This window comes from Gymnogyps californianus, chromosome 17 (assembly GCF_018139145.2).
Source record: "Gymnogyps californianus isolate 813 chromosome 17, ASM1813914v2, whole genome shotgun sequence".
NCBI classification, from domain to species: domain Eukaryota; kingdom Metazoa; phylum Chordata; class Aves; order Accipitriformes; family Cathartidae; genus Gymnogyps; species Gymnogyps californianus.
Genome location: NC_059487.1, coordinates 12,008,738 through 12,069,685, shown reverse-complemented (window position 1 = coordinate 12,069,685; position 60,948 = coordinate 12,008,738). Strand labels below are relative to the sequence as shown.

Sequence of the window (60,948 nt, the reverse complement as noted above, 5' to 3'; positions counted from 1 at the left end):
CACCTGTAGTAAACTCAGTTAAACAGAGGCCCAATTCTCTGATGCCATAAGCATACACAACAGCAGCGACATACAGATGTCATCTTTTCCCTTGCTCTCTCCCCCAGTGATCTCAGACACTGCAGGTGCACACTGTGCTCCGAGGGTTGCACAACACAGCAGGAGGAGGATTACGGTGTCAGGGGTTCTCATCACTTCTCAGGGCTATCACCCACTTGTACAGAAAAAACAGAATATTGCTTTTAGTGTTTCACTCTGTAAATAACAACATTGCTTTCTGACTTCTATAACCACAGGTCTCACTAATACAGCAAAATTTTGTCTGTATTTATACAAGTAAATGCCAAGTATAGATACTCTTATTCCAGGAGTCTTTTTTTTTTTTTTCCTTAAGTGTTTCTTAAGACTGTTCTCAAGCTGCACAAGCCAAGTCAGGATAATTTTCTAAATCACAGTACATTTTAACCTACAAAGCATGCCTTCTTGTTTACTTGGCTCACTGCGTTCTTGCAGATGCGCCTCACTGCAGCCATCAATGTTGTACAGCACTGTATGGATTTCTACGTGCTGCTCCATGTATGTTGGGCAATCTATCTGCTGTGGCGCCAGAGGAGAAAAGCAGTGGCTGAAGTCTGGCCAAGATATTGCTGTTTCCTGGCCACTGTCGTGGCCTTCCAGTATTTGCTGTGTCTTGGCCCCTCTCCTGCTCTCTGTAAAGGTTCGTGCAGTGCAATTTTTAGGTTTGGAAAACTGAGAATGCAGAAAAGACCCAAGAAAGAACTGGGCAAAGCGTGGCAGAGGAGGACTGCAGGGTTACTGCCCTTCCCGCTCGGCAAGGGGAGATCACCTACATGGCAAAGCAAGAGCAGGAGGCAGGATCACACTCAATAGTGCCCCTTGCTGTTCTTTGAGCTCCCACGGGATGCTCGTTCAAGAGCAGTGGTAGGCTGGTGAGAGGACCCCGCCAGCAAGTGGATGCAAACAGCTCTCCAAGCCTCAGGTCACCAAGGGTGTTTCCTCAGGATTGGTTTTTATCTGCCCAACAGTCAGAAAAGCAGCGATCAACTGTGATCTGCATGATAATCACCGAAATCTGGTCATGCTCTGGAAGATCTGCTTTTTCTCTCTGTTCCCCTCCAAACAGCCTCCCCTCCCTTTCTCCCCTGCATCCTAAGCACCCATGTCTAAAGAGAGGTTAATTCCTTGCGATAGAAAATCACCATCCAAATCAAAAGTTTTTGAAGCCAACAGCTAAGATGTTTGGCTGAGGCCCACATACAAAAATGAATCAATGACACAGTATTATGCTCCTGACAACTTTATGGCCACAATTAAAAAGTCCCTTTGCATGCCACATTCTGCTGGAAGCAAAGGACACACGGTGCATTTTGGGAACCTGTAACCCAAGCGTGTAAAATAACGATCACTCTTGTAAACCATTCTCCCATCAGTAGCCTTTATTTCTCTCTACAAAGCAAAATGAAGAGTGCGGGACCAAGTTCCTCCTCTAGCTCAGCTGACTCCCTGAGTCCTCTCCCTGCCCACAAGCAGTCCGGACACCAGCATTCAACCACCATTCCGTAGAGCCCAAACAGTGGCAGAAGGTGGCAGCCACTGCAATGAAATATTTAAAACAAGGAAGAATAAAGGGGGAAGGGATATCCCAGAGCTCAGTTAGCAATTGGCAGAGTTCAGCTAGTGCTAACTAATGACAAGAAGAGACGAGAAAGCATCTTGGAATAGACCCCGATGAGCTCCTTCTATTATATCCCCAAATCACCAGTTGCTAAGCACTGAACCACACACAGAGTATGCAGCTGTAAACATCCATCTTCCATTACAAAGGCTCCTGTTGACTTTTCCCAGGGCTGAAGTCAACTCACATAGCATCTCCCATCACTTGTCACTGGCGTTAGAGCACTGTGAAGGTAGGTGCATGTTTATGGACAGCCACATTAGCTCTGCACGTCTCAGACGACACGTCTTTTTCCTTTAGAAAAATGCCTGGGTTCCTACATCACAAGTACAGAAACTGGCTTGAGGCATTGTATGTGATGAATATAACCCCTCTGCTAATAGCTTACCCATGGAGGGCCTCTCACTCGCCCATCCATTCCAACCTGGTTGAATGGCTTTACCTGCCTGATTTTGCAGAGACCTGAAGCTGCCTAGTGTAATCCCACAGCTAAGGCTAAACCGCAACATACTTCTCTGGCTCTTCTGTCTTTCCAGATGACTTTTGACTTCTGCTTTCTGCCTCCCTCCAGTGGCAAGTACTCGAGGACAAGAGTAAAGCTTGTGTGAGAACACGGGCAGGAGGCAACGTGGAGATCAGTCATGATTTAGACCTGGCTGCCCTCAGCCACTACAGTCCTGCGCCAGACGTGGTGCACTGCGTGTAAGAGCCAGGGAGCTGTTACAGGTGGAAAGGCAGGATCTCTTGACACTGATTGAGGAGATTACAGAAGAGAAAGGCAAATGCTACCAACTCAGCCAGAACTAGCTCAGAGATTGCTGTTCTGCACAGCAGATGCTATCACTGACTCCTTCTTTCTTCCATTACACTCTTGTAACATGTTTTTTAGGCTAATTTTACATATGTTTTGTGGTTTCATGTGGGTTTTTTTCATTTATCCTGGGTATCCCACCACATCATTTTCTAAAAGAATCAAGAACTGACTGCAATTTGCTTGAGTCAATTACCTTACTTTTGACTAAGCTGTATCTTCAACATATAGTCTTAGTCTGAAGAATCGGGAGACACTCCCATTTCTCCTGACAGTTTGCTCTACCATCTAATGACTTTTCTCCCTTTAAATAATAAAATAACCCAGTGTTGTCAAGTTCTTCTCCCAGACAGCAATCCTAGTGTTAACAATCCAGTAGAGTGCCCGTGTTTTATGGAGTTTGAAAATAGCCAAAACACCATCTAATTATGTGAAGCCATAATATCAGAAAATGGGCTACTAAAGAATCCCCCATGATACATCAAAACAATATATTATAGAAAAGTTTTGAGCATTTCTAGGTATAGTCCATGCTGCATGTAAAATTTCCAAACAGCACTTTTCTCTATATGATATATCTACAATGAGTAGATAAAAATATTTATGACATTTAAGTCATCCTTAAAAGCAGCATGCAAATCTTTGAACTCCTTTTGCTCGATGGCAATGCTGTCTTGGGATCACAATTCCGTAATTCTGAAAAGTGGAAGGGTTTGGAAAGCGTATTGTCACACTTAGGAGTATATTTATGCATTCAGAAAACAGCAGTGCTTAAAAAAGAAAAACCTGCCTGTTCTGTGAGGACTGTTGGGACATGTGCCTGAAAACAGGCAGCATTCCCTCCAGTTTGTCCCTCTGACCTATCCTCCAGCCACAAGCTGTTAACCTGGCATGGCGCTGCAACCTCGGAGGAACTGTCTGTGCTCACCAAGATGGTGTTTTTCTGCTAGAAGACACTTGTCTGTTCTGTCTGAAGGGATTGTGGCTCCTTCACTGTTTTGCAGCCAAGGGCGAATGGCTCAGTGATCAGCTCAAGGCCATCTGCACATTAAGGCTTTAGCTGATAGCAGAATTGCACTGGTGCAAACAACTAGCATAAACACACTGCATTAACGTAAACTGGGATTGACGCCTGTGCTTTGTCACAGGCTCTCCAAAAAGCCCTGGCACTAAGACAATATGTTCTGTAGACATAGCAGTGTGAAAGTCTTGCAATAAACAGAGCTCATTCGAGTCCTCCACTGGAGATGCCTCTCTGCAGATGAGGAGAAGACAAAGTGGTAGAACTTCCCTTGAAGAGTGAGGGGAAGCATGTTAGCTCTAGGTCTGCATAATGACCCTGATCCATGGCCCAGCAAGGATGTAATAGGGTTGTCCTGGCCCGTGTTTATCTGCCTGGGCACTACACCACCATTTCTTGGTGGAGCACCACTAGACACAGCACGTGGGCTTTCTGTGTTGGAATAACGAGGCGCATTTTGATTTTACGATTAGGACTGAGCGACGTCTTCTCAATGCCTTTCTAGGTGAACAAAGATTGATCAAACATTTCGTGTTATCTTCGGCACAATCTCACAGATGTTTCCTTGCAGAAGCCTTAAGCAGAATACCAAATGTTTCAACATCACATACAAAGCTGGTCCAGAGCCAAACCTTTACAATGTTGTTTTGTGTTTGCCTATAGTGTTGCATGTGCCTGTCAAATCCGCTTCCTGTTTTGGATATTAGATCTTGGGATGGAGAGCTTCCAAATACTAGCCAGGTCCAAAGTAAGCTGTGCTCCGCAAAAATAAAAACAATAATATCAGAAGAAGTATAAATACTCAGATGAATAATTGTCTTTTTATTATTTCCTGGCTTGCAAGCTTACATGTGTTCATAGGAGGGGTGGGCAATTTTAAAGACATATGCTAAATTCCTGCTGGCCAAAGATATGAAAGTCTCTGTTACTCTCACAGCCTTTATATCTTACATGCCAAAGTGATATCCAACAAAACATGCATTTAAGACCCATCCCCATCCCTTTTGATATTCATACTTTGGATTAGATTTGTGAGCTTGTCCACTGTTAAGTCTGCTGAAGACAAAGGGAATGCTCTTTTGCTATCACTGGCAGTATTTCAGACAGATATGAAAAGTGGCTAAGTGTTATGAAGTTGCTTATGAAGTGCGATTCAGAAAGAAGCATGTTGGTGGAATACCCAGTCTTATGAGAAAGTGTGCAACAGTCAGATGAGGAAGAAAGTCACGTGTGTGAATGTGAATGCCCATAAAAACCAAATGGCTGGCATTTTAAACACCAGACCTACAGCCAGCGTCTCCTTGGTTTTAGTCTTAACCTTACGTCTTTGCGAAAAATACTTCCAGATTTGTAATCTGGATTTATTCATTAGGGCTGGTTTGACAGGAAATAAAAAATGTTGTAAAATACAATAGAATAAAAGTATTTGACTAGTTGGAAAAAAAAATATTTTAGACTAGAAAATTAACATTTCTCATTTCTTACGTAATTTCTAAATCAAATGTGAGTTTTCTGGTCATTTCTACAACACTGAAGTTGCAGACTCTATGCCGCAGAGCTGTCACAAGGACAGTGTTTGTAAGACATTGAATTCAGATAAAGTGCACACCTAATTTAGAGCAGTTATTGCTTTAATTTTGTTTTCAACCGGTAGGATGAAACTAATCAAAATAAGAGAGAAGAAACGTGAGAATTTGAAGCAAACTGCTAGCCCTGTGATCCCACTAGAGGAAGAGCAGCATCTCCAAGATGCAAGTACAACAGCAGCATCACATTGTGTCTCTGTCCCTGTTCTCTCCTTGGGTTCTGCAGAAAAATGATGGCAAAAAGAAATGGTGGCAACCCTGGCTGAACCACACCTCAGGGAAGTTAAAAGCCGAGCCATTACTAGTAGGAAAGATGATGTGTAGAAGTGGAAACAACACACCCTGCCGGAGACGTGTCTCTGCACACAGCCATGACCTGCGGGAACGAAACCCCGCTGCTCTAATAGCTGCACCAAGAGCTACCCTCATTTAAGGGGAGTGTGTGTATTTTAGCAAGACGTGTACAATTTTCCACTCTGTCCCTCCCGAACACTACCGTTGCCCAACATACTTCAATGTACATGGAAAATAATTTTCTTCCCAGATGTTCCTATTTAGAGCTCAATAACTGCCTTAAACTATATTAAAATTACATTAAAAATACTAATAAAGAGAATAAAAACATTAACTGTATGTTCCATTATGCTATAGTTAACTTGTACTAAAAAGTTAAACATATGCACTAAGATGTCCAACAGCACACACATGATTTACGGGCACAGTTCCTTTGGATGTTGAGGATAATTGTCTTTCTAAATCATCTACACGACTCTGAGCTCCACTGTTTTTTAGATTATTTTAGCGATTTGAACTGGTGGTTAGCACCTCTGAGGCTGAGCGTGAAGAGAAGGAGGACCCAGGGCACACAGGAAAGCACAGCTGGGATATTTGCCACTTGGCAAGAGCCTTCTGTTATCTCTGTCTAAAATGTTCATCGTCTATTAATTTTTTTTCCGATAGGTTCAGAGATGTTCAAAACACATTTGAACCACAATGCTGAAGAAGTAAGTGGAGATGAAGCAGCAGAAAAGATGGAAGCTGAAGATGGCATCAAAAGCAAGATGCCAGAGATGAAGGATTCACCTGCTTCCCGTCCTCAGTTTCCCAGCCTGGAGAACCGTTCTTTAGCTGCAGCAGATCACATCCCTTCCTCATCAATTCAGAGGAGCAAAGAAGCAGGCAGGCCATTAAATGAAGTTCCTGTTATGATCACTGCCACTGAACTGTTTCCGAACAGGCAAGAAAAACCTAAAAGCAAACCCACCTGTTACAATACGCATGTGATCGGTGCCAAAAAAATCTAAAAAATAGTTTCCAGTTTTTTAACTTGCTTCAAGAAGGATTTGAATCACGTATGGACCAAAAAGATGGTGTAAATCAGTTATCCTAAATTGGCATTACTGCCTTGACAGAGCGCCTGTACCAGTTGTGAGTGTGTCTGCCTCTGGGGATTACAGCCTCTGCCAGGGCTATGGGTAGTGCCCTATGCGGGAACCGATGCTCATCTTCACACTGTACATTGTCTCTGTGGCATTTTAAAGAAAATTAAACTTTTGACAAAGTAATCTGGCAACTGTTTAGTGCCATGTTAGTTTATGTGTAAGTGTAAACACACCCTTGTAATTCAGGAGGGTTATGGAGCAGGTGCAATTTAGATGATTTAACTCGTATCTTTTTAGTACCTATAAATCAGCCCTAGGATCCTAGACTGTGATTATCAGTGACTGAGTCAGCAAAAGCTTTTATGAAAGACTTTGTTAACATGGTGTTACCACCTCACACCTGTGGTTCTTAAGAGGTTCCATTATGCCATCCCCTGGTCTGATTTATTTAATTGTCTGGGTTAAAAATACTGTTTAGCAGTCTCACACTCTTTTTCCTAGAAAAGAAAAATGATTCATTTGAACTCTCCCCCCGCTCCCCGCCAAGTTCAGGATATTTCATGACAATGAACTGGAAGAGTCAGAGAAGTTTTATCAGTCTGCCTTGTGCTTTGCTTTGTACAACGCAATGGTGTCCAAGTCAGAAAGAGTTTGCTATTTTGTGATCATTCTGAATCACAGGATTTCTGCTTCAATTCTCACTTTGGTTCTGCCCATTTTTATTTTTTTTCTGAGTCATTTTATCTGTTCCAAGGCCAACAAAATCCTTCTGGATGACGGCTATTATTTATACACAGGTACGTTTTTCTTACTACTGCTGAAGTTTTTCTTAGTATTGAAGTGAGTAACTTTGCAAACGACATTTTTAAAGTACAATGAATGTCCTTTAGGACCAATGTTAGAGTGGATTAGCAAGGATATAAGACTTAAAATGTTTTCCTCATGAACTGTAGACAATTCATTGACTTGAAAATGAGAACTAAATTGAGTAAAAAGAGAAAATATTTATCCACCCTAAAGTTTCACTGGCTTTCACAGCAAGAGTTGTTCTCCAGAGTTTCAAACCATTAAGAATGTCTGTTGGAACCATCCCCTATACTTAAAAGATCTGCAGATTCGTCTGAGAATAATTATAGTCCAAAATTCCAGCTAATTTGGTTTCTTCCCCTCCCGCGCCCCCCCCCCCCCCCCCCGATAACAGTAGTTGTCAAATATTTTCACAGTTTGGATTTTTTCCCTGGACCACTAAATTGTATTGTGCCATCAATGCAGAAGAACCATTCGTTCTGCCAAATATTGTTGGGATTGAGAAGGCGGCTGGCTGTGTGCACTTTGATCTCATCCAGCTGCTCGCTTTGTTACTTCACAGGTCAATCCTGAAGGTAAATTTTCATACATACAGAGAGGAATTTTTTTTCCCCCTAACTCTGATGCATGTTTGCAGTTAAATTAAGCGCCATTGAATGCACTTTGTCTTAATTTCTGTTATAAATCCAAAATTGACTTTTTGCTTTAAGGAATACAGCCTCAGCATCCAAACTTTGATTTGAACGTGTCTCTCAGCTTTGTAAAAGGCTAAATCACACACGTAAGGACCATTGTCCCTACATCTCACGCGGCACCACACAGGAGGCCTGAATAAGAGATACACTTTGTTCCCTTTAGCTGACTGCTTTGCTCTACCACTAGGGACATGATGGGAGTTTCCTCTGATCTACAGCCTCTGTTCTTTGTTTGTCTGCTTGCTTTTTGATTCAGCCTTAACAAAGAGGTCATATCTGTTACTTTTAAGTAGTCACATTTTTATTCTTTAAAATACTCTGGCAAATCCTATGCTCTGCTCATTTCCAGGAGGTTTAACAGAAACCACGTGGCTCAGCTTTGGTACTTGGTCAAATGCATCTATTTTGGTTTGTCAGACTATCTGACCAAGCGTGGCTATAGCCCAGTCCAGTCCTAGGCAACGTTCTGATGGAGATACAGTTGCATCCACCCTTATTTCACAGGCAAGCACAGCAGTGCCATTCAGCTTTTACAACGGAGTATGAAAACTGCGAGCCCAGTCCTACCCACAAAGGAGTCAGTCCACAGTGGTTTAGCTCAGGACATTTGCAACTGATGGCAAGTGCACCAGAAATTCTTTGCAGAAAATGAGACCAATGTCTGAATGCCATTGTCTGACCCCTATATACCAATCACGTTTCTTACTGCTATGGTAAGCCTTCCCCCTTCCTTCACGGAGGACTGGTCCAATTCTAAATAATTCCTCCATGAGTATTTCAGACACATGGTCTCATTTCTGGCAGCCTCCCCTACGCTAAATTCTCTCTGGTGCCTGGAACAGCTGCTTATTCCTCCAGCTTGGGCCTTTGAGATGTAAATAGTGTAATCCAACTTCAAGAGGCTAGGAAATATTAGCAGAATTTAATGTAAATATTGTATAAATCATCCCAAAATAGCATGGCCACGGGATGAGCCAAAGACACCAACTGAAAGTTAAACAGACTAAGTAAATAGACTAAATATATTCCCCTCCTGGAACTGCCACTGGAATGGATCCAGACAGGAAATAGGTTAAAATGCAGTCTTGTGGTAGTGATATTAAAATGCCATTGGCCCATTTGGTGACATTTATAATGAATTTTATGTACTCCATACATTTTTAATACATGCTGAGTTAAATATTATCAAATCTATAAAAAGATTATGGAAAAAATGTCTGGTTTCATATGGGTGGACACTGCCTGGAACTCTCTCTGTGGGTTTTGTGTAAGAGAAGTGTTTAAAAGAAAACATGAAAGGGAAAAAAAAAAATCCCTGCACTGCAGTTTTTGAAAACAATTACTTGCCCATCCAGAGCCTAGAAGTCATCACACATCAAGGCAACAGAATTTCCAGGACACAAATCACAATGGGGACCAAGGAATGAGATGTGCTAATTCCATCCCTTACACATGGAAACGGAGAAAAATTGGTTTGATTGTCTAGCATGACTTTGTGCAGCTTCTGATTCAGTGTAGTGTAAGTATGAAAGGACCCTTTTCTTGTATGGATGCTTTTTTAGCAGGTCCCTAGCCCTGCTGTAGCAAACATGATTAATAGTAGTTTTGTGCATAGGTACTAGAAGATGAAAAGTTGCCCTGACTCACCTAGAACAGTCTTGGAATACAGGCTCGTGTCTTGATGTCCCAAAGACTATTTTTCAAAAAAATAGTTTGTACAAAATTTTGTCCAGATTACAAACAGGATGGGATTTCCACGCCTCCCACTCTCATACTGTACCCAAAGAAAGCAGTAGGTGTCTATGATCCCTCCACCCCTAGACACCCAGCATGGCTCAGCTACCCAGCAGAATTCAAACCAGAAGCTGCAGGTAAAGTCCAACACACCCAAAGGGAACCAAGATGGGGCTGGACTAACACAACCCTCAGCTTCTCTAGCTAGATCTGCGTTTATATGATTTATATGCTAACACTTTCATTATGAAAGGCTGGAGAGAGCCCAAGAAGGTGAGCGACTCCTGTTGTGCAATCCCTTTTCACAAAAACTTCTGAAACAGCTGTGGCAAATTAACTAAAATTTTCTTTCTTTGCAGAAGTATCTTCAGCCTACGGGGCAGGAGAGGAAAATGATTGTGAAATGCAGAATGCGAGCTCATACTGATCTGTACCATGTGGCCTCCTTTGCTCCTTTTGCCACTTCTTCAGTCCGTGGCAGGGGTGACAAACCAGCCCCTGGACATCTCTGGGCTCCTTACAAGGAGTGGTTACGAGGTAAGGGGTTCCTCTGAGTGAAGTATGACACACAACTACAAGTTCAAAACTCAATAGCTAAGAGACTTTAACACGTCACCTTAATGTGAACTGAAGGCTGTTCAGTCCCATGTATAAAGCAGCAGGGAGGAAAATGACAGAAGAAGGGTAAGGGAGAATGAGAAATGTGGACGCAGCGAGTCCCACTTCAGTTCCTTTCTGCCTTCCAACATCACAGATTTTGTTGGCTTTAGTAAATGCTGTCCCAGATGCAGGAGGAGGTATTTACAAACACTCACCAACCCAGGCTCCCTGTAGTCAGTGGGAAACAGTTTGTCCTCATTGGCAGTCAGACCACAGTATCCTCCAGAACAGCTTTTCTCTCCGTATTTCTGGTAAGGGACTAGGCTAATTCACCTCCTCAGGTTACACGTAGCCCTGGTGCTATGAAGGCTGCACTTACAGCACCCTGTCAGACTCTTCTTCTCCGAGTCGTCATTCACCACGAGTTCTCAGCAGAGGACTTTGATCCCTTTTACTCAAGCAGCATACAACGACCCAACAAATCACTACGCCCTTCACCCAGTAAGTGCTGTCCAAGAACCTGACACATACAACACGCGAGTGCGGGACCCCTGTACAATTTAAAGATGTGCACGCAGCACAGCTGTGGTATTTGTGCATGGCACTGTACCCGCTCCTTTACCAGAGCTCTGGCAGTTACACCGGTACCAGACTCGACCCGGCTAACGCATCGCAGCAGCGTACAAGACCCTGTGAAGTGCTGTATCGGCGCATCAGGGAAAGCACACCCATCTCTGCTGCACCATGTAAACGCTCTCCCAAGGTCAGTAGTGCCCAGCAAGAGTTAATCCCTAAGCAGTGCTTTGGGTAAGCCCATCTTTCCTCTAGGGACTGAGCCCTTGATAAAACTCTAGTGATGTGTCTGTCACCAGTCTCCAATTCAGACAGCATTTAGTAGTACCAAAGTGTGGTAAAATATGCCGTTGGCTTAATTTGCTCCAGACAAAATGCAGCAAAGTCAGAAAAGGCCTTTTCTGCAGTAAGGTTTACAAGTTGAAAACGTCACAGACAGGTTTTTCCCTGACTGAGCATGTTGACCTTGGACAAGCCATAAAACATCAACTCCTCTTCACTTCCACAAGCAAACCAGCAGACCACCCGTGTCCTCCCCTCCCAAGTCTGCCACACAGTTCATAGCAAACTACTGCCCAGAGGACATTGTTGTCACCAAGATGAAGAGCAACACTGGTCTGCTGTAGACCATCAGCCCCCAGAGCCAGGTAGCCACAGCCTCTGTTCCACTGGACCATCCTCAGGTAACAGCAGCACAGCTCCAAGGAGGAAATGAGAAGGAAGTCTCCTGGGGGAGTATATTAGCTTGTGCCTAATTGTCAACCTCTTCTTAAATGTGCTGGGCCCACAGCTGCAGTAATTTAAGCTCTAATTCCTAGAAAACAACCTAGAGAGGCACTGCCCTGGCTCTATGCTGCTTCTGGAGCCTGGTGTCAGGTCCTGCGTGACCCTGCTCCGTCTCCTGTGGTTGCTCAGAAGGTGGCTGAGGAGCGGGAGGACATCTGGGAGCCTGGAACTTGGGAGTCCCCAAGATTCAGTTCTCTGCTTAGACACTGAGGTGATCTTCAGCAACTCACTGAGCCCTGTGCTGCTTGGTTATCTCTGAAGGGTTGGTCCAGGGTACCCCGCAGCGTGGAGGACCCAGGACCTAGCAGAGTTTTACGAAACTACGCTGCTGCACACTGCCAGCGTAGGAGTGTTTCTATTTAAAGTTGCTTCAGTGGTGCCAGAATATACTTCAAGAGTAGTCACCTAAATCCACTGAGGTCAGCCTCTGGTGTCTGGAACTGCTTCCTGTGAATAACTGCTGCTTTGTCACACAGAAGGGACTGTAAAGCTAAATGCATTAGTAATTGTGGAGCACTTGGTCAGGATGGCCGTAGAGGCCGTAAGAACATCAGATAGCTTCTGCAATCTCCTCATTTCAGGCTGCGCAGTGATTCGCAGAAGCGGGTGGCAGCTGCAGAAACCAAATTCCAGCTTTGCTGCTCGACACAGGCTTGTTTCTCTTTGGTAACTATCCCCCATGCTAATTTTTGACACTGAGTATCTGCTACTTCTAAGACAGTTTTGGGATCTCCCCTTTTGTAGATTGCCTCCAGGTCTCGTACCAAGATACTTCAGGGCAAATGCCGCAGCAGAAGCTAAAATTGCCCAGCGCCTGAAAGTAGGTAAGTAAATCCAGGTGGTGGAAGCGGGTCTTGAAGGAACTAAAATTCTGCTTGTTAGGGTGTTAAGAAACATTGTGAGCTTAATGGGAATGATCCCAGTGCAAGCTCTGGGAAACAGAAGAAATAGAATCATTTATTTGGTAAATAGAGCTCACAAATCACAAATCTCCTAAGCTTCTGCTCTAGAGAATAGACCTCTTATCTAAACAGAAGGAAATAATAACGTACATTGGGAATAGCAAGAGATTTTATTATGGAATTGAAAAAAAAAAAGCCTTTTTATTTTGTATCTCTGAAATAGAGGAAGCACCAGACCTTTTTACTATTAGGTGTTGGATTGATTTATTTTACTCTGCTTAAGCAAATTTAAGCTCGTTTTCAGTTTCTGATTTCCTAAATATTTATGCTGTTTGCTTTTCAGGTATTTCATATTAGATTTCCTTAATATTAGGTATTTCTTTTTAAAGATGGCTTCTATTAAGTGCATTCCAAATTAAATCCAACAGTATGATATGCTTTGAGACATAGCAAAACTGAAGAATATGATAATCAGTCATCAAAATCTAATTTCTCCTTTATTTGGGCTTGCTGCATTCAGTGAATAACATTAGAATTTAGTCTTAGGCCACAAAACCGCAGGCTACCTTTTATGTAAAAATCTGCCTCATTTGGGCAAAACGCTAAATTCCAAAATTAGAATTGATTAATTTGAAGAGTGTTTCTACAGGCTGGAGATTGAAGACTTGATTTCAGAGCACTGAAATTAGAACACTTTGCCATTAGCTTCAGCGGTCAGACCGAGTCAGTAATGAAAATAACTCTTCATCAACACATTTCCCACAACAGTTTTTGGTACCAGACAGTGCTTTATACTGAGTGTCTAGAATGACCAAAGGCAGAACTCATTTATATATAGATCTCTTAGAACTATGATCAAGTGGACCAGGGAACCAGAAGAGCAAGGGAGAAGAAAATATAGGAAGTAATGAAGTTCTGGCTTTTTTTTTTTTGTTTGTTTAAAAAAAAGTTACATTCTGCCTAAGAATCAAATATAGTCACAAAACCAGAATGAAAAATGTTGCTGCTTCTCCCTTCTGCGTTAAGCTTTCCATGAAGTCTTTAATCAAAGACTCATGCCTAAACCAGATGTGTACCTCATCATTGGAACTCCATCTAAAACCTAGCACCAGTTCTCTCCAGAGATCACCTCCAACACAGGGAAAGGTGTAATTCATCACAACTCAGCTTGACTTTATCGGCAAAGCAGCCAAAAGTGTGTGCTGGGCGGGATTTTTCACCATCAACACTGTGGTTGAGCCAAGAAATGTTTCCAAAGGCTGACGACTGAACCACTGGGCAGGGACCAGCGCTGATTAAAACTTGGTCACTCTGTTCCCAACTCTGCCGCTGACATTACATAAATTGGGGCAAGTCATTTCCCGTGGCTGTCCAAGCCAGACCAGTGCTTGTAAGCTCCTTGTGACTGGCTTATATAGAAACTAACACTATGCATCCCTGATTACTGTTGAATCAAACAAATGAAGTGAATCAGTGCAAGCTCTTCAGAACTGCCCCAAACCATTCAGTATAAGCTATTACTCTATTAGGTCTGTTTTCAGATGTACGAGTGCTGGGAAAAGGAATCTGAACAGAGTAATGATGTCACACGCAAACTTTTGGAGCACTCTGTGTTCTCAGAAATGTAAATAACACCATGAAATGCCACATGGGATACGTAAGCTGCTTTAATAATAATAAATTTATTAAGTGGCAAGAAGCCACTCTGCTTTGTAAACCGATTTTACTCAATCACAGTCCTTCTATTTTTTTCCTCATTTAACATGAATACATTCTGTAATTTGTATGTGAAAGATTTATGTAGAGATATGTTCTGGACCACTCTTGCTGATTTTACTGGTCAGAAAAACATTAAACATGCGGAAACAGCACCTTATTAAAACTATAGGCCTTTTCTCATTACATCTCCTTTGCTGCTAAGCTAAATTGTCACTGAGTAAGCCAAATCTACAGAGGTTTTTTCCCTTGTCCTGTGTTCTGAGATGTAGTGGGGCCTGCAGAAATGTTTGATAAAACCTCACATATAGCAAGTAATTCAGAAGGCTTTGTAAGCAATAGCTGCAGTTGCTTCTTCAGACTAGAGAGAGCTTCTCATGCATTAATGCACTTAGTTAGGTTTTGTGAGGAGCTCACAGGAGGATGTACCCTCTTCCTGATACAGTTAGTTGAGCCTGGACTCTGCACCACTGATATTGTTCAGCAACTGTGTGCACCAATAATTTAAAAAAACCAAGAAATCGGGTTGTTTTTATCAGAAACAAGTAATAAATCTTCTCATGATAGTAAAAAAAATGGCAATTTCTAATGTGTGACATTTTCATTGCTTGAGAATGAATCAGTGCAAAGTGAGGTAACCCATGCAACCCCGTCACTTAGGGCTGGGGGCGCATTAAACCAGTCGCCGCCTTTTGGAATCCCTCTCCATATCTTCAGTGGGAGAGTCTCCATTGCACCCAAGAGGGGACACCATGTTTAGCAAAGGGTCTTCAGATGCCCGTCCAAACAGGGACAGCAACAAAGCCACACCGTAGCCAGTAGCTCGTTCACCCTAGGAAAAAAAAAACCAACAAAAAAACCACACAACAATTCACACTTCAGATTGTATAATCTGAATCTAGTTTTAATTCACCTACTCACTCAACAAGAGCAGTGATGGCACATGGCCACAGCGAATACTCAGGGTCTGTGGCAGGCCTGCTCAGCTTGTGCTTCTGTATCCTTACTGCTATTGGAATGTGTCCTGGTCAGATTAAACCAACACATCCGTTGATTCACATGAGAATAGAGCTCACACTGACTCGAGTGGATTTATGGTAGCATTGTTCAAGGCAGGGAATGTTCCATCCAGCGTGAGCATGGATTTGGAGTATCAGCTGAGTAAGTTTGGTTTAAAAAAACAGGAAGCGGGGGGGAGTAAACTGGCTTGTTTTTTAGGAAAAAAGAATATACACAAGTTCCATCAAAGGGACGAGGGGAAACCCCCAAGAGGAAACAAATGTTTTCTCTGCTGCAGGTCAGCAGGCAGGATGATCAACTCTGGTCAATCATCTTGAAACAATATGGGTGAAAATGGAAGGCTAGGATTATTGCCATGAACAGAAAGCAGGCAAGTTGTCAAAGTTTACAATGATAAAGATGTTGCTGATTAAAGTGACCGTTAGAATATTTTAAAACCCAAATGAAAAATATGAACAGATGGAGCTACCAAAACAAAGAAATTCCCAACACAGATGAGTCAACGCTTTTCAAAAGAACTCTTCTCCACCTGATTCTCTCGCGTTGAATTTGATAGCACAGAACTCAGAGTATCTGCAGGCACAAGCAGTTTTCTTTACCCGGCTTGCTTGCCTAGGAAAGTATCAGAAGTCATATGAACATACTCACCGCATGAACAGGTGCAGCAATATCTATATGGACCCAGACTCCAGGCCAGTCAAAGCCAATGTGAGAAGCAATGAAGAGCCCAGCACAGGAGCTTGGAGTATTGTCTCGGTCCTGTAGAAATAATAAAAATACAGTTGGTCTTGCAAGAAAAGAAAATGCCAATGTTTTATTCTTGCCTACAGAAAAGACAGTTGTGCAAATCTAGTTCGGAGCTTAACGAATGGCCCTAAAACACAGTCTTGCAAACCAACTATACTGTAAATCCTTTGACTTAATCCCTGGTAGCGGTCTGGCCCTGCTCAATTCCTCTTCTGCCCAAGCTCCTTTCTGCAGTGTTTTTGTAACTTAACTGCACATTGTAACTCTCAAATGCAGCAAAAGCAGCTGCAGCAATTCCCGAGGCCTCTGTCCTCAATTTCCTGGTTTCTGCATTCCCAGTTGCTGTCTCTGCTGGTTATATATGAGCTGAGGAATACCCATCTTTACTTCTCAAACGGTCTCCATCTAGGAATTCAGCATTCATCTTAGGGCCATGCTTAAAAGCCAAGCAGCCCAAAGATACCTTTGCAGCAGGCTACCCTGTTTAAAATTGACACTAAATATCAGTGTAGTGACATACAGCCTGCAAAATCCCCAGGTAAAAGACCCTGAAGACCGTAATTGTACGGCCCATTTCTAAAAGATTACAGCCCACATGAGGAGCTTTCAGCCAGCTATCAACAGGCCAGCACATTATCTACAAAACACACATTTTTATGTAATAAATGAAATTTAAAAGAAAAAAAAAAATCTTACTGCCACAGAGTTCTTCATATCAGCTACAGCAGAGGTAAATTCACTGAAGTGGAGCTCAGGGCAATACACAAGAGGATGGACCAAGTCTCCGCAGTTCCTGCCAGCTTTAACACAAGCCTTTTCCCACTCTTCGTTATTGGTAAGGACAGCAGCATGATACTTTCCTGTAGCAATTCCCTAGTGAGATATAAGACAAAATCAGGAAGGATTCACCTTAACTGTGCTGGGTAGGATAATTCTGTACTGCTCCCTCTCAGCATTAACAGCTGCCTTCCATCTAACAAAACCACCAAGAAAAAAATGTCTCAAAACTACTCCACAAGAAGTTAGTGTTACAAATGCAGACAAAGACATTGTAGCTACTGCTGAATCTTTTAAAATTTCTGAAAATCCATTCTGCAGTGAAATCATCTGCATTTGTCTGGCCTATTCAAACCACTGTCCCACAAAAATATTTCTTTATAGTTACTGAGCAAGCAAACTATATCACTTTACAATTACTCATCCTTAGAAATAAAATTAAATCAGCAACGCATTATAAATAAAACATCTCACACACACACACACACGCGCGCGCGCGCAGAGGATAGCCCAGCAATGTGTGTCCATCACACGAACAGTCTGAATGTAACATCCTCATGCACTGGAAAGGTTGCTTCCTTCCAAATATACAAAATCCAGAAGCCACCATCACACCAGTTTTCCAGTAGGACAATGATGGGAAACTTTCAAAAGATTGATGTTTACACCAATGTATGCAACATTCATGCTTCTAAAATTTGCCACCATTTCTCCTCCTGATACGAAGACCAATTCATCTTCTAGAAAAGTAAACCACAAGAATCGCTGCTCATCAATATAACCTTCTATAAAACAGGAATGGATTTCAAAAAATAAGAGCATTAAATTTGTACCCTTGTATCATTCTGTGTATGACTTACAATGTAAGCCATCTTATGGACAAGAAAATTCCTGATCACTATCATCGAATCAGTTCTGCTAATTATAAAGCTACTGAATTGCAAACATTGAGTACTGGATCACTTACATCAGCTGCTAATGTCATCATAAGAATACCATTTTTTCTTGAAGTACGCAAACGCAAAAAAGTTGCATAAAAACCCAAAAAACCCCTGCTTGAGTAATGCAGTTATAAATGTAACACATTCATAGCACATGTCATGTGCATAGAGGATTACAGTTTACTGGGGTTGCTGTTGGCAACTTTCTCATGTACAAGTTTAGGAAGCCACCATCAAGCACAACAGTTCACGATATCTACCTTCCCCCAAAGACTAGCAGGACAGAGGCAGAGAAGAGTATAACGCACAGACAGTAGAAGGATGCACCCTCTGCCTGCTAGCAGTTCTGTACCAGTACCTGAGCTCCAGTAAGAGTGGCCATATCAAGAATGATATCAGCTCCAAGATCTTTGCATGCGTAAGCTACTCCATCAGCCAGTATCAGTCTACCTTCTGCATCAGTGTTATTGATTTCCACAGTTCTAGGAAGAAGAGAGGGCATTTAATACAACAGTGCTTCAGGCTGGAAGTTAAGACTCATCTGTCTGGACTAGAATACTGGATGAGAAAGCAGACTCAAACCTAATGTGCTTTCTTATTTGACTCCGCAAGTCTGTATGACTGCTTATTCCCCAGCTGCAAGCATCCAGACAGAACACACATGGAAAAGGGTTGTAATAGTACTGTCCTCATGGCTGGGTCTACTTGTTGGGCCTGTATAATGCCTAGCATGTCGAGCTGGGATGTTACAAATTACTGCCATACAAAGAGGTCTCATACTCTGCTTAAAACAAGAAGAGATTCTTATACAATGGTAGCCTGCCTCTGTGACTGAGACAATATAGACTACAGATGGACGCAGAAAACTGACTGTACTGCAAAAAATGCCTAAACCTGAGTGCTTTAAGGAAACTTCAGCTCACAATATATGATATGTATTTTGATGTGTATTTACATACCCAACAGGAAACTCTACACACACTTAAAACTCACTACTGTGGCTGTCTGAAGTACTATTATCAATATTTAGGGAAGCTGATGAGGGACGGGTTCACAATCTGCATGGTACTCAGATAAACAGAACCAAAAATGATGTTTCCTCTCAATGTTTCTGTGAAAAGGATAGATACAATCTTACTTTCCAGAGTAAAGAACATGAATGTCATCAGGTCTTGTTGCACGTGGTCCGACTGCATTCTCGGCCAAACAAAAAACAGCATGAAGATTGTCTTTAAAACCCTGTAACAACAATAGGAGAGAAATGGCTTTTGATTCACATCAAACTAATTTATTGGGACTGAAATCAATGAGGGATTAAGACTTCTTGACAGCAATGCCACTAATTACATGGGAAATCTGTGAGGAATGTCTTGTATCTTGAAGCTGAGGCCAAGAGCTATAGAAAGCAGGCGAGGAGGTAACATCTAATACTGGTTTTAGAGTTCTCACTGGAGAGTGAATAAAAGCCTATATGCACATGACAGACAATTGGCGAAAGGATCTAGAAAGCCCTTGTCAATTAAGCAGTGATCAGTACAATCTTCTCTCACCTGATTCCCTGGGAAGAGCATGTTCAGCTCTTTACAGCCAGCTCCAGTAAGATCTTCACAAGCACAACTCCAAAGCCCACAGAGCTCACCAGAAAACTGCCAGGCTCACTGAGACCACACACTAAGTCACTAAACTACAGTACCCCTGTACGAAAATCAGCAGAATACATCTCCAAAGATGCGACACTTCACTCATCTAATTTTAACACAACTCTAACATTGACTCACCACAGAGATCACAAACAACATGTCCGGACTGTGTAACTCCTTCACCTTTCGTAGCCACAAAGGAAGGATCCAAGCAACGGATGCATTCAACATGACAATTACAAAGGCTTGTGAGAGGACATTACACAGCCAGTCAGGATGCTTGGGATTATTTTCCAAACCCTGTATTTTCCACTGCTTTTATTTAGTCTCCAATAACAACAAAGATACAACTGAGGCCATTTGAGAAACTGAGCTCCTTCCCATCATTTCTGCCAGACTGGGGAAGAGCCTACAGTAATAGTGGAAAAAGATGGAAATAATAAAGGCTAACATGCAGCCATTTGTGAACTGTATACTTTCCCTAAAAAACCAACCCCAGGTGAACAGATTCCATCTCTGAGAATTTTGTTGGAAAGTAACTTTGATTGTGACAATCCTGGAACATGGCAGAACTCCATGTGTCAGTGGATATCCGAGCTGCCAACGACACAGCTCGCTGCCCTTCAGCATCCAACCTGCACCACAGGTCAGATACACGCTACCAGGATCTATCTTCTCTCTTTCCATGTAAAACCAAAAATATCCATGGCTAAGATGAATTTGGGTTGTTTTGGTTTTTGGGGGGGGGGGGGGGGGGCGGGTGTTTGTTGGTTTTTTTTAATGTATCATTCCTGCTGGGAGGCACACAGCATTTTCAAACTCTTTTTTTTTTTTCCCCCTTAGCCTCCTCTCTTCTGGCATTTCTGGTTTGAAATCAAGTGCTTATATGGTTATGGATATTTTAAAATGCATGATGATTTTGTTATTTATACAACGGCTGTATTGTGTGGAGGGATCCTAGGAACAGAAAGGGAGACAGCAGCATTTAACAAATAAAAACATAGTTCCTCCTCAACTGGGACACCTAGCCTTAAAAACATTCCTAGGGAAATCAGGATCAGTTTTACTGTTAATCTCTTGATAACAGTCCGTAGCTGAAGAAATCTGGACTTGCTGAATCAGCTCATGTTCTGAAGTCTAAAGGGCAAATGCATCAATCAAAACCTTTCAAAATAATGGGCAGCGTCTAGAAGCCACAAAGTAACTTTGCAGTTTCTAGTCCAGCCAGTGGGCAAACAACATTGTTGATGAGATAACCCTCCATCTATGACCCTGGGCTCTTCCCAAAACAGTCTGTGCAGCAAAAACCCCACTCCATTCACAATCTCTCACTGGACTGCACCAAATTTTCCTTCTCCAAGTGGGAGATGCGGTTAATCTACTGCCAAAAAGTGAAAACCCGCTTCCAGTATCAGTTGCCTTTTCCTAAATCTCATTCTGTCTGTAGCTCTTCAAAAGCAGGATTCGCTATGTTAATGTGCAGGATCAAGAAGGATGTCAAAAACTCAAGTGAATGTTCTTCTCTTCTCCCTTGTGTTAGAAAGGTCACAACGAATGAAGTGCATCTTTCTAGGAAAAATCACTTGCTTAATTTGCTATCCAAAGCCTTTTTAAATCATGTTGTAAAACTGTTGAACAGCATGTAGGCAGATATTTTCTGAAGATGGGTAATAACCTCTGCCCCTCTTCCCACTGAACTTTCTATCCAACACACACTTCCAACTTCAGTCTCTGTGACAAAGCATAGCTAATTTAAACCTCTTCCAGCTTTCTATTATTCTTAAGAGCATTTAAAAAAAAAGTCTTGAAACAGTAACAACAACTAATTCTTTCCACTGCCTATCTGAATACATTTTCTGCAGGGATTTCATTAACAGATCTTCCTACATGAGGTTGTAAAATTAAGCAGCAAGATCATTCTTTTGTTTTTACATATAAAGGCATAGATTTCTTGTGAGGTATGACAGCTTCTTCAGGCTCAGTTTGTCAAAACATATCATGGCCACTATATTCATTGTTACAATAACTGCATATGAAATGACAGATCACTTACGTTCACACCTACTGTGATTGTGAACGCAACTTCTCTCAGTGCAGATAATTACACACAAAACTACTTTGGAAACAAGGACTGAATCACCGAAAGAACGCATCGCATCCATGGCTTTCCCAGACTCTCCCAAAGCACTGTGTAAGTTCTAGCTCTTGACCCTTGCAAATGCGTGATCTAACTTTCTGAAGGACCTAGTTATGGAAACCTAGCTGTTTTGCCTAAGATGTAGCTCACAAATCTGTTTTCAATTTTAAGTCTCTGCAGATAACTGTGAAGTTTACAATCTTTCCACATCAAACATGCTGCTAGGGCCAAGGCACAGAGCTAAACTGTTCAGAAGTGGGAATTTGGCACTGATCATGCCCTGGACAAAGCTTCCATCAGATCTGTGCATTAATCTGCAGCAGTAAATGTTCTTTGAACTTTGGATACTCCTTGGAGGCAATAGCTGCTCTGTCAGCAAGACTCAGTCACTGGATTTGTGGAGAGGGCAGAGTTTTATTGGCAGCAGCCACTTCTTTTCCCCAGTTCATATTGTTAAAGCACAATATGCACTTTTTTAATTCTTCATATTTCAATACCTGGCTGCTTCTCAGCTCCCCTACTACTTTCTGACCACAGGAGCAAACCAACAAGCAGATCCTGATGAGACTAGAGCTGCCACTTCCCCAGTAGGTTAATATTAGAACTGGCACAGGATTTGGAATATGGACAGACTTCATATCCCAGAGTCACTCATCCCCTTCTTTGCTAAGGGGATGACAGCTGCCCCAAATCCCAGAGCTTAAACAAAATCAGCACTGGATCGGGTATAAACCTGATTCAAGGAACTAGAAACCACTCAGTCCGCAGAACAAACCCTGAAATTCAAGAAAGACTCTTAAAAAAGAAATTAGCACTCAAGGAATTTCTCACAATTCTCAAGATCCCGGTAAAGATTTGAAGCATTTTCCTGAAATAGCAGAAAGAGCAGAGTGGCTCAAGATCACTTGAGCAGTGGCAGGTCAGAACTTCAGGATTAGACTGGCCCCCATATCTGGGAATATATCCAAAAGCCAGGCAGCTCCTTGGCAATGCTGGGATACATGATATCAATTAACACATTTTACTTACTTGCTTTACAGTGGCTTTGAAGGCACCCAAAATAGCAGCTGCTCCACCACAGTCTCGTTTCATTCCAGGCATAGTAGTCTGTTTAAACAGAACCATAGAATTTTTTTTTTTTCTTTAAAAGAGAATTTCACAGTAATGCCTGCTAAAACTAATATTTCTGATGATTCTGTAACTCTGGTCTTGAAAGTGCTCAGCCATAACAGAAACACAGAACACGTGCATCTGCTTATTGGTGGATCTTGCCTTAGAACTGGAAAATACTAAACCTCTGCTGCTAATTTGTTAGAAAAGAAAAAAGAAAAAGGTTGTTTACAAGATTCGCACTAAGGTCAACTCAAATGGGTTTTGGATCTATCTCCAAAATCAGAAATTAAACATCTTTGTTTCTAGCTTTCTCCTGGCAGTGGGCAATACTTAAAGGGCAAAATATCAGGTAGCTATTTAACTGCTCTGTAAAGTGTTCCTTGAATCCTATTTGGTCTTCTCCCCTGATAGTTTGTGTCCATATGGATGACAGTAGATCAAATGTTTACTCAAATAAATATACTTTGGTTTCCTACAGACATTAACTGAATTATTTCCATCAGAAAACAACACTGTAAGCAAAGGCAGCAGAAGAACAAGCGTTTATGTACCTTTCCCTTAATGCTGAGTCCTCCAGTGTCATACACAATACCCTTGCCCACCCATGCAATGGTCTGTGTAGCACCATCTGGAGTGTGACTGAGAACTGCTAGGGCTGGAGGATGCAGAGCTGCCTTGCCAACTCCGTAGATACCTGGAAAATAGAGAATTAAACCACTTGTGGGGAAGAAAGACTGTGAGGAGCAATCTGTGGCTAGTTTCTGTAAAACATCTTCGAATACTATGGGCAGTAAAACTGTTTAAAAAATGGGCAAATAAAACATTACAATGGAGACGGCAAAACATTCCAATTAACTGCTAGGAAAAAAGCTAATTTTCAACAAGATATACCTCCAAAGCCTTTCTCTTTCAGCTCCTCATCTCGAATAATGGTAGGAGTAATCCCAAGATCCTTGCCAACTTTTTTGATTTCCTTAATCATTAAAAGAAAAAGAACATTGTCAGTCGGTCATCAGAACAACACATTTGTGTCTTTCCACACATATGGGTACCCACTGATGGGTTTTGTGCGATTTTTGCATGCATACACATACAAACATTCACAATTTTGGGAGTGGTGCTGGATTTCCAATGGCCTAATTCCACTGAGACATCCTTGATTTACTATGGCATGAAATACAAATTTGACCTTTAAGCTCCGCCAATAAAAGAAATCTTCAGAGGTAAAGGCCAGCTGTTCACTCTATTGGATCATGATGCAATAGGACAGGTATATTTTCATTCTCAACAGCTTTCCAGATCTTTATGATAAAACTCATTTGGAAACATGTCAACTTCTGTCCCATAATTTCAGACACTCTTATCACCATCAGGCTTAAGACGACACTAGCACTGGCAAAGAAGCCAGTGTCACAACCAAATCAAGAACTCACTTCTTCTGACTCCCAGTGCCTTACCCCAAGCTGTACACTCTGCCTCCTTCCAACTTAATCAAAGTTCTACAAAATATTAAAGGCCAAAGAAATAGCCTCAGCGTCCTTGGACAGGTTCTTTGATGTGCTTCCCACTGCTGACATACAGGTTTTGCTAAGAGATAGCAACACTAGTTCTTGATTACTGTAGTCTAGACTTACAATTAGTAACTCTTACTCATCAGGTGTATTACCTACCTCCAGGAAGTTATCTGTGTTCATCTCATTGCATGGGGTGTCCACAATTCGAGCAGCCAGCCTGACTCCTTCTGTAGCACTTGCCAGACACTATGAAAAGAAGTGAGGACACCTGAGAACTGGCCTTGGTTTAGCTGGTTTTCTGCATAGCTTTGCATTTAGTCCTATGCAGCCTACACCAGATGTGTGGTTCCTCTGGAGCACATTAATGCTTAACTGCAAACAATCACAGGCAGATGTACAGTATTAAATAATGTCAACCAAGCTAACCATTATTTTTTGTGTGTGTTAAGCTTAAGTATTTTTCCCTGTGCTTTGATTTCTAAGCAACTGTATTCCTTCCCACAGTGAATTGATATTGCAAAATTAGTAGCCTTCTCCACTATCAAAGGGAGACCAAGAAAGCAATGTGAGGTGGAGGAAAGAAAGATAAGAGGAAGCAAACTGAGGAAGTTAAAATGAGCTTGTAGGCTGCTTGGGGTGGAAACCGGCAGAGGTTACATAATCTGCAACATGGGAAACCACAGTGTTTATATGTGGCAGGCAGAGTGGCTGAGTGCAATAAAGATTCCTACCATAAGACATTCTATATGGCAGGCCCATGGGGAATGTGAAATATTTCATATTTGTGTAAAACATGCCTGCATCTGTTTCCTCATTTCTGTGGCAAAATGGACTGACCCTCACCTGGACTGAGTAAAAACTTATCTAAACAAGACAGAATCAAAATGGTCAACAGTGAGCATGCCAAGGCTGTTTCCTTAAAGAAGGATCCTCCTGGCAAAAAGGACAATGAGGGCACCAGACGCTAAGCTTCAACTTTTAACTCCTGTGAATCAACAACTCGAAACAAAAAGACTAGGTGGAAGGAAACTTCGTTCAAGCTTTCCAGTAGCCACACTACACTGAAGACCACACACAGCAGTCGGGTGAGTCAAGATGGGTTTCAAAGGAATCTGATGTGTTGGATAGTCATTCATGCTGAGGTATCTGAAGTTTGGCTTGGCCAGACTGGCCTAAGGACTCTATACATTCTGTATCCCAGCAGACTCATGAACCTTGGCTTGCTTTGGAATGGTGCTCGATTCCCTACAATTACTTTTGATTGCTTTACTTCCCCTAAAGGGATAAGACCTCCTCAGGAGCCAAGCTAGGTTTGGAGTGATTCACCATTAGGGCCATGCAGGTAAATGGAGGTGCTCTAACCCAAAGGCCAAGTCTAAGGAAAACAACATGACTTACAGAAATAAGCTGTGCCTCGGTTTGGCTTCCAGGGTACTCAAGAGAACCTGGATAATGGCAGCCTTTAATAAGTGCCTTGTAAAACTATGACAATCCCTGCTAGTCCTCACCATAAAATATCCTGGACAATGCAGTAGGTGCAAAATACAGCAGCATGCTGAGGGAGAGGTTTAGCTAAAAAAAAATCCTACCACAAGCCTCTTCCATGCTCTACATTAGCTGTCTGGTGCTGGTTGAATTTAAGGGGTGAAAACTTAGCTTGGAGGAAGCCAGTAATAGTTTTGGCATTGACATCAAGGGGAAGAACAGGAGGTAGAAATAATTTCAGCTTTGTTTTTCAGTTATAAACAACCCAAGTGGTTTGGAATCTACCTATCTGAAGGAACTACTTTTGACACCAGTTATGTTTTTTCTGATTTCTAATTTCCAAAATTTACTCTATCCCAGTCAAAACCAGGACAGGGGCATGGAAAAATTGAGTGATCAACAGCTGTACTCATAGCATGTCTCTCTTTGTCACTTTCACTGAAAACTGGTCTGGCATCATTTGCTGTGGCCAAATCAGTTCACAGGGTAAGGACAAATTATGCAGGAAAAGATACTGAAAGAAAAAAAAAATACCCTAAAGCTACTATTCTGTGAATTTCAGATGCAGCAACACCGTATCCTTTGTCAAATCCATTGCCAAAATTTTTAAGGGATTTGTATAACCTCACTGACTGATCAGCTAAGCGAGTGTCCATCTGTACTGGAGCACAGAACCTGGAGCACTGAACAGCAAGTTGCCTAACAGCTTAAGTGCAAACCTTGGAATAGCTTTTAAGTTAGGATCTTCAAGAGGAATGACCTAGCATACTAAAAGTTACCTGATGTGGAGCTTCCTCTCTGTCACAGTCAGGTGCAAGGGAAACAGTCTTTGATTATCTGCTACTGGAAGACGACTTAGACATATTTAACTGTTATGTATAACTCATCTCCAAGCTGTATCATTTCTTAGGGTCTTGTTTCTGGCTACACTTCTGCTAGAAAAACTCAGCCAAAGAGGTACATCAGACAGAAACAGCAGAGGCCACATGTGATCTCAGAATAAGTAACTTTTAGTGACTTCACTGTGATATTCACCTGCACAGCCACATACAGATTTTGCCTGGGTAAAAGAAAGTGAGAAGCCCACACACCGAAGGCAATGTAATATTAAAGGCTAAAAATACACTGTTTGCATCTATGATAAACATGAGAAAGGAGACATTTTCTTTGTGCTAGTTGTTTCGTGTTTTCCACCCCTGAAATCTAAATTCTGAATAACATCTTCAGCCTTTGCTGGAGTAGTATGTTCAATATTCCTACTCACAGGTGCTGTGAACTGATCACTTTCAAAGCACTTTGACCTAGGATAATTTATTACTTTAGATACAACACCTATTCCACATGTAGCCTGAGACAGATGTATTTATGCATGCAATAAATTGAAGAAAAACAATAAAAAGTATTTCAGGGAATAATAGAAAAAACTGATGACAGAAAAACCCAAAATCTTACTTTAAGTGTTGCCACTTCTATTGGTCCATTGTTTTGTCCAACCAGGAAAAACTCTACCGTTACAGTTTTCTTCTCTGTGCGTCTTGATGCACTGGACCGATGTGTGAATAATGGGAAAGCCCTGGCCAACGCACAAGCAGAAGCGAAGACTTCAGACCGCTCACAGACCATCTGAAACACCAGCCAGAAGACAAGCAAGTCAGACAACATTAGGGAAGTGGAAGACTACATTTAAAAGCATCTGTTACCTGTGATATTATTGGTGAAGAGGGGGGGGGAAAAAGGGGGGTGAGGGGGAAATAACTGATGTCTGAATCAAGACATACTCATACGTCATGTTTTGCATGGATGGAGTGGCAGTACGAACAGTACCACATCGAACTGGTTCAGTTCATTTCCCATATGGAAATTAATTACACTGCTGGACTTGACTGTGTGCGAATTAGTACATCCTTATAAGGGAGCTGGACTGCTTCAATTATACTAGTGCAATTAACACAGGTTAGCCTACAGATCAAGACAAAAAAAAGCACAGGAACAATACATGAACAATACATGTTCAAAACAAAAGAAACAAAGAGAGAAACGATATGAGAATGTGGCTAATACTAACCCAAAAGCTTTTTAACATATTACAGAATAACATAACAGAATGTTTTTCTGAAGTTCATTACAGAAATTACCAATGGATAGCAGTTTTAGCTAAACATTTTCAAAGTTAACTATAAAGGAAAAAAATTAAGTAGAGTTATTACTCTTGCAGATAAGTTTTCCAAGTGAAGAGTACAATTAGATTTTGTTACTGACTACATGAGTCTTCTCTAACAACCTAGAAATCTGAATTAATCTGGAGAAGCCATAGAAACAAATCACAAATTCATCAGGCTCATACAGAAGATGACCAAAGCAGTCCAAGAGCTTGTCCTGCAAAGGACTCACATTGGAGCATTAGTTTGCATTAAGACTTTTAAAACCCACTGAATAACACAAACAAGGCACCTTAAATGGATTATGCAATACAGACATAGCACCCTCCATGCAGGCTACATCAATCTTCTAAAGCATGTGCTAATGTCATAAATTCTAGTTCGAAAAAAGCCACTACTGGTTCCCTTTGCGTGGACATTCCTAGTTGAAGACATTCCATACATATCCAACCTTAATTCCCTCCAACCGCTTGAGCATGCATAAGCTATTATAGTCAGGTCTTGTTTACGCGTCAGTGCAAAACGACTTATAAATGTCAGTATAATTATATCGGTAAAAGTTGCCCACCTCCAGTCTCCTTGGATACAGCTAAAATCCTGAAAACTTGAGAAAATACTTGACTAGACATTTCACCAGAAGCATTTTCAAATAGCCACTTACAACAATACATCTGTTGACACCTCCTGGAAGGCAATTTCTAACCAGGCGGGTGATGAACTGAGCTGCAGATGGACTATTGTGCCGGCTGACCCTGGAAGGCAATGCGGCCACAGTGGCGTAATTCAGGTAGAGAGGGCAGCTGTCGGTGGGGTTTGGATTCAGAGTGCTTAAAGCGGATTGCCATATCTGGGGAGAAAAGAAGAATTTAAAGACAAAGAACTGTAACGGACTTTTCTTTCAATCTCATTCCCACTATATTTAGGCACTCTTTAATTGCAGGATTTTAGGTGTTGGAAACAAAGAAATTATGCATACACTTTTAAATGCAATAACCTCTAGAGTGAAAAGAAACAGGAAATACGACGAACCTGTTTATTAACCAGAAAACACAAATGTAGTTTCCATTACAAGCATCTCTTTTAAACCATATGAATTAAAATTTAAAACCACACCATTTAGTGCAAAGGCTGCTTCAGAGCCTTTTGAAGTTGAGACAGCTTTGCTAGTGATAAATAAATGGATTGATTTGCTAGTCCTGAGTGATTGTTTCACATAGCAATTTAATCAAAAACAACCAAAAAAAAGAAGGCTGAACATTGTCATAAAAGACTCGGGAGTCCAGCAAAAAAACCGGCCAAACATCTAGCGACCTAAAAGCCGGGATGCAAAACATTTATCATTTTACCACAAGCCATCAACACCATCTAAATAAATAGGTCGGCATATCCCACCGCAGCAGCTGAAAGCAGGGGAGGGGGAAGCGCTGCCATCTCGCTCACCCTGTGCAGGGAGCGAGGCTCAGCCTCCCGCTGCCCATCTGGCACCTGAGAACGCGCATTTCAGTAATTACGTTAATTGCGGACATCCCCGTGTCACCTCAGAGGAGGGCAAAGCACTTCCCACCCGTCGAGCAGGGCACGAGGGGTGTGGGAGCGAAGTCGCGGTGCTTCACCCGCGGGTGGGGAAGGGCCGCCCGGCTCCCCCCGCCGCAGCAACAGGCTCCTGCCGGGGCCCGCTGCCGTCCCCGAGCCCGGCCCGCCGAGCGGGGCGGGGACCGGCTCATTTCCCCTTTATTTTTCCGTTAAGGGCCACTCCGAGGGGGTTTCACGGGGCAAAACCCTCCTGCTCTGGGCTTCAAGGCCGGGCCCCCTCCCGCGGGCCCTGCAGGCTCCTTCCCCGCCCGGCCGGGCGCCGGCCACCCTCGCCGCAGCAGGCCCGGCGCCGCGCAGGCAGCCGCAGGCCGGGCGAGCCCCCGCCTCCCCCGCACCACGAGGCCGCTCGGGGCCGGGGCGGGGAGACGCGGCCTCGGGGGGGCCCGCGGGCGCCCCGGGGGGGGCGGTGCCGGGGCCGCGCTCCCCCCCGCGCCGGGGCCGCCGCCTCAGGGTGGTGGTGGGGGGGGGTACAGGGGGACAGGGCGCTCCCGCCGCGGCCCGGCCTCACCTCCTCGGTGACCCGCGGCTGCAGCTTGCCCCGCAGCTGGGCCCAGGGCAGGCGGTGGAGGTTGTGGAGCTGGCCCAGGACGAGCAGCGGGCGGCTCTGCGGGTCCGCCTCGCCGGCGCTGGCCTGGAACTCCAGCTGCACGTTCGCCATCTTCCTGTCCCCCAGCCCGGCTCGGCCCGGCCCGGCCCGGCCCGTCCGCACAGCTCCGCCCCGCCGCCCGGCGCCGGCTCCCGGGGCGGGCACCACGGCGGCGCGGGCGGCCCCCGGCGGCAGCGGCGGGCACCGCAGGCGGGCAGCGCGCCGGGCCGGGCGGGGCGCGGGACCCGGATGCGGCGGGGGGAGCCGGCCGGGCCCGGCCCGCGGAGAGCAGGGGCTTCCCGTCGCCTTCTGAAGCCCCCGTGCTGCGGGCCCCTCACAGCCCCGACGCGGGACCGGCGCCCTCGGCTTTGCACCCAGGCACGACGTGCGGCTCGTTCGCGTCGGGATTCCCACGCACAACGCGCGTGTGTAACGGCGGTGTCCTCCGTGCCTGCGCTGGGAGCTCTAGGCTAGAAAAAAGCCTTGTGCCAGGCCTTTGTGTTTGACCCGAGTTTCAGAAAACACACGAGTAGATCGGGGGTTTTACAATTTCACAGGTTATAGAGGAAAATGCAAAAAAAAATACACGGTAACGCTGCTGTGCGAAGTGTGAGATCCCGTGTCCTGCTGCATGCATCAAATCGTACCGTGCTTTCAGAGAGGGAAAGGTGTTGGTACTAACCCAGCTACCTCCATGTACAACTGACAGGCAATTGTATCAAGCTGAAAGTCTGTATTTCCCCTTCCTAATGCCATTTTAGGAGGGAAATGCTTCGTTTTGAAAGTGTGAAGTTACATAGGGATAAAAGCAGAAAAAGCTGAATTTCTCTTTTCCTCATGAAGTTATATATCGGATAAAATGTACATCAAAAAAATATTCCAGAAACAGAGGAAAAAGCCAAAATAGGCTCTGAGCTACAGCATGGGGATTCGCTAGACAGAAACAATGTTTTCCAAATGCCAGCTTTAATAGTAAATTTAAATGTTGTTTTAAATATAATAGGGTATTTATCCTCCTCTTTTATATTTGCAAAGCACCTCCTATTAATGTTAGGTCAGTACGGAATTGATACTTGTTAATCTGCAGCTAGGAAAGCTAGGAAAGTCTAAACATTAGAAAGGGAGTGCACTTCCACTTATACTGGAAATGCGAATGCTGATGCATATAATGGAAATACATCTAAAAAGAAAAAAAATATTAGGTTGAATTGCAGAAAAAGTAACTCTAAAAAAAAGTTACTCTAAGGTAAAAGAGACTCTTACCTTAGAGTAAGGTCTCATTTGGTCTCTGAAAGGACATTATGGAAACTTTATTGCCTGATGCATTTAAAATTAGCCTGAATAAAAGATCTAGCAAAATCTGTTGCAGACATCAGTCATGCATGCTCACGGACTGGATGGGATAACCCAATAAACAAGCTCCAACTCCAGCTTTTATGAGTCTCTTTACTGAACCGCAGAACATAAACTGTTTAGGGGCTCGCTATTATTCCAATATGTATAGTCAGCGTGGGAGATATGCAAGACAATAACACACAGCAATTATTTCAGGACTGAGACATTCCAAAGATTCTACCAGGCAGTAAGCTCCTAGTCATTGAGTACAAATTCTGCTATTCCTGCTACTGCAAGAATATCAATACAGCGCTGTCCCCGAATCCACATTACCTGAAAGGTAAAAAAAGCAGTAGGAAATACTCATCTAACCCTCGATCCTTCCTTCATTACAGTTAGTTAAGGACAGCAGAGGAGGGTCCTCGTCAAGGTAATAGGCTGAGTGAGAACATCAATTCTATCTATAGTACAGAAGCTTCCTACATATGTTCCACTAACAGTAGCTGCCAACATTTCTACCTGTGGAATAGTAGCCATGGCTCTACTTGAGCCATAGTGGAAGCTGCAGCATGGACCAGTCTTCCATGGCCACTCCAATTATTGATCCTCTACAAGTATTTATGGAATTAAGCCACTAAAACATAATCTTACATAATTCATCATAATTACTATGCAAAATCATAATGGATTCCCTGTTGTCGTGGTTTAACCCCAGCCAGCAACTAAGCACCACGCAGCCGCTCCCTCACTCCTCCCCCCTCCCAGTGGGATGGGGAGGAGAATCGGAAAAAAAATTAAAACCTGTGGGTTGACATAAGAACGGTTTAATAACTAAAGTAAAATAAAATATAATACTAAAAATAATAATAAAAAATATAATGATGATAATAATAATTGTAATGCAAAGGAATATAACAAAAAAAGACCAAACAAAAAAGAAATAACACCCAAGAAAAGAACAGTGATGCACAACGCAATTGCTCACCACCTGCTGACCGATGCCCGAGCAGCGATCCGCCCCTCCCGGCCAACTCCCCCCAGTTTATATACTGGGCATGACGTTCCATGGTATGGAATATCCCTTTGGCTAGTTCAGGTCAGCTGCCCCGGCTCTGCTCCCTCCCAGCTCCTTGCACACCTGCTTGCTGGCAGAGCATGGGAACTGAAAAATCCTTGACTTAAGATAAGCGCTACTTAGCAACAACTAAAATATCAGTGTGTTATCAACATTATTCTCACACTAAATCCAAAACACAGTGTACCAGCTACTAGGAAGAGAATTAAGTCTCCCCCAGCCAAAACCAGGACAATATCCACCCCTTATTCTATACCATTTACATCATGCCCAGATCCCACACTTTCCGATACATTTCCAATTAATCACTACCACTTTTCCTGTCTTTTAATATCACAGATATCATTCCCACAGTCTATGGGCCATCTCTGTCAAATGTCTGTTGAGTTCATTCAGTCCATGACTTTGGGCTCCATCTGTCGTAAGAGTCTGTGTGGACAGGAGGGATGGTGCAAAGTTCCCTCAGTCGGCAGAACGGGATCGGGCTTTGGTGCGGTGCGGCGGGCGGGTGACACTGGGCGCAGCAGGAGGATGGTATGTGGTGTTGGATTGTTGCATGCTGCAGTCAGTACTGGTTCCATCACTACTGCGCTTTGCTCGGTTTTATCAAAGTTCATTCTTCATTAATCTAAGTGATTCTTACTGTAATACCATTGATATAGCATATAACAATTATAATAATGATGACATACAGTGGCAGGATTATATAGCAATCAACATCATACAATTTAATCTATTGGTTGTTCTCACCTAAAATCAAATCCCCTTGAGGCACGCATCGGAATTCCCCATCCTTCTGCATCACCCACCAAGTGCACCCAGGCCCTTGAGCAAAAGCAATCCCACGAATGGGTTTGCCTTTGCCTGAGGCAGGAGTAAGCCAGACTTTTCCCTAGAGTACTTTTTATGTGCACTACAGGAACTTTATCTCCTTCTACAGTATGTAAAAGTTGTGACTGGGCAGGGCCAGCTCGACTGACAGATCCTCTAGTGTTGACTAACTGGGTGGCCTTTGCTAAATGTGTATCCCAATGTTTGAAGGTCCCACCACCCATTGCTCTCAATGTAGTCTTTAACAATCCATTGTATCGCTCGATTTTCCCGGAGGCTGGTGCATGGTAGGGGATGTGATACACCCACTCAATGCCGTGCTCTTTGGCCCAGGTGTCTATGAGGTTGTTTCGGAAATGAGTCCCGTTGTCCGACTCAGTTCTTTCTGGGGTGCCATGTCACCATAAGACTTGCTTTTCAAGGCCCAGAATAGTGTTCTGGGCGGTGGCGTGGGGCGCAGGATACGTTTCCAGCCATCCAGTGGTTGCTGCCACCATTGTAAGCACATGGCGCTTGCCTTGGCGGGTTTGTGGGAGTGTGATATAGTCAATCTGCCAGGCCTCCTCATATTTATATCTCAGCCATCGTCCTCCATACCACAGAGGCTTTAACTGCTTGGCTTGCTTGATTGCAGCATATGTTTCACATTCTGCAAATTGACTCGATTCACCTTCTCCTTCCACGCTTTCTGCAACTTGTCGTATAGGACTCCATACAGCCGCCTTCCACCTCCGATGCTTTCCTACAATGCGACAGGACCCATCAGTGAACAGGGCATATTGCCTCTCATTTTCTGGCAGTTTATTATACAGTGGGGCCTCTTCAGCACGTGTCACCTCCTCCTCTGGCAATATTCCAAAATCTTTGCCTTCCGGCCAGTCCGTGATCACTTCCAAAATTCCTGGGCGACTGGGGTTTCCTATTTGAGTCCGTTGTGTGATCAATGCAACCCACTTACTCCATGTAGCATCAGTTGCATGATGTGTAGAAGGGACCTTCCCTTTGAACATCCGGCCCAGCACTGGCAGTCGAGGTGCTAATAGGAGCTGTGTTTCAGTACCAACCACTTCTGAAGCAGCTCAAACTCCTTCATATGCTGCTAATATCTCCTTTTCAGTTGGAGTACAGCAAGCCTTGGATCCTCGATATCCCCGACTCCAAAACCCTGGGGCTTGACCTTGGGTCTCCCCGGGTGCTTTCTGCCAGAGACTCCAGGTAGGGCCATTCTCCCCAGCTGTGGTGTAGAGCACATTTTTAACATCTAGTCCTGCCCAGACTGGCCCAAGGGCTACTGCATGAACAATCTCCCGTTTAATTTGTTCAAAGGCTTGTTGTTGCTCAGGGCCCCATTTAAAATCATTCTCCTTCCATGTCACTTGATAGAGAAGGTTTACAATCAGACTGTAATTTGGAATATGCATTCTCCAAAAGCCCACAATGCCTAAGAAAGCTCACGTTTCCTTTTTCCTAGTCGGTGGAGACATAGCTGCTATGTTGTTGATCACATCCATTGGGATGTGACAACATCCATCTTGCCATTTTATTCCTAAAAACTGGATCTCCCGTGCAGGTCCCTTCACCTTACTTTGTTTTACGGCAAAACTGGCTTTCAGAAGAATTCAAATTATTTTCTTCCCTTTCTCAAAAACTTCTTCTGCTGTGTTGCCCCATACGATGATTTCATCAATGTACTGCAGGTGTTCCAGAGCTTCACCCTTTTCCAGTGCATTGTGGATGAGTCCATGGCAAATGGTGGGGCTGTGTTTCCACCCCCGGGGCAGTCGGTTCCAGGTGTACTGGACGCCTCTCCAAGTGAAAGCAAACTGTGGCCGGCACTCTGCTGCCAAAGGGATTGAGAAAAATGCATTAGTGATAGCAATTGTGGCGTACCGCTTGGCTGCCTTCAACTCCAGTTCGTATTGAAGTTCTAGCGTGTCTGGTATGGCCGCACCCAGCAGCGGCGTGACTTCATTCGGGCCACGATAGTCTACTCTTAGTCCCCATTAGACTTTCACACTGGCCATATGGGGCTGTTAAAGGGTGAGCGAGTCCTGCTGATCACTCCTTGGCTCTCCAGTCAATGAATCAGGTTATGGATGGGAATCAGGGAGTCTCGGTTGGTGCAATATTGCTGCCGGTGCACCGTTGTGGTAGCGATCGGCACCTGTTCTTCGACCCTCAGCAACCCCACAACCGAAGGGTCCTCCGAGAGACCGGGCAAGGTGGACAACTGTTCAATTCCCTCCGTCTCTAAGGCAGCTATACCAAAGGCCCACCGGTACCCTTTTGGGTCCTTGAAATGCCCTCTCCTGAGATAATCTATGCCAAGGATGCACGGAGCCTCTGGGCCAGTCACAATGGGGTGTTTTTGTCACTCTTTCCCAGTTAGGCTTATTTCAGCCTCCAATACAGTTAGCTGTTGGGATCCCCCTGTCACCCCAGAAATACAAATGGGTTCTACCCCTTTATAGCTTGATGGCATTAGGGTACACTGTGCACCGGTGTCTACTAGAGCCTTATACTCCTGTGGGTCTGATGTGCCAGGCCATCGGATCCACACAGTCCAGTAAACCCAGTTGTCCCTGGCTGGATCACCTGGCTGGAGGCAGGGCCCCTCTAGTCCTGGTCATAGGATTCTCCACTCACTTTTTGTAAAAATGGATCAGAATTCCTTCTCGTAGGATCAGGATTAAGATCAGCCCTTCCGCTCTGTCTGGCACACCGCTCACACTGCCCACTGGAGACTGGAGCAGCAATTTTCCTGGAAGAACCCTCGTTTGTGATTGTTTTTCCTTGCAGTTCACGTACCCGTGCATCTAGGATCGAGGTAGGTTTTCCATCCCACTTCATCACATCCTCTCCGTGTCCATGCAGGTAAGACCACAGGGTACCCCATGGTGTGTACCTTCTATCTCCTCTCTCTTGAGCAGAGGGACACTTATTCCTATAGCTGAGATATTGGTCTGTACAGGTGGGAGGCAAAACTTATCCTCAAATCACTGGAACTCTTGGGACAGTTTCTCGGCTAGTATGTCTGGCAGTTTCTCCACAGCCGAGACAAGGGAGGAAGAGAGACTTTCTTCGTATTGCCAGTCGGCCAGCCAATTTATCCACTGTTGGTCCCTCTTCGTCTTTCCAGTCCATTACTGCCAATGGGTTGGCATACGACGATGGTGCGCTCCGTGTAAACTTCCGCCACATGGGTCACGTGCAGTGGACTTCATCTGGATCTGTGGGTAACTGCGCATTGTCCCGGTCATAATAAACCATCTCCCGCATGACTAATTCCCTCAGGCACTGGATACCTTCTCCGTGGTAGTCCACTTGCTTGGATGACATACAGCATCTTCCTTGAAGGGGTATCTTTCCCTCACGCCTGACAGAAGTCGCCTCCAGAGGCTGAGGGCTTCTGTCTTTTCCAATCACTTTGTCAATGCCACCTTCCCTAGAAGGGGATCCCAGCTGCTTGGCTTCCCTATCCTCTAATTCCAAGCTACTCACTCCATTATCCCAGCATCAGAGCAGCCAGGTGATAATGTGCTCGCCTGGATGACGGCTGAAGTCTTTTTGCATATCGCGCAGCTCACTCAGGGATACGGATCGGGTGATTATCTCCGTTTCTGCCTCTTCCTCCTGTTCTCCTGATGACCCTGGTTCACCTTCATCCTTCGCTAAGTGAGCTGGTTTTCTTGAGTATTTCTTCTTCTGTACAGGGACAACTGATACTGGCACAGGTTGGTTCTCTGGCTCAGCTGCAGTGCCTGTCACGGGGGTTAGAGCCACCACGGCGCCTGTTGCCAGGGTTGAAGTGGCTGCAGTGCCCGTCATTTTGTTGTCAGATCCAGAGACCTTTGCTTCCCCTTGAGGGTACTGAAGAGTGTTGAACAGGGCTCGGTAGGCATGGGCCAGGCCCCAGCACATTGCAGTGATTTGTGTCTCCTGGGAATTGTCGAGGTGACAGGATACTTTTTTCAAATGTTCTACCACTTTTTCAGGATCCTGCGCTTGTTCAAGGGTGAAGTTCCAAAACACTGGAGGTGCCCACCATCCTAGGCATTTGCCCATGCTACCCCACACACCCTGCCACTCATAACTCCCAGCCTTGGGGCAGATCTCTGGGTGGTACTCTTAAATAGCCGTTTAACCCTAAACAAGAGCTGAACCACATTCAGGAACATGCTAGTTCCTAGCAATAGGACCATGTTAGTTTCAGCATTCCAAGGATATTCAAATTTTTCAAAATTCTCAAGTGCTATTGTAATTAGCCTGGAGAAGGGGAAGGTGAAGGAAGGCGTCTCCCTCATAGATTGGCTCCAAGGATTTAAGCAAAGGAGATAAGACTCCTTTGTGTTGTGATAAGTGTTTCATAAAAGCAAACCTTAAATCAGTACCATCTAGGCAGCCTCAGTGAACACTGCATCAGTTATATTCATTCAGATTTTTAGCACATTCCAAAAATCACCAAGCAAGAGACCAATTCCTCCATTTTACTTTTCAGTTTCTAGAGAAGGCTTGCAGTAGAAACAAATTTGCTATTACAGTGCTTTTCATACTGTCATTTTCACATATCACTGGAATTAACTTCTGTTAACAAGCAGCAGCAGCAGCTCATTTTTGCACGCTTGCATGCATTTTAATGGAGAAATTCCATCCAAGCCAACAGCTTTATAGGTCATTCCCACCAGGTGAGGAGCCATGGATTCCTGGGAGATGCTCTAGCAACGCTGTTCTGTTCCTTTGTAAGCAATCAGAGGTTCAATACAAGCCAAGAAGAAGAATCCAGCAGCCATGAAGAGGCCACAATCTGCAGAACAGTGTGTACCAGCTATCTCTGCAGCAGCATACAGAGATGATTACAGGGCTGGACAGAAGCACAGTCAGTAGGTTCAGGCAGCTCTTGCTCCTGTAAAACCTGAGTAGGCAGCAGCCACTATTAAAGCCAAGCTACTCCTCAGTTGCAGTGGCTCTTTTGGGCTTTCATTGCCCAACGGCACAGATAGTACCCCTTCTGTAACATGCCATGTGGAGATACTCTGACAAAGCACAGCAAAAGGGTTTGATTTAGCTGCTGATAGTTATTTAGACACCTGCAATGATTTAAAAGCCTGTTGGGGTCTTTTTTCCTCAATATAATCAGCTTCAATAAATTCCACCTCAAGTTACACAGGACTGTTGACATCTGAGTTTAACCTCTTGTCCGATGCATATTAAAAATGCATTTCCTTTTACAGAATTTGGATAGAAAATATGTAGCCAGTTACTTCAGTGGAGCTAAGATACTATGGGCATAACTCATGGGAAATAACTTGACAATGCAAGTTACATTGTGCTACAGAAAGTTACATTTTTTCCCCCAAAGATATTTCACATCACTGCTGCTTTCATTTAATTATGAATAGAGACACGCATTAACATTACACAAGTATGTTTCAGTTTATACTTTTTAAAAAAATTAATAATTGCCCAATTAGGTTGGAAGTGTTTTATTACTTCTTTGAATTCATTAGCTGTGATAAAATGTCAAAAGCACCAGTCAAGACAGAAATAAATAACAATCTCACATTAGAGAGAAAGTTGCAAATACAGTATATTAAATTATAGCAATATGCTGCTTCACACCAACCGATGCAGACAGCACACTAGGGAGACAGTAGTTTTACTCATGATCATTGAAAAGATCTATTACCAGAACAGGGGAGCTGCACACCCAACTACAAGCATCATTCATTCTTTTACCAATTTACTTTATGAATTTCATCAAGGGTTTGAACTGGCAGTTTTGGAAGTTCAACATCCCCTTTGTCTAGGGGCAACAAGAGTAGTAGAAAGCTTTTCACAATAAGCCACACAAAAAGCCAAGGCTTTCACATCTTTGTAGTCTTTGCTTTCAGGTCCATTCCTGCACCGAGTCAGTTTAAAGCCACATCTTAAGTCCTCCTTAGTACATAGTAAAGATAAATTCAGGGCAGGCAACATATGCAACATTGATATCATAGTATTGTGAAACTGCACTTCAGGGGCTTTGAGCAGAGCATCTCTGCAAGTTTATGGGGAGCACTGTATCAGTCAGAAAATGAAGGAAGTAAGATACAGTCCCCTTGATAAAAAAATCCATACAGAAAAGCCATATTAAAAATATTAAGACAAGGCCTCTACAATTGCACAACACTTCAGGCCTGAATTAAATCAGGAGTATTCTATTACTTAGACATTGCCCTAATTTCTCTTTTATGGTCTACAGCAAAGTTTTCCACTAAAAAAAATAGTGAAAAAATACCCAAATTCTCTACTGAAGGCCTAGTAACATGTCACTTGCATGACATCTCTCAGTCAGTAAAAGACCATAAACTGGTGCTCTTCCAGGCAGGCATTTGAAAGAAATAATCTTCTGTCAGGGAAAATGGATGTAATATATACTGTAGTGAAGTCACTTCTTACACAAAAAGATAACACATATGGACAGATGCACTGTGAAATAAATAGCTTATACAACAACTAAAGTTTGAAACATCCAAGACCCACTACAGCAGGTCAGATAGAGATTCTCTTTTTGGCTTTCTACTCCATTTTTTAGGTTTAACTTCACCACTGCTTTAATGTAATGTCTGTGCTTTAAACTAAAAAAAGTCGTACATGAAAAATATATGATCATCCTGGTGAGGAAAAACATTCCCATGATTACTCAACCTCATAAAATTTTTTAATTAACTAAATGTGTTAAATTATGCCAGTGATTAAATCTTGTTATTTACAAGATCAAGTACTACTCTGATTCTTAGTAATGGTGCAGTATCTAAATTAAGATCACAGGGGTGGATTAAGTTCTGGTTGCTAAAAGCTTTCTTTTTTAGCTGTCTATCCAGTTCTTTGGAGTTTTTGAGTCTGGAAGAAAGGAGATGAAGTCAAACATTTTTGTGCCTCAACATATTTTACATCTAGATCAACCGTTGTTATCTAGTCCCATGACTCAGTAACATGGTTTAAATTTGAAGCCTGTAACAATTGTGACAAAAGAATACAGAAGACAACACATTTTTGTTCACAGTAACACACTAATTACTGTACTCACCGGTAAACTTCAATTTTGTAATTATTTTTAAGTACTGTGTTTCCAAATACCTCTGCACAGAGCGCCCAATTATTTGTGTGGGAGCATCAAATTTCCTGACATTTTCCATATAATCCTTACAAGCACCTCACAGATCACCAAACTTGTACTTCGAAGAATTCTACAGAAACATTGCACAGACTGCACCACAAGGGCTTATACATTCAAAGGCAGCTTTCTGGAGTGCAGGTCCATCCATTCACATTGGGGAAAAAAGTTCACATAAACTCCAAAAATGAGAAAATGAAGTGAAACCTAGTGTGACTTTACACCAATAAGAACAACAATAAGGACAATTACTATAACAAACAAAATTAAAATAACAAGCATCTTCCGATTCTTCTTTTGATATTGCTCTGCCTATAGAAACAGAAAAGAAAGAGTTAACACTTAGATTTCTGCAAAGCTACAAAGTATAGACTCTTGTTTAGTGTAAATACATGTATCTCAGAATTGTTCTTTGGTAACTTGACATTTCATACATGTATACTGCAAGCACCGCCCACAAAATAACTCTGATCTGCACCACAGACTTCAGTGAAGGTAAGTGTACACTGAAGTCACATTTATCTGTATTAAACAGCAGGCTCTATAAAGAAGAATGCATCCTCATGTCGGTTAAGCAACCTTACTGTGACTTCTTTTCAGCAGTCCCTGAGAGGGCCCTATGCCTCCACAGGACATACGAGCTACACAGAAGAATGATACTTCATTTGGAAGAACACTTAGCTATGAAGACCATGGAAACAAGATCAGGCAACTGGGTATGTGAATATCTGAACAGTAAAAGTTGGTAAGATGTTTTAATTCATTTTGCTGATGTAAGATTCCTGTATTATATTTGAAGGACATTAAAATTCACAAGACTTCATTTTTTAACAGGTATTTTTGTTGTACCTGATTCAGCTGTGCATTTTAATTTAATTTCAATTAGAACTGAAAGCTTTCTTTTTGATTTGGTTCTCAGTTTTCTGCTTCATTCCTTCTTTCTTCTAACCACATTTTCTCATCCCTTTCCTCTTTTTCCCAGGGGAATTAAAAGGAGGCAACGTGGAGAAAACTCTCCAAAAGCCAAATGAAAGTCTGCTAATAGAAGCTAAACAAAAACTCACATTTAATCATTTTTAAATTAATAAACCTTCAAAATTGAAAGGGAAAAATATTAATTCTTCTCCTTTATAGTCCTTGGAAAGTAATTATTTATTATCAGATCTGCTAAAGAGGAGGTTTTGACCCGAAACTATGTAACATGCAACCACTGTGATTATTTACTTAATTAGGCTTGAAGTATCAAAGCCTGACAAAGTATCACAACTGATTCCAATTTTCATGTGAAGCAGGAATTGGTAACTAGTGATTCTTATCACCAGACTTCTGCAGTGAATTAATGCAATTTCTGTGAAAGTCCTGTCTCAGTAGTTTGTAATAATTATGCCAATTAAAACAGAAAAGAAAATTGACATTATAGATATTAAATCAGAATAAAGCTACCAACAGTATTAGAAACAGCAAGGTATCTGTGTTTGATATTACTATTCAGACCTGTGTATGTCTTCCATGATACGTGAAAAAATTCCTGTGTGTACTGAAAACAGGTATATATTGCATCAAAAATCCATACTCTAGTCAGCAATCCAAACAGGGGTTTGCTGACAATTCATTAACTACCACTAGACTAGAAATAGCATTGATTCCAACTGATTCATTTATTTCTAGTTCAGTTTGTGCAAATTGCTTGCAATTACTTTAAGCCTTGTTCACCAATGGCCAATGCCTTATTTTAGTGATCTCCTGCTTTTCCTCACATGGCACTTTTTTGCTGTCCGTATATTAGAAGTCTACCATAATATGAAGAGGTTGAGTGTGTAGTAATAAGATGTCCACATTTCCAAAACGGAATGTTTTATTTAAGAGGCTTTTGCATAAATCTCTCACTCTGCTTTATTTCCAGCAATGGAAGGACTGAACTGAGCTGACAAGTCAGAACTTAGCTTAAAATCAAAACAAAACAAAAAAGCCAACAAAACAACCACAAAACTCTGTGTTCTGCTGCCAATTCAAACTTTTCAGACATTCATAGTAAAAGCTTCACATTAGAAGCATAAGGTTGGACCTAACTTCTAACAAGTGTCAGATGGTAAGAGAAAACATTAAAAATTGTTCTTGCTGCTCACACTATTGAGATAATGTTTTCAAACTAGGATATATCAACTGACTGAAATCTATAGTGAGGTACCCAATAACCAGTCCTATTTCACAAGTGCTGGGCTCTCCGAAGAGAAGGAATTGCAGGTAAGTCCCACCAGGTCAGCAATATAAAGATCAAAGCACATTGCTTGGATGCCCAGAAAGTTATTTAAGAAATTAACACTAGGCATTAAGCATGACATTAACCAAAGTTATATGGAAAGTTCCTACTACAGTGCAGTTGGACATTTTACACTGTACAGCAATCATTTCTAAAAGGGATGATGTCCAACTGAAAAGTGACTGAATAACTTAATGGCTATTAAATTATAAAAGATTATTAGATATGCGAAGCAGCTTAACTATTCCGTCAGCTTACCTTATGTAGTTGTTTTAGACCCTCTTCAGTTTTCATACATGACTGTTCGACATTGTAGTCAATTCTGTCTAGAACTGTTCCCTAAATAAAATGCAGAGAATGAGCACCAAATTGAAGATAAATGAACTTCATAAAGCAATTATTATTATGAGCAGCAGAATAATTAACAACGCTCACAGCAAACAGCTAATGAACTATGTAAACTATGAACTTTTACAGAAGAACTAGTTGGGACTTCATTAAAGGACCTCCTTGCTCAATGCCTAACTGGCAACTCTGTCACCATCTCACATCACATCTCTTAATAATCACCTTACTCCACTTCAGGTACTTTTGGCCGACACATTTAGCCTAAACTAAATCTCTGGGAGAAATAACCAACAGAATTTTGGCATTCTGTTTTTTTTTTTTTTAGTCTAACACCCATAATCAGTTGAATTTTCATTTATTTATTTTCATTAACTCATCTTCTGGCAGATTTCAAGCAGAAGAAACCTTAGCCTGACGAGGTAAGTTAGGAAAAGCGAGAAGCACGTGAAAACAGGATGTTACAACAGGAAGAGTCTGGAAGCCTTAACACTACATGGAACCTCCTATTTCTTACTAACACTGTGATGTCAATGTACCTGTTCTACTATCATTGCTCCCAGGTCCCTAAATATTTCATTGAGATCGGAGATTGACTGTACAATCTGACGGATTTCTCTTTCCCGCTCTTCCACCATTAATGTGTTTTGCTCCACCAATGCTAGCTGGTCATCCGTAAAACCCTGTTGAAATAAAAGATTTAGATGCTGAACTAACATCAACAGCACGAAAACACTAGAAATAATTGTAAGATTTCATAACACAACAGTCCTTTTGGAATTTCCTTAGTAGACAAGTATCTAAGGAAAAAAGTTTATTGTATTTTAAAAACAGTTTCAGGGTCACTAAAATAGCTATTTATAGTTTGAGTAGAGAAAATGTAAATCTTGCATCCTGCCCAAACACACAACTTTTTAAAATAAGATCTGTCCTAAACCAGTGTTTTTATTGGTGTAAAAACCAATACATGCAAGTGTCTAGTAGTTATCGAATATCTACTGATTGATCAGCATTACAGAAAGTCCCATAATGCCAATGCAAAGCCAGCGCAGCAATTCTGATTTTTTTTATAAACCATAGAGACCTTACTGTTTTTGTCTCCCAAGGCCATTCACAACTGAATACTATCATTTCCCCATCACTCTTATTTAGGGATAAGTGAAAAACCTCTTATACACAAGATTAGCTGAAAAGCTGCCTTGACTTTTTCAGTAAGTTTTCAGTTGAACATTAAGGATTACAGTTAAAAGTATTCTGTGGCACTATTAGACAAGACACACTAGAACAGATCCCACCATTGCTTAGAAATGCAGTATCCCCAAACTCGACAACAAAGTAAAAAAGAAGTGGGTCTGGTACAGCTCTACAACGTAACTTAACTGCGCAGAAACAAATCATTACACCATTATTTGCAACAATTTGTAATACTGAAAATCTTCAGTTACGCTTTAAAGTTCACTTTAAAGAGTGCCACCTTCCATCCAAACTCAGAATCACACAGCTTTTTAACAATTACTCTTGCATCTGCCCAGAAAGGTGGTATGACAAAGGACAGCACTGAATTTACAGACCTTCTAGTCCCTCTCAGTCATGTAAAGAGAATTCAGTAGTCAAACTGAGTTTCCTCACACTGCAACACTGAGGCTGATGGCACAATCATCTTAACATTGCAACAGCAAAACTAATTAGGAAAATGCATCACAGAAATTTGCAGAAATAGGATTTCCATGTAGCTTGGTGCTCATGGCATACCATTTTTATATTTTCATACTAAAACTGAAGGTACATTAAAAAGTTTCTTTGTATTGAATTTGCATAATAATATCTTAACTTACTCTATCATAAAGTGTATCATCCTCCGCATCATCCATCAGTGGAACTGAGGTGTCAAAGAAGTGTTTGGATCTTTCTTCTCTATTCTTCACGCCTGTAAAAGACAAACTATGTTTGAGCATAATATTTACGCAAACTAAAATTAATGTAAGAGTAAGTAAGCACCAGATAGAAAAGCACAAGAAAGAAAATCTGGCTAATAAATGACAAATAGCAGTATCTAAATTTTAACTGTCACAGAGGCTTACTATTTAAGAAAGCGTAACAAATTCAACCAGACTTGTAAGATGCTGATTAAATCGGTGATTTTTAAGTCATTGTGTTCCATGAAGTTAAAAAAATTAGGTAAGTTAAGAGCCTTAAAGTGTGATCACTCTAGGCTATTTTCTAACAAATTCTCTTAGGACCATCCTTTATCTGAATTGTGATCTTAAGTTCCATCTGTGCCATTTATACCATGGGAGGAAGAAATATTATATCAGTATTAAATTTGAAAATCAATTTTTTGTGGGTTTCTTCCAAGATTAAAGTAATCTTACTTAACTGAAAATAGAATTGCACACAATTTTAGAGTTTTAAACAGATGATATTCCACTTCTGATCTGTTTATGGATGCAGAATTTTAATTTATCACAGACTATCTTTTTAAGTTTTGTCTATCACAGACTACCAATTAACAGCAGATATCATGTCTGAAGACCAATGGCTGCCTCACCAGTGTAACAGAAGTAGCTTTGCAGACCACAATTTGAGAAGCAATGACACATTAAAAAATGTGGATGGATGAGGCAGACTGGTTTTGTTGATATATTTAACCGTGAAATTTCTCCTTTAGCAATACAAAAGAGAGGTAGAATAAAGCAGTTTAAACACGGGCTGTGAACCAGAAACTCCAAAATTCTAACTTCCACTCTAATATACTTCTGGTAGTCCTGTGTGCATCACTTAACACTTCTGTGCTTCAGTTTTCCCAATCAAGAAAATAAGCACACCTTAATTAGTGGTTTCCACAGAAGGTGCCCATCTATTACTGTATCTCTTATGCTTACGTTTGAGATAGTCAGACTGTGCATGCCTAAAGTTGGTGGATAGGTCCTGAAGGGACTGTGCTAAGGAAGACACTACATTCCTGAGAACACGTGCTTCTTGTTCTGTACAACTACGTGACCTGCTCTGCAAGACCTGGACTGCTCTCTGACATCTGTGAAATAACTGAGAAAACAATTCCATTAGTAAAAAACATACAGCAACACACTTTACATATCACATTGCAAAAGTTGCAAAGGGAAGACTCATATTTTGATTTCTAGATTTTTAAATTAATTTCTTATTGCCCAGTGCAATGTTCAAAAAGGTATGGAAACACAGAACATAAATGAACAAACAACTTAAGCTAACAGGGTAGCAGAGTAACACAACTACTTCTGACCAAAGACATTTGCTTCATTATAACTGCTTGGACCAGAAGCCTTAGAATATATATATATATATGTGTATTTCTGAGATATCTGTAAGTGTAATTTGATTAAGTCTCCCCATCCTATTCCAAGTAGAAAAGCAAATAGGTAAGTAAAAGAACAGGGAGGTTAAGTGACTCTGAGTAGTCCACTAAGACAGCGAGTGCAGTACCAAACATAGAGCCCAGGACTTCTGGCTGACTAATACTGATTACAAAAGAAATGCTTTACTCAAAGGAAACCACTGCCTCATCATGATGCATTACAGGTATGTCAAACTGTAGGTTTAGAATTGAAAGCAGCCTGTACCTGTGTGATCTCTTGGGTTGTTATTTCTATTGCCCGTTCTTCTTCACTGCTGTCATCCAGTGTTGGTCTGTTTAGATGTTTATCATGAAGACTGGCTAATTCTTTCATCTTCTGTTTAACTCTGGCGATATCATACTGAATCTAAAACAGAAAACCCAACAATGAAGAAAGGAAAGTGACTAATGTTTCAGAGGAAAAGGTTCTGACAAATGCTAGACAAAAATAATTGAAAGAAATCTATATAACATAAAAAGCATACCAAAGATCATTAAAAAAACACCCACACAAAAAGCAGACCAAAGATCATTAAAAAAACACCCACATAAAAAGCTGACTAAGAAGTAACTGAATACTCTCATATACTTTGAGTTTGCTACTTTTTAAACCTACTCTTGTTAATCTTAGGCAAGACTGCTGTTTTCAAATATGCTTCATTAAGTTGGAATAATATTTTTATCATTATATAATTAATAGCATAGTAAGAAGGTTTAGCCAACTTCCAAAAATAAAAATGAAAATTCAGGTCACATCTTCAACTCTGTCAAGCAATGACTAGCCTGAATTTAACAGCAGAAGTTAAATGACATGCTTTCAAACAAGTCATTAAAAATAAATCTGTAAGGATGATTATTATCATCATAAAAAGGAGACTGATCACCTTTCTGCACAATGGGTTCTGTATGCACAAACTGATGAGCCAACATGTGTTCTGAGAGTACATTTTAAAAGGATTTTCTGAAATTCAAGAATAGCTTCACACTCCAAATACTGGAAAAGGTTTTTAATTGCATGCCTCCAGAATCATTCCCTCGCATTTGTCCAAATATTTCCATAACTTGCAAGGCATCAGTACTGCATAGGCAGGAAAAGTTCTCCTGCTAGAAGACACTAACACTTTCTGTTTTCAAATAGTAAACTGCTAATCTCCACCATTTTCGGGTCTATTCAACTGGACCCCCCAACTGGTTCAAGCAGAAAGTCTACTGGAAGTGCTAATTTTTTTGTACCCTTCCTTCTAAGTTTCAATCTCAGAACAACTTTGCTTTGCTACGAGCTTTAGGACCTTCCTGCAGTCTCAAGTCTAAACGCTCAGCTATAGCATGTCTATCCTAATGGTCCCAGTGTAGTGTTAATACTGGGCTCCCACTGATGATGCAAACCCAGTCTTCTGGAACTTCTGGCCCTAGATAATCTCCCTTTATTTCACTTGCAATACATCCTTCAAGATAATAAGTCACAGCTTGCCTGGTATTTTCCTCTAAACAAGGGTGTCAATTTAGAAAACACACTTATTTTAATCTTTCTTATTTCTATCATAAAACCATTGAGAATGTTACTGACAACACTAATAAATCCTACATGAGAAATCAAACTGTGTTGGATTCGCCACACAACTTACTTCGTCTGCTCCATCAACCCATTTGGGAGGTAAGCGTTTTGTTACTCCAATTGCTGCTTCGGGATCTAAACTTATTCCCGATACCAGTGCCATACGATCATCAGCAAGCTACAGAAGATAAGAAAAGACAGCAAATTAATTTTACTCAAATTAGATCCAAATCCTTCAACATTAGGGAAAAGCGCATGTATGCCTTCCCATAAAAATTAACCTCAAAAACATGTTTGTGCATGATGCAGGTATGATCAAGCTCCACACCTCCAGGTTTGTCCCTATATGCTAATGACCTACATCCTCCCACTTCCTACAGGATCTGAAAGATGAAAGTTACTCTTAGAATAAATTCTTAGCAGATTTTCAAGGAGAAAATATGGTATTGCAGTGAGAATTCAATCAATTCTCATGTTGGTACATTTTGTATTAGACAATGATTCACAGCCAAAGGATCCCTAGTCAATGGTGTGGCATTGTTTATATTGGGCCAGGCAAGTCTGAAAATCTCATTTGGGAAAATCTCCAAGAAATAAAAACAGTATCCCATGATTGTTGTCCAAAGATGTTGTATTTAGCCAGACACTCACCTACGAGGCAGCTGAAGAACAAACACTCTCGCAAACTGACATGCAACTAAAATTGTTAAATTATTTAACAGAAATTAAAAGGTGCTAAATAAAAATAGCCAAGACAGTGACCAATCCAAACTTCCCTATATCATAATGATACATGCTTGCTTTTTCAGCTATATGGTCTGAGGCAAAGAAACTTGCAGGAAAATGGGTGGAATAATTATCCAGAAAATTCCAGTGATTGTCAGAGAGTAAACAAGACAATGTGCCAGCCAGCTTATACACAGCTTTCCACAGATCCACAGGAGGGCTGGAGATAGGGAAGGAGTAAAAGAAACCCTTTATCACAATTAATAGTCATAATTTGAACAACTCAGGTGCAACAAATCTGGGATTTATATTATTGGAGACTGATGGACACTGATGTACAGCAGCACAGTTGTAGTTGCAGAAGGGTATGATACACTTTTTGGAGACTATTTTTGGGAATAGAATCCAATTTGTAGGGTTGAAATATTAAAAGTTTTAGAAAAAACCACATAACTAATTAAAAATATTTTTTACAGTCACAAAAGGCCTGTGATAAATCTATCAGAATGTTATTTTTCAAATAATACTTTTGGATGCAGATTGAATAACTTCAACCTCAAGAAACCTTAAAATACAACAACTATGAAGGAATAAGAACATAACGGGCAGGATGTTTGTTTTGATTTTGTTTGTTTGGGTTTTTTAAAGCTCAGTTTGGCAGAAACCAAAAGCCATGGTCTGATCTTGAATATACAGGTACAGATTTATTTATCTGCTTTGATATCATTACCAGTAAAATGTGCTGTTCACCCTCAATAAGAATTCTTTTGTTAAGGACAGTATTAGTGCTACTGACCTTTTAACAGATCAGAAGATTTTTCTTAGTAGGGTTTAGAAACTTATGTAAATAGACTCAGTGCTATAGTGCAGGTACAAAGAAACCTATTTCTACAGTGGCGCAGTGTTGGATGAGGTTGTCCAGCAGAAGTATGGTATCTTTGATCTTGGAGGTTTTCCAGACTTAGTTAAACAAAGTCATGGATCACTCTATACAGATTACCAGTAGTCCTGTTTTGAGCAGGAGCTTGAACTAGAAGATCTCCAGAGGTTCCTTCCATCAAGCATGCCTATGATTCTCCAATTTAAGGCTGAGTATGATACACACCTAACAGCATGCAGGGCCAGAGAGCAACATTTAGCACTGGGCCATAGATGCTTCCAGTCATCTTCCTCTGAGAGGAAGGCAGGGGAATGGATGGAACTGGAAGACAAATACAGATCTTGTTGCCAGTTGAACCAGGCTTTGTAATTTCAGAGTTAAAATAATCTTCCTTTACTGGAGATAGAAAGAGGTGGTATCATCAATGATACCTACCACTTGAAACATACCTAATGACTTCACTGTTTGTTCTCAGGGAAAGATTTCATATAAAAACCTCACTTCCTAGTTTCTCCCAGATTTCTAATTTTCCTTTATCAGGCCTGGAAAGCTTTGTGGTTCCCACCCCCTCCCCTTTTAAAAAACAATCCCTCTTCCTTCCTGGGCAATTCTTTCCTGAAAGCCTGTTTTTTATCCCTGACCAACAAAGTTTGTACAATTTATGCATAGTATAAAAAATAGTTAATAGCTTCATTGTACAAAGTCACTATATTCCATGTGTATACAAAAAGTCAGACTAGTTTATACATGTATCTATTAACAATGTAACATTATATCACAAAATGCTTGTCTTCTCTATGCAGCCTTGTCCTTCTACTGTACACAGAGACACCTCATCCTATATAATGAAATTTAATAAACTAGCAGAATAAGAACATTTTAGCTCAACAATGTACGCTTGATGCACCATGGCAGAATAAAATGTGAAAATCAATACCTCATCCAGCTCCTGAAGTGATTTGTGGATCCCATCAGCCCCATCCAGTTAGAGACAGCAAAAGATAAAAGGGAAAAAAGAGACATAGGACAGATATAGGGTATGGTCAGTTGAGAAAATACTGATTTATTTTTTAAGCATGATGGTTTACCAAGAACAAAACAAACTGGCTTTTAAAACACAACTATTCAATAAATACATCATGATATTGTACTTTTTAAGTCAGCATTTTGCTTGATGCACAAAACTTAAAAAAATATTTCAGTTGCTTGGTAAACAGAAAGAACATAAGAGATCAAGTTAAGAGCTTGGTTTGTTTTCCAAAGTAACTGCACAGTGAAGTTTCTAGTTACTAAAATTTCAGGTAGAAAAACTGCAATAGAATGTATTGAAGTGTGACAGCAAGGGCAATTTGACTGCAACATTCAACATTCACTGATGAGTTAGGTTTGATTATGATTGGAGGACACACATACAAGCTTTTGTAAGACATTTATTGACAAGCACCCAGTTATCACAGGATAAAACAGACAGCAAAAGACAAAAAGCGAAAGCAAATGTAGTCTATGCTCACTCATGTACACACTTCAATTATGCTCTGCTTTCAGGTAACATTAATCCTGCATGCATCTGAAAAAATATCTGCAACCTATCTGCACCTTCTCTATTCATCAGTCTTTGTACTGTACAGGGTATGTGTAAGCAATAGGATATTTCACTGAAAGATTAATAAAGCAAGCATATCAGATCTAAAACAAGGACAAAATACTTGTGGTTTAACAAAGCAGCAGGCTTCAACTAATGATCTCTTTCATCCTATACCAAGCTTTTGAAATAGGACTACACTGTTAAGAATGCTACTTTGATTATCTGAATTTAGGGAGTGGTTGACTGTTCAGATGAGAATGCATCTTCCAGGGCAGAACGCAATTTTTGACAGAGAGCTCTCATAGTAAAGGATTCCTTCAGGAGAAGCCTGGAGAGTAAACTAAGGTAAGCCAAAGTACTATGAGCTAGAATTTGCAACACTGTCCTGCTGGCATGCGGCAGCTCTGCTCTGGGGATACCACCCAAAAGAAAAGGTAATTAGCTGCAACTCTGACAGTGATAGGCACCTTAGAAACATGAAAGGCGAATAGCTCACACTACCATCTTTACACTTCTTGCTAAAACAGTACACTTGTAGTAAGTAACTACAGAACTCTCAACTGTCCACCAGGATCAAGACTAAGCCATTGACTAACTTCATCCACTGCACAAGAGTGACAATTTCCAATCGCTGTTAGCTTTCATTACATTTGAATGAGCATCCTAGAAAATAGCTTCAAGTAATGTTAACAAACACTGTAATAAACATTTTATGGAAGTGCTAAGTGTTATTGCACTCACTGCTGAGTAAAAGTGTAGTTTCACTGCTCAGTAGTCTGTACGCAAGTTTAAACTATTACTAACTTTTCTAGGTGATATTTAAAAAAATCCAAGGATCTAAAGAAGTGATACTGATATTGGCAAAACCCCATGTTAACAAGAACTAAATGCAGTGCCAAATTAAACATGTATAATACACATTACTATTGACATTTCCTGTTCTGCAAATGCAATTTAATACATAGCTTGTTAGACACAGGTGTAATAAAGTTAACAAGAAACAAAGACTATTCAACAGCAACTCATCAGTTCAAATACAATTTGCAGCATGAAGTACTGCTTTTCCTAACAAAAATGCATTAATGTAAAGCAATTTAGAACGGTGAAACTGCCAGCAGATATTTACTGGTGCCTATTACAAATAAGTAAGTTTGAACAGAAAGTGTAAAAACTTCAGTGGAGCTGAGCTGCCAAGCAGTCCATCACAGTTTGACTAGCTCAAAACTTAGCAAAAGCCACATAAACTGCCACTGAACAAATGACTTTTTGAAGTTTCTGTAATGACGACTTACAGTAGAATCTACTGACTCCCCTCTCTCACAGATGACTTTCAGTATTATTTGTATTTGGGGGGCAAAAAAACCAAGAAGGGCAATGGACATCAGAGCAAATTACAGAAAAATTCAAGCAATGGGGATAACCAACACTAGTGTATTTAACAGTGCCCACACTGAAGTGAATAGAAGAGTTCTGCTCTGTGAAAGAACTTGGACTTTTTTCTTTGGGGAAAGGAGGCATCAAAAAGTGCAATGGACAAAAAACCTCATGTCAATGCTAACATGAAATTATTAGAACAATAACTGTATTTATTATTGATGAAGCAAATAGAGACATGATCAGCACAGAGGCAGATCTCTTCTATTCATTTTACATGAAGTAGTAGGAAAAAGGGATCAACAAGGTGGGGAGGGAGGGGCAGAGGGGGAAAGTACAGAGGACAGTGGGGTTTTGAGGAGAGGGCTCAGAGAGAGGGAGCTAGGGAGACCCGGGGCGGGTGGGGGGGGGATCGGGGAAGGCTGGAGGGCCAGACGGGAGGAGCGGGGCACACGGCACGGCTGCCTGGCAGCCCTAGGCGCAGCAAGGTACAGTAGGATGAAGGGAGGAGACTCACCGCAGCAGCCATGCTACGTGAACTCAGAGGGCTGGAGGAGCCGTAACTACTCACTTGCTCGGCCAGCAGCTGCCGGCTCTGCACCGCGTTGTTCCGCAACAACAAGAACGCGTCCGTTAGACGCCGGGTGGCCATGGCCTACCGCCCCGGGGCCCCTCGCCCCGGGGCCGCTCAGCGCCTCGCTGCCGGGCCCTCGGCCCTAGCTCAACCCGGGGCCCGTGGGCAGAGACGGCGGCCGCCCCCGGCGACGCCCGCCGGCCGCTCACAAGGCCCGGGCGGAGGCCCCCAGCGCCGGGCCCCCCCGGCCGCCGGCCCCATCCATCCCCCCCGGATCCGACTGCAGCCCCAGCGACGGCCCGGCTCACTTCCGCGTTGTGCATCGCTCAGCGCCTTCCGCCCCGCCCGCCGCCCCTGCTCCGCCCGGGCCCGCCGGCCGCCGCACCAACGTTCCGGCCCTCCTGGGGCCGGGGGGGGGGCTGCAAAACCCCACCTCCAACCCAAACGGCTGTGAACCCCCCTCAGGGCTGACAGACCCCAGCCCTCTGCCGCTCCCGGCCTTAGCAGGGGAGTGTGGGTGGGGGCGTCAGTGCCTTATGTTGGTTGCCCATAATGAGAGCCAGGTGTGGGCCTATGAGAAATGGCAGCCTCCGTGTCTCCACGCCTGTCCCTGGGCTCCCTTGCTGGTGGCTGGGCTGGAGCCCTGCCTTTTCCTGGTGGGGAAACTTGGCAAAATGGCTTCGTACAAAGAAGTCCTAACGTTTCCATAGCGTTTTCAGTTAAACTTGCGGCTTCTCACTGCTGTGAAGCATCCTCAAATCATCTTCAACAAGCACAAGTTTGGTTCAAAGCAAAATACTGTAGTATGACCATTTTGGTTTGATGGCTTCTCTTTTCCCATTTATTTTTTTCTTCTGAATCCTCCTGCACCTTTTCCCCAATTTCCTTTGCTTCCAATGAACTTTCTGTTTTCCAAAGAACCTCGCACAGCTTTTTTTTTGCTGACTCTGACCATTCAAAAATCAGGATGCTCCCTGAAAATGAACAAGCCATTTAACATGACAATATTGGGTTTGACTTTCTGAAAGAGGCTTTTTAATAAGGCGGACTGAAATGATTTTTTCCCTGCTGCTCTGTCAGGCTGGCCTGGCTCCACCGGGCAGGCATGACATGAGGTGGGGTTTGGGCTCCCTCCTGCACACCCCATATCAGGTCTGCACCTCGCGCCTGCACCCCAAGGGATGTCCGACATGTCCCTTGTGGAGACGTGTCCCTTGTGAAAACATGTCCATGGCCCGGCATGGCCAGGGCAGCTGCTGCACGCGGGTCATCAGGAGACTCCCTAGCTTAAACTCTCAAAAACCCTCCCCCAAACCAACTACTATTTACACATATGGTAGGAACAGTGACTATAATCACAACCACATTTTCTGGAAATGTTACCTCGTTTTATCTAACTGCCTGGGCAAAGTTGTACAGTGAGAAATAGAAAGAAGTATTCCTTTGCTATTATAAGACATTTGGGGAGTTTTCTTGAGCAGCCCTTCTGCCTCAGCGGGAGAGACCTGAAACTTGGAATTTAGCAAGGAAATAAGCTCCAGTCGTACAAGGACTAACACACGCGTTTAATTTTTCGTGGTCTGGTGAAATCTGTTTTCATTTTGGCTGCCTGACAGAGGCTTTAAAAATATATGTACGTACTTCATTTCTTCATGCTAATTTTTAATCTACTGTAACAATTTTTTATTCTATGAGAACAGTTTCAGCTAATGACCTTCTAGCCTTCTCTTGGCACTGCTGCCATGGCTGTAGGTCGAGAGGAATTTCTCCTGCCATCGGTGGTCTCCTGTGATCTTTTAGCTCTGGATGTGTGCAGGAAAAACTGGTTGGAATATCTCACACGGTGGGATGGCGAACATGAACCCAATGGGAAGTGTCTAATGTGCTGGAAGTTGGTACACACCAGCAATTAACATCTTTTGGTTCCTGATTTTTGACAGCTTAAAAAGGTTTGAATGTTGGGCAGGCTTGGAATTTAAGCAGAGGCTATAAAAAGTATTTGGGACTTGTACACAGAGGGATAAAACTCTGCAAGGAAGGGGTCCAGACCTAACTTGGTGAATAACCACTTCAAAGTGGATATTAGGAATAAGCAAAGGGAGTAGAAGGAATGGAAAAAAGGATTAATCAAAGAAAACTACGTCTTAGAAGTTAGGAAGTGTAGGCATAAAGGGAAATGTGCCAGAAGTAAAGCCGAGTTAGACCTCGCAAAGGAAATTAAAACAAATATCAAAATGTTCTTCAGGCGTACAGACCAGGAGACGAAGGAGAGAAGAGGTAGGGGTGATGAAAGGGGGAGAGGCAGGACACAAATGAATGCATAATATGTAGTGGAAATGTACATAGAGGAAATGAATGCATGGAGATAGAAATTATCTCATCCAAGTGGAACAAATAATAAAGATCATAATGCAATGATAATTTAGACTAGATTATCATTATAGGTCCCTTTCAACTGAAATATTCTAATTTCTGACCCAGACATCTAACAGCACTGGCCTATCAAGATTATATCTGGCTGTGCAACAGCATCACTGCAGGAGCAACACAACACAATTTGAGAGCAGGAAAAATTGTTCCAGCATTTAAAAAGAGGAAAAATGATTGAAGTCTGATCCAAATAAAATACAAGACTTTTGGATAAATTTAGCAGGAAAGAATAATACCAGACATTGGTATTATGGCAGATAGAAACGGGCTAAAATACAACATGCATTTACTGAAGGTGGATAGTGCTAGACTAACCTGATGACTTTGTAAGGTAACTAGTTTTCTAAACAGAGAAAAGCTAGTAGATCTATTCTGTCTGGTAATGAATAAATGCAGGCTGGAAATTAGAATAAAATGTTTAACCATCAGAGGAATGAGGTCCTGGTATATTTTTCCTACAGGCATGGCAAGGGCAAAAAACCACATTATAAGGTAGCACTCGATCCGTTCATAAAAAGGATCATATTTTCCCCTCCTAAGACAGCACATCTGCTTTTTTAATGCCTGTTCTTTTCTGCTGTTCTTAATGAGCAATGAGATAGCATTGCTGCCTGCACTGGCGCATTCCTGCACTCACTGCCTCCCACAGCCAGGGCCTGATCCAAAATGGTGGGAACTTTCCAGTTACTACCGTGGCATTTGGATCAGGCTTCTGGAGGAAGACAACAATACTCCATATTTCCGAAGAACATTCTATTTTGAGGCGAATAGCTAAGCACTTTTTTTTTAAAATGGGAAGATAATCAGAGCCATATTTCAAAAGCCAGCTTTTAAACTGTGCTTGCAAAGTCCTTTCTCACAGTCCAGTCCCTGTATCACCACTGTTTAGCTACCCAGGCTAAGTCAAGGGCAAACAGACCATATGCTTCGCTGATCAGATGAAGGTCAATCTCCACAACATTTTGTCTTGTGTAATTGAGTAGATACACGGAGGAGGTGAAATATTGCAGTCTTTTGAAGCCTGAACAATCGGCTTGTGCCAAAGGTAGGATTAATGGACCATTAAGTGCATTTTGCCCTGGAAAATCCCACCATCCTTTTGCAGCTGGGACACTTGGCTGCCAGAAAAGTTCTTCTGCAGGAAAGTTTCTAAAGAAAAAATCATCAAAGTGGCTGAGTTAGCTCTGTCATTGCTAGAGGTGCATTTTCTGCATGGGAATTGAGGGGCTCTTGGAAAAATAGACCATATTCTTGCCTTTATCCTGTAGCAGAAGATTTTCAGGCTTCAGGGCTGTCAAACTCGCAGTTTCCAGTGTGTTAGTCACTGAACCAGGATTTGTTTGGCCAGTGAACTGGGAGTTTCCCGAGTTTTGGCAGTGGGTGTGATTCTGACAGCCTCTCTGTAGGTGGTGCTGCAAGGCAGTGAGATGTGAGTAAGACTCGCCTATGCTATTTTTAAAATTCAGTCCCTTGGTTTCTTAACCAGCTCTTGGTATTCCAACTTTCTTAAAAGAAAATTAGACATAGTTGCCCATAATTTCTTTATTTTGATGATCTATAATCTGAATGCACCCATTGGAAATATAAACAGAGGAGAACTGTTATTTTATCTGGGTTCAAACTGTTGGCATTATGTACTCTTCCTGGAAAAATGCAGTTGAACAAACTGTCTTTTCATATTGATCTAACTTTACCAGAATTTTAACAGCAGATTGTAGAATCTAATGAATTAGAGAAGAACATCTGAAAAAGACTAAGTTGGTCATGCAGAGACCCTAAGTAATGGATGTTTAAATTATAAAGAGAAAGAAATTCACATCTCTAAATGGCTGGGTCCTCTTTTGCTCTACACTGAGTTGCCTTGAGTTCAGCTGCTCTTCTGCACACTGAAAAATGGTAGAATGAATCCTGCAAATGTGTCTCTGCTCCTCCCCTGCTACTGAAATGCAATCAATCCAGGTGGAATCAAGTCTTACTTCAAGCTGGGTAGGCAGTGAAGACTGCTGTGTCTGTTTGGACAGCTGGGAGGAATTTTTTAATCAAAATTGAGCTGCAAAAATTTGGTGTTTACAGGCAGACATACTTCACATACATAATTAGACAGGCAACCTTGTTCAAAGGCACATGTGAGAGTTACAGTCTATGAGCTCGTACCCCAGTCTCGTGACAGGCTAATAATGCCTGTGGTGCTTAAACAATGGAACAACTTTGTCATCTAATATTGTGTAAGATTCCTTTCCTCAGCTGGGCACTATATTAAATCTCCTGTGTCACCATGGTGTTAGGTCACCTCTGCAGCAAAGATAAAAGATTGCTCATTGTAGGCATTTGTATCTCTGCTTATCCTAATTACCTCTCCAGTAGTCATGTGAAGATATTCTGTATTTAAATTGATGTATCAAATGTAAAAATTTGTTACTGGTCTCTTTCTTGTAAGATATATATCCAAAGATTTTAGATCAAGGTGGGATACCTAGCTGTCATGGATGTATGTTTTAGCTGAGCAAAAGTTGTGGGGCTGGATGTACAGCAGTGGTTAGATGTTCATCCACAGAAATAGCAGTGTGAATTCAAGATGTTTCTGTCCCCTAGCTGTTTGCTATTGACCACAGCAATGATGTTACCCTGCAATTTAGCTAGCACAGTATGCTTTGTGAGTGCTTCTCATGTGCTTTAGTGCAAGTCAATCAGTTTAGTTACTAATATAGCAGCTTTCCTTGAGAGGTCAAGCCACTGCAGCTGACACGCTGGAGTGCTGAGGGGATTTAGCTCGAAGCCACTCTGCAAACCCACATCTGAGGGTTGAACAGTACCGTGTCTGGAGTAAGAGAGGAGGGAAATGTGTTGTTTGCATACTGTGGCAGAGTCCCACAGTACTTCAAGTACATCCATACATTAAATGATTGTAATCAAAATAAGTAGACAGGGGAAGTATTATTATTCATCTTTTAGAGATGAGGAACCATGAAGAGATTCAGTGAGCAGTTCCCCTGCAGATATGCATAATGTAAGAGCTGGCAATAAAACACAGGATTCATCATTACTGCCATTTTACAGATGGAAAAAACAAGTCACAGAACAATAGCGGCTTGCTCAAGGTCCCACAGGGTATTTATAGCAAACCCAGGACTTGAATCTGGAGCTGCTGAGTCCTGGTCAGCATTTTTCCCAAGAGAATCACAGATAAGGAGATTAATGTCAATAGTTTCCCCAAAAGCAGCAGAATTTCAGAAAGAGAAGGAAGACTGTTCCAGAAAAAGATGCCTGTGCTTGTGTTACAAAAAGAAGCTTAGACTCCTGTATCCCCAGCAACTCATACCTATGTTCTTGTTATCCTTATTAGTGGCAATGTTCCACTTCCAGAAGGTTTTATCTCTTTAAATTAGGTGGTGTTTTTTTCAACTAATAAAATTAGGGAAGGCAATTCAGAAAGATGTATTACAGTAGATCATAGTCTGACATTCATTCCAGCAATAACAACTGTTATCAAAGAAAGATCTTTTTCATAAACGTAGGAAACAAGTCAGGCTAATAAAGACATGAATAGGTTTTTGCACATTACAATGTAAAAATAATCAATGAAATAGTGAAAAAAATCTAGTCAGAAAGTCTGCATAATGAGTATTATCTTGCACAGAAGTAGTCTGACTCTGCTTTATAATGAATAGCATTTAGCCATAAATCATTCTGAAACAAGAGGGAAAGGAGGAATGACCCTGCTAATTTCAATGCCATTTGGGAGCAGCAGAGGGCACATAAGAGCAGGTTCCTACTGAACAAATCTTGACTTTTTTGGCCTGGATTTTCCTGTAGAATCAGGAACTGTAAATACTGATTTTCTTGATGAACCAGTGCCAAGTGGCTAGCAAGTGGGTATCCTCTAAAGAAGGAATCGTAAATTTCCAGACTGGTTTTCTGTCACTTAGGACTGCTGCTTGCAGCTGATGCATTATGCCAAGATACTGCCGTACATGGTGTTTATTGCTATTCTCAGAGGTGCTTAGAAATGGGAAATGCTAGAATCTGAGATAAGTACAAAGATGATGTAAGAGCGCAAGGAAGGAAACTAGACCAAGCAAAAAAAAAAGTTTATTAGACCAAGTGGAGCAAGGTGGGGAGGGGGGGTCAGAGCTGCAGCTGAGAATGGCCATGGGGAGATGATGAAATCCCCTTTCTGCCTTAAATAGCATCACAGTTAAAAAAAAAAAAAGGGGTGAAAAAACGCAAACCATACATCTGAAATCAAAACAAAGGCATTGCGAGAAACAGCAGAACAGCAGCTCCAAGAAAGGAACTGCTCTCGTTTCTTTCTCTTTTCTTCCTGTTGCTCAGATAAAAGAATTACAGTGTCTCCAGAAACACTTTTACCACCATCTGTGAACTTCCAGTCCACAGAGCAAGACCTCACGGGAACACGTCTTATCGTCCCCAGTTTGAAGAAACTGAGGCAAGGGAGCATGATGCTGATTTGACAATCAGTTTTTCTCTAAGCTATCCTCATTTGATCCCTCTGAAGGTATGGATGTCTGACCTTGGATGACTTACGCAGCCCCGACTCAACTAGTTTACCTCCCACTGATGTCCCAGTGGCTGGCTTTAGGCCAGGACCCTTCAGCTGTTGCCTGTGGGTTCCAGCTGGTCTGCAGCGGTGGTGAATATCCCCTTCAATCATCTGTGCCCTGAACTCCCCACTCACCCCCATTGCTGGGAGAGGATCATCCAGCGCACTGTGAACGATGGCAGCAGCGGTCAGAGTGGGCAGAGGGTTATTTTGATCTCCCACCTCCGTGCTGCCATGTATAGGCTGATCTGGGAGGCTCTGCGGTCTCCAGGGTGTATGGCCCCATCTCTGTGCTCTGCTGTCCTTGTTGCATCCCTGCTGGGAAAGGTAGTCCGGTGCCCTTTGTCTGTGCTTTGCAGCGGTGGTCACATCTTCCCATGCTTGGAGTACATCCACCATTGACCATAGAAGGCTTGGGATTCTTGGAGCCCTGAGCTGAGTTGCAGGACAAAAAGAAACCCATGTCTGAATTGTTGTACCTGAGGGAGGGCTGGATCCAGCCTGTGCCAGTCCAGGCTGGCTGGTTACCCTGACACAACCACCCCATTTTCCTTGCATGGGAATGTCCACCCTGGCTTCTGTCTGCTGTGTCCCTCTTAAAATCCATAGAAGAGGTCATCAGAAGCATTCAGCCAGCAGGAAACACTGAGCACGAGGACCACGGTGGGATTTAGGATGTCTGAATCTGGGTTATTCTTGGTGCTTCAGTGTCCCGGCTAACAGCAGTGGCTTTCCCCACCATTGCGAACGAGAGCATGCGAGAGACCACGAGGTGTTCAGTAGCAGGGGGCCAAGGTAACGGTCCAAATGCTGACCTGCTTTCCCTGCAGCATAGCTGGGAAGAAGTTAACGGGACATAATTTGGCT

At 42.2% G+C, this 60,948-nt stretch overlaps 2 protein-coding genes across 7 annotated transcripts; both read right to left on the bottom strand.

Moving 5' to 3' along the window:
* Window positions 1-12,744: 12,744 nt before the first annotated feature.
* Window positions 12,745-30,107, bottom strand: NPEPL1 (aminopeptidase like 1). The gene is made up of 12 exons (XM_050907364.1): window positions 29,944-30,107; window positions 28,504-28,689; window positions 27,136-27,306; window positions 24,355-24,444; window positions 23,576-23,657; window positions 23,236-23,378; window positions 22,601-22,678; window positions 18,933-19,033; window positions 18,153-18,276; window positions 16,773-16,949; window positions 15,978-16,088; window positions 12,745-15,141 (listed from the first exon to the last, which is right to left on the bottom strand). Exons 1-12 carry the CDS (start codon window positions 30,091-30,093, stop codon window positions 14,983-14,985), a joined length of 1,572 nt encoding a protein of 523 aa, XP_050763321.1. The 5' UTR covers window positions 30,094-30,107; the 3' UTR covers window positions 12,745-14,982.
* An 8,622-nt stretch (window positions 30,108-38,729) lies between these two features.
* On the bottom strand, window positions 38,730-53,225 carry STX16 (syntaxin 16). Of its 6 annotated transcripts, none has more exons than XM_050907132.1 (9): window positions 53,034-53,225; window positions 50,495-50,506; window positions 48,022-48,129; window positions 46,623-46,763; window positions 45,906-46,068; window positions 44,859-44,950; window positions 43,563-43,706; window positions 42,937-43,017; window positions 38,730-40,730 (listed from the first exon to the last, which is right to left on the bottom strand). In XM_050907132.1, exons 1-9 carry the CDS (start codon window positions 53,166-53,168, stop codon window positions 40,626-40,628), a joined length of 981 nt encoding a protein of 326 aa, XP_050763089.1. In that variant the 5' UTR covers window positions 53,169-53,225; the 3' UTR covers window positions 38,730-40,625. The 6 variants fall into 6 exon arrangements, with proteins under 6 accessions (XP_050763089.1, XP_050763090.1, XP_050763093.1 ...); XM_050907133.1 differs by having other exon boundaries at window positions 53,037-53,225; XM_050907136.1 differs by having other exon boundaries at window positions 53,088-53,225.
* Between the last annotated feature and the right edge of the window lie 7,723 nt (window positions 53,226-60,948).

Excerpts from the sequence above, each read along its gene's own strand:
- NPEPL1 (XM_050907364.1), bottom strand. The coding sequence starts at position 30,093 with ATGGCGAACGTGCAGCTGGAGTTCCAGGCCAGCGCCGGCGAGGCGGAC. Across the intron at positions 27,307-28,503 it reads GTGTCAACAGATGTATTGTT|ATGGTCTGTGAGCGGTCTGA; the intron begins GTAAGTGGCTAT and ends CTGGTGTTTCAG. Across the intron at positions 24,445-27,135 it reads TAGAAGTGGCAACACTTAAA|TGTCTGGCAAGTGCTACAGA; the intron begins GTAAGATTTTGG and ends TTCTTTTCATAG.
- STX16 (XM_050907132.1), bottom strand. The coding sequence starts at position 53,168 with ATGGCCACCCGGCGTCTAACGGACGCGTTCTTGTTGTTGCGGAACAAC. Across the intron at positions 46,069-46,622 it reads CAACCCAAGAGATCACACAG|TTATTTCACAGATGTCAGAG; the intron begins GTACAGGCTGCT and ends TTGTTTTCTCAG. Across the intron at positions 43,707-44,858 it reads ATGATACACTTTATGATAGA|GGTTTTACGGATGACCAGCT; the intron begins GTAAGTTAAGAT and ends TTATTTCAACAG.